The sequence below is a fragment of the Lathyrus oleraceus genome, chromosome 7 (genome assembly GCF_024323335.1).
Source record: "Lathyrus oleraceus cultivar Zhongwan6 chromosome 7, CAAS_Psat_ZW6_1.0, whole genome shotgun sequence".
NCBI classification, from domain to species: domain Eukaryota; kingdom Viridiplantae; phylum Streptophyta; class Magnoliopsida; order Fabales; family Fabaceae; genus Lathyrus; species Lathyrus oleraceus.
Window position 1 is genome coordinate 63797873 of NC_066585.1, and position 72089 is coordinate 63869961.

A 72089-nucleotide genomic window follows, 5' to 3' on the forward strand; every position below is an offset into this window, starting at 1 on the left:
GAGAGACGAATACCATTCACGTGCTTGGATCCGTGAACGAGAAGAGTTGCTTCAGCAGATTAAGGAGAAGGATGCTTTGATTGAGTTTCTCGAGCATCAGGTTATTGATAATCCTAATGATGCATGGACTTCTCTACTTCCTCAGTCTTCTAGGTTCTGGAAGAGGAAGTATGATCGACTCGCCAAGGAGAAGGCAGATATGGAGGCAGCCTATGAGGAGGAGGTGAAGAGACTTCGTGCATCTTATCTTCCTGTGACCCGAGCTTTAGATGATTGTTTCTAGGGGTCCATAGGATGATTATTTTCCTCTTCCCTTGTATTTGGTTACCAATGCTGTACTTCTTTGATGTAAAAATATTTTCCAGATATTATTGATATTGTATTCCATATAAGATAAATGTTTAATACTTCCAACATTTGCAAATAGAACTCTAAAGTTCCTCTGATGAAAAAAACAAATCATATGCACAAGCATTGCAAGCATCATGTGCATAAGCAGGTTTTGTTCCAAGCTTCTCGTCCTATGGTCTAACTCTCTGTTCTTCATTTATTTCAAAGACAAGCTGACTCACCGGTACTACACCAGAGCCAACTCCTCGAGACTGATGGATCATTTGGAACAAGAGAACCGCGAGCTGAAGGAAGAGGTAGCCAGATTGACTGCCCTGATGGAGTCATTCTTAGCCGCTCAGAGCCAGTCTTCTCCAACACCTGCAACTCCTCCCCAGAGGACGGTCATTTCTGAAATCGTAACTTCTACTGTGCCTGCTGCAACAACCCACTTTGCGCCATCTATGCCAGCCGATTTCCCTTGGGGAATGCCCTCCAATTTCATGCCAGAAGGTTTTGCTCCTACTCTTGCTTCTTTGCCGGCATCTAGCCCGGTCCTTTCAGTGCCACCTCCTGTTGTGCACACGTTGCCAAGAGTTGAAGATAACATCTATCATTCTGAGCCATCTGAGGGCCCAGACGTGTATGAGAAGATGGACGACATGAAAGATCAATTCCTTGAGCTTCGCAAGGAACTGAAGACTTTGAGGGGGAAAAACCTCTTTCGTAAGAGTGTTGCTGAGTTGTGCCTTGTGCCCAACGTGAAGATCCTTATTAAATTCAAAGTGCCTGACTTTGAGAAGTATAAGGGAAACACATGCCCTCTCAGCCATCTTGTGATGTATGCTCGCAAGATGTTAACACAAACTGATAATGATCAACTGCTCATCCACTATTTCCAAGACAGTCTGTCCGGTGCCTCTCTCCGGTGGTACATGGGTTTGGAAAGTTCGAACATCCTCTCTTTCAACGATCTTGGCGAGGCCTTCGTCAAGCAATATTAATACAATGTGGATATGGCTCCTGATAGGGACCAGTTGAGGGCGATGTCCCAGAAAGAGAAAGAGACCTTCAAAGAATACGCCCAGAGGTGGCGCGAATTGGCAGCTCAGATTGTGCCACCCCTGGAGGAGAAAGAGATGACCAAGATCTTCTTGAAGACCTTGAGCTCGTTTTAATAAGAGAGAATGATAGCCAGAGATGGTGAACATGGGAATGAGACTAGAAGAGGGGGCCCGTGAAGGACGTTTGACTCGAGAGGAAAGCTCTTCAGCAAAGAGGTATGGAAGCTTTGCAAAGAAGAAGGAGGGAGAGGCACATGTTGTGTCTTCCCATGTCAAGAGAAGACCCTCTGTGAAGAGGAAGATTGCTCGCCCAGTCAACAATCAGCATCAGGTGGCTCATATAGCACCGGTTTTCAAGGAAGCTCAGCATTATCAACAACAGCCATCTCAGCAATATCAGCAACAACAACAGCGTCCATAACAGCAGGCCTACCAGCCTCGAAACAACAACAATAATGCCAGCACTAACTACGAGAGGAAGAGGGTCACCTTCGATCCAATTCTGATGACTTATGCTGAACTCTACCTATCTTTGATCGATAGAAAGTTAATCACTCCACGAGACCCTTCCGCTGTACCTACTAACCCCCAGTGGTGGTACAAGCCTGAGCTTTATTGTGTGTATCATTCCGGTGCTCCCGGACACGACGTAGAGAATTGTTATCCCCTGAAGACCAAGGTGCAAGACCTTGTGAGAAGTGGGATTTTGTTTTTCGAGGACGTAGGTCCGAATGTGAAGAAGAACCCATTGCCCGAGCATGGGAAGTCTGTTAATATGGTACAGGGTTGTCCTGGCAAGTACAAAGTTAGATACGTCAGTCATATCCGGCAATCGCTGGTTGAGATGCATCGCTTGCTGTGCGATTATAGCCATTATGAGCATGACCGCAATAGATGCAGAGTCTGTTCTGTTAATCAGAGAGGATGTCGCCAGGTGCGCAGAGACGTTCAAGAGATGCTTGATGAAGGAGTCATTGAGATTCTTCAAAACAGAAATGTTGACAAAGACGCTGTTGAAGTCAACGTAATTTCTCCGGTATTCCGGATACTCGAGCCTGTTGTCATCAAGTATGATGGTAGCAAGCAGAAGGTTGCTCCTCCTCTGACTATCAAGCCATCCGAACCTGTACCGTACTCCTCCGAGAAGGCGGTTCCTTATCACTACAATGATGAAGTAGTGGAAAATGGGAAAGAGGTGTCCCTGCCCTCTTCATCTGTCGTTAATATTGCTGACGTTAGTGGTCTGACCCGCAGCGGTCGTGTTTTTTCAACTCCGTTGAAGCCTCAAGCTGATGCTCGAGGAAGTGTTGATGTTGATTTTGTTGAACGCCCGATGGGGAATGTTGTGAGCACTCCAAATCCGACACTTGTTGTTAAACCCTCCTCTACGTTGAGAACTCCTGCTTCTGCTGGCCCAAGTGGCAATACGAGAGAAGATTGTGATGAGATGTTGAGGCTCATCAAGAGAAGCGAGTACAACGTTGTAGATCAGCTTCTACAAATGCCATCCAAAATATTTGTGTTATCATTGCTTTTGAATTCAGAACCACACCGAGAAGCTCTGCAGAAGGTGTTGGATGTGGCGTACGTGGATCACGATGTCACGATAGAACAGTTTGATAGCATTGTTGCAAACATCACCGCCTGTAACAATTTGAGTTTTTGTGAAGCTGATCTCCCCGAGGAGGGAAGAGACCACAACTTGGCATTACATATATCTATGAGCTGCAAAGATGATGCTATGTCCAATGTGCTGGTGGACACTAGGTCATCATTGAATGTATTGCCGAAGACCACTCTTACGAAGTTGTCATATCAGGGGCCTCCCATGAGGCAGAGTGGGGTAGTTGTGAAGGCTTTTGATGGGTCTCGCAAAACTGTGATTGGTGAGGTTGATCTCCCAGTCAAAATTGGACCAAGTGATTTCCAGATAACCTTCCAGGTTATGGACATTCACCCATCGTATAGCTGTCTCCTAGGCAGACCATGGATTCACGAGGCTGGCGCCGTGACATCCACCCTACACCAGAAACTGAAATTTGTAAAGAATAAGAAGCTGGTGCTGGTAGGGGGAGAAAAGGCTCTCCTGGTAAGCCATTTGTCTTCCTTCTCTTATATAGATGCTGAGGATGAAGTTGGAACTCCATTCCAAGCTTTATCTATTGTTGAACCTGTTGAGAAGAGAATTCCTTCTTTTGCTTCCTACAAAGATGCAAAGTTGGCTATTGAGCATGGTGCAACCGCTGGATTGGGGAAAATGATCAAGCTAGAAGACAACAAGTCCCGGGCTGGCATAAGCTATTCTTCAGGGGTCTTCAACGAGCAAGGTTTGTTCAAGAGTGGAGGATTCATCCACACTGGTCAAGGCGAAGAGGCTGATTCCATTTTGGAAGAGGACGAAGAGGATTCTGGCAATTTCATCATCCCTGGAGGGATCTGTAATAATTGGGTCGCTGTGGATATTCCAACAGTTATCCATAAGTCAAAGTAATGTTCATTGTGTTTGAAAACCCTTCTCCCATGCCAAAAGGAGAAGTGATGACATTGTTGGCGCATAAATACAATGATGTTTTCATTCAATAAATTCATGTTAAATGTTTGTTTTTCCAATTATTTTCCCTTTTCGCTTTTGCATGAAATTTGTGATCACATAAAACTCTAAATAAGAATAAAATCAATCTTTTCATCTGCATAATGATTTGCCCTGGTTGAATTCTAAAATCTCTTTTATATCCAAAATCATTATGCAGGTTGATCAAACCCATTGAACAAAATGATCCAACACCATCTCCCAACTTTGAATTCCTTATATTTGAGGCAGAAGAAGATGATGTTAAAGAGATTCCTGACGAGATTACCCGTCTACTTGAGCATGAAGAGAAGATCATTCAGCCGCATCTTGAGAATCTGGAAGCAGTCAACTTGGGGTCTGAAAATTGTGTGCGAGAAGTGAAGATCGGGGCACTCCTGGAAGAATCTGTTAAGAAGGGGTTAATTGAGTTGCTACGAGAATACGTTGACGTCTTTGCCTGGTCATATGAAGACATGCCTGGTCTAGATGCTGATATCGTGCAACATTTCCTGCCGTTGAAGCCTGAGTGCGTGCCTGTGAAGCAGAAACTCAAAAGAACTCATCCTGATATGGCAGTGAAGATCAAAGAAGAAGTTCAGAAGTAAATTGATGCGGGGTTTCTGGTGACTTCTACATATCCTCAATGGGTGGCCAATATTGTGCATGTGCCTAAGAAAGATGGAAAAGTCCGGATGTGTGTGGACTATAGAGACTTGAATAAAGCTAGTCCGAAAGATGATTTTCCACTACCACATATTGATATGTTGGTAGATAATACAGCTAAATTCAAGGTCTTCTCATTTATGGACGGATTTTCCGAATATAATCAAATTAAAATGGCACCCGAGGATATGGAGAAGACAACATTCATCACACCTTGGGGAACATTTTGTTATCGAGTGATGCCCTTCGGTTTGAAGAACGCCGGAGCCACGTATCAACGAGCTATGACTACCTTGTTTCATGATACGATGCATGAGGAGATCGAGGTATATGTTGATGATATGATTGCTAAGTCGAGAACGGAAGTTGAACATGTAGAGCACCTGTTGAAGCTTTTTCAGCGTTTGAGGAAGTACAAGCTTCGTCTGAATCCCAACAAGTGTACATTTGGAGCCCGTTCCGGCAAGCTATTGGGCTTTATCGTTAGTGAAAAAGGTATTGAGGTTGATCCTGCAAAGGTCAAAGCAATACAAGAGATTCCAACGCCCAAAACTGAAAAGCAAGTTCGGGGTTTTCTTGGCCGCTTGAATTACATTTCCAGATTCATATCCCACATGACTGCCACATGTGCGCCGATATTCAAGCTCCTCCGGAAAGATCAGTCCCATGATTGGACCGACGATTGCCATAAAGCTTTTGACAGTATTAAAGAATATTTGTCTGAACCTCCGATCCTGTCTCCGCATGTGGAAGGAAGACCATTGATTATGTATCTGACAGTTCTTGAAGACTCAATGGGTTGTGTCCTTGTTCAGCAGGACGAATCAGGAAAGAAAGAATATCCCATCTACTACTTGAGTAAGAAGTTTACTGATTATGAGTCTCGATACTCAATGCTTGAGAAGACATGATGTGCTCTAGCTTGGGCTGCTAAGCGCTTATGCCAGTATATGTTGAATCATACGACTTGGTTGATATCCAAAATGGATCCAATCAAATATATCTTTGAGAAGCCTGCTTTAACAGGGAGGATTGCCCGTTGGCAAATGTTGTTATCTGAGTATGATATTGAGTATCGGGCTCAGAAAGCGATTAAAGGTAGTATCTTGGCTGATCACTTGGCACATCAACCAATCGAGGATTATCAGTCAGTTCAGTACGACTTCCCAGATGAGGAGATTCTGTATTTGAAAATGAAAGATTGTGATGAGCCTACGCTCGATGAAAGGCCAGAGCCTAGTTCCAGATGGAGTATGGTGTTTGATGGTGCTGTAAATCAGTATGGAAATGGTATTGGGGCAGTGATTATTACCCCTTAGGGCACATATTTTCCTTTTACAGCAAGGATAACTTTCAAATGCACAAATAATATGGCTGAGTATGAGGCCTGTATTATGAGATTGGAAGAATGTATTCATCTTAGGATCAAACATCTTGATGTTTATGGTGATTCGGCCCTCGTTGTTAATCAGATTAAGGGTGAATGGGAAATGAATCAGCCTGGCCTCATTCCATATAGGGATTATGCGAGGAGGATTTCAACGTTCTTTACTGAAGTTGACTTCCATCATATTCCTCGAGATGAGAATCGGATGGCAGACGCTCTCGCCACACTTGCTTCAATGATTGTGGTAAGACTTTGGAATGAAGTCCCCAATATCACTGTGATGCGCTTGGATAGACCAGCCCATGTATTTGCAGTAGAGGAAGTGCAAGATGATAAGCCATGGTATTATGATATCAAGTGTTTCCTTCAGAGCCAGATTTACCCTCCTGGGGCATCTATGAAAGATAAGAAGACTTTGAGGAGATTATCAGGCAGTTTCTACCTCAATAGCGATGTGTTTTATAAGAGAAATTTTGACATGGTACTGCTCAGATGCGTGGATAGACACGAAGCAGACCTGTTAATGACTGAGGTCCATGAAGGTTCATTTGGTACTCATTCCAATGGACATGCCATGGCTAGAAAGATGTTGAGAGCAGGCTACTATTGGCTGACAATAGAGTCTGACTGCTGCAAATACGTGAAGAAATGCCATAAGTGTCAGATTTACGCGGATAAGATTCATATTCCTCCGACACTTCTGAATGTGATTTCGTCACCATGACCCTTCTCTATGTGGGGAATTGACATGATTGGCATGATAGAGCTAAGAGCGTCCAATGGTCACAGATTTATTCTCGTAGCAATTGATTACTTCACCAAATGGGTTGAAGAAGCATCATATGCAAACGTGACCAGGCAGGTAGTCGTGAAATTTATCAAGAACCAACTCATATGCCGGTATGGTGTGCCAGATAACATCATTACTGATAATGGGTCTAACTTGAACAACAAGATGATGAAAGAGCTGTGTAGCGAGTTCAAGATTGCGCATCATAATTCGTCTCCTTATAGACCCAAGATGAATGGGGTTGTTGAAGCTGCTAATAAGAATATCAAGAGAATTATAGAGAATATGGTTGTCACGTATAAAGATTGGCATGAGATGCTGCCATTTGCTTTACATGGATATCGTACATCCGTCTACACTTCAACAGGAGCAACCCCTTTCTCTCTTGTTTATAGCATGGAGGTTGTGCTCCCAGTATAGGTGGAGATCCCGTCAATGAGAGTCTTGATGGAAGCCAAGTTGATCGACGCTGAATGGGTTCAGAGTCGTTACGATCAGTTGAATTTGATAGAAGAAAAGAGATTGACTGCCATGTGCCATGGTCAGTTATATCAACAATGGATGAAGAAAGCCTTTGATAAGAAGGTCAAGCCTCGTGTGTTCCGAGAAGGTGACCTTGTGCTCAAGAAAGTCTTGTCTTTCGCGCCCGATTCCAGGGGCAAGTGGACTCCAAACTATGAGGGCCCATATGTTGTTAAGAGAGCCTTTTCAGGCGGTGCATTGATACTTACGACTATGGATGGGAGGATTTCACTCGTCCTGTGAATTCAGATGCAGTCAAGAAATACTTCGCCTAAAAATAAAAACAGAATAGCTCGCTAAGTTGAAAACCCGAAAGGGCGACTTAGGCAAAAATGAGCGCCTCGGTGGATTGAAAACCTGAAAGGGCGATCCAGGCAAAAGTTAGAGACATAAAAAAGAATATATGTATCCCGCTGGATTGAGTACCTCACCCTAGGGCAATCTAGGCAAAAAAATAGGGATTTGGCAAGTAACTGCATCCTGACGAGACTTTATTCTACAACTGTCATCCGTCAGAAATTCTCGCTCATTCATCATCAACCAAAGGTTCAAATACATCGGATTCAGAATTGGTGGAGAAATGGTCATTATGTTCAATATAGCCCTTTTCCAATATATATCACCAATTTCAAATTTGTGAAGATCTATGGAGTCTTGCCATTTGCAGACTACCATTCCATCAAATAAATTTGAGCATTTATCCAATTATTTGCACTCTTATTTGTTTCTATTCAACAAATGTTTTGCATGTTTTAATTGGAAAAAATATCATTGTTTCAAATAATCAAATTTTTCATAATTTGTTTTTAAACAAAGTGAACATTCACAATGATGAAGGGATACTGGGGATGTCTTTAGTGCTCTCCCAAGGATGGTAAGATTCTCAACAGGGTAATACATTTGTTCATATTCCTGGCATGCTTGGTCCTCTTACTCCGGAGCCTCTTGTGGTTATTTCTCTCGAGCAGAGTGTAAGATTATTCATCTCTCCCTCCTCAGCAGATATGATCTCATTGGTAGGATAGTATCTGATAATCTTTGGAAGCTTCTGGTTTGCGGTTGTTCCCCCCGGAGATCCATCCTCCTTTTTGATAACTTTCCCGGTAGAGTTGCTTCTACGTCGGAGTTCATCTATGCCACGACTTTGCCCCAGTTGGAATGACGGATGCTCATTCCCCTGCAGAAATATTTGCTTCCTGGTATCTCTTGCCCCTTATCAGATTGGATATCTTTCCACTGGGCCTGGCTTTCTCTCTTGAGATGTAGTACCGGATGTTTGTGTACTTATTCTTTGGACTTGTTTGTATTGGAAATGTCTGTTTGTCAGCATTCATCATACATAAGCCACGCATGAGTGCATATAATTTTCAAACATTCAGATATTCATGTTGCATTCCTTGTCATATACCTTTGATTGATATCCCCTGCTAGTTGGTAATACATTTCCCCAAGCAGATGTCTGTGTCTGATCTCCATATAGAGTCAGCCCCTTAAGCAGAAAGTGTTTATCCTTTCTCCAATATTCCCTACCGAGTTATATCCTCGTGGATGATGATTGTTTCTGCTTCCTCCCAACACATATATTGGGATGGAATTCCCCATTGAGTTACATCCTCATAGGGACAAGCTTTGTTTCATCGTGCCTATCTAGTTTAATCCTAGACTGGCCTCTTATGACTGTTTCCTGCACTTCCCCGTAGTTTAGATGAATAGTTGCTCAGTAACCAGTAATTATCCATCTTTTCCCCGGAGGAATTTGTGGTTTTCTACCCTTTATACCGGTAGTTGTAAACCCTATTTCATCCCCTTTGTAGAGTTAACCTTTTATTCATCCTAATCGATGCCGGTTACTTTTCCGTGGTTTTCTACCTAGTATCCGGTAGATGTAATCCCCTTCTTGGCGGTTATCTTTATCCAATATTCGGTATTGATATTCCTTCATCCTTTTCTTTTGAGCATATCTCCCAGTAACCGGTGATATATCTCTTGGATAATTGCTCCGATGAAGCAATTTATCCCCGGCGAGTCATCTCTCATTTACTCTTTGTTGGTAATGATTGTCTCTCCCTTTGTTTGGTCATCACTGTATACCTAGTATTTGGTATCTCGATGTCCTCTCTCTTCGGTCGATTTATCCTTTATTAACCCAGTAACCGGTTATGGATAATCTTCCATACGAGTATATTATATACGTTCTGACGGTAATAGATAATATATCTCATGCACCCTCTGGTCGAAGTCCTTTGCTCTTCCCCAGTCGAGTAAGATTCGTATCCCTTTTTATTGGAATCGAATGTCCATCTTATAATCGAGTTTTGCTTTGAGCCCTCTTTTGGATGATGAGTGTCTTGGGAATATTCCCCAATTCACGCTTTGGTTGGTCACCTATTATATGCCCAGTAACCGGTATCCCTGGTGTTCCTTCCTCCCTGCTTCCATTTATTACTTTTTGTCCCCTAGCGGAGTCATATTCTCCTGAGCTGAAGTTTACCTTTTTAGGTCTTCCTCAGATGATTTTCGGATGTTTGATATCTCTCACCTTTATACCGGTCTTCGATATTCATTCTTCCCGAGCATGTTGTTCTCTCACCCTTATACCGGTGTTCAGATCACATGACTCTTTGAGCTTATTACCCAGTAACCGGTAATACCTCATCTTGTTGCTTCCCCAGAGGAGTGTTGCTTGGGTGTTTCCCCAGCAAGGTCCCTAAGTGGATTCTCTCAGCCTGAGTCCGGATTTTTATCCGAAGTATCCGTTGCGGATAAGTTTTTGCTGTATTGGCATATTCCCCAACAGATGCATCTTTGAGTCAGCTTGAGTCTTTCCATGGATTTATTTCATGGATTCCCTTCGTGTCTCTCAGCAAGTTTCAAGTCGTGACCTGCTCACACATTTTTTATCCCTTTACTCCCCAGTATAATCACTGGAATCCCTGTCCCACTTGTGAGTATGGTACTCCAGTGGATTTTCAGTTATTCCTGGTTTCTTTCTTCCTTTGTGGACATATATCTCCACAGAGTGTTACCTTTTGCATACATACATTTGCATCATGAGGTCTCTTAGGGACCAAAATTCGTCTCTTTGTTATTATTTAAGCCCATTCTACCTTGTCGAGACAAAGACTTTAACCTTCACTTCTCCGGCTAGAATAACCTTAAATAGGGGCATCTGTAAGACCCCAATTTTGACCCTAAGATCCCTCATGGCATCATAACATTGCATTTGCATAGCCTCAAGGATCATGAGCATCTTGGTTCCCTTTGCCTGTGGGTGGGACCTCTTGTGAGTGGTTTGAGATCACCAAGCATGCTTGAATTATGTATCATTGCATTTCTCATTTTATTTACTAACCAAAAGCACAAAATATGTCACTAACATTTCTTGTTTGTAGCTTGAGCAATCACAAGGTCAAAAGGCTTCTAGGAGATCCTTTGTGCAAAGAAATGGCCAAGAGGAGATGAAAGCAAGCATGGTAATGGTTCCCCAAGCTCTCATCCACCAAATATGCCTCCCTAGTATCTAAATTCATCATTTTGATAAAAGCAAATCAAAGGGTTTGAAGTTTGTGTCCCAAAGAGCCCTAATTCATCTGTGTACCTAGTGTGCCTTGCTAGTGAAGGAACCTCGGCCCATGTTCAAATACAATCAAGGGAAGTTCTCTAATTCATCATTTCATGCATATTTGAGCTTATTTGAGTGTCCTCAATCATCAATTCATCAAGATATGAGTTGTGGACTTGAGAAGTTGATCAGTCAATTTATATGACTATTTTGAAATGCACTGAGACCTAACTTTTTATGTGTTGGTCAAATGGAGATGATCCCAAAATCAAAACTGTTCTTAAGTACAATATGAACAACTTTCATGTTCATAAAAATTTTATTTGAAGCTTGGAAGGTCATCTCCCATTCCAAGACATTATAGGTCATTTTGACTGAAACCCTAATTTTGGGTCAACTTCCCAAGAACATAACTCATTCATTTTTTATGATTTTGAGGTGGGATCAAATGCATTGGAAATCTTAAGATGTCTAATTAAAATGTTATGTTGAACAAAATTTCAAAATCTCAAAAGAAATAGATGTGATAATGCAAAACATTATAGGTCACTTTGGACCAAATGCATTGAAAGGCAAAAAAGTCCAACTTCAAGTGCCCATAACGTCTTCATCAAAAATCCAAATGATGAAAAATTTAAGTCCATCTTGATTTTCTTAAAAAGATATACAACTTTGATGTTGGAAGTGTTTTCATTTGAGGCTTGCATCATCAAAATAGAAGGGCTTGAAGTTGGACCAATTTGGCAAAATTCTCAAAGGCATGTTTTGCACTATGAACTTCATGGCCTGTTTTCATAAATTTCCACACTTCTGTCGCAACCTGAAAAATACAGTGCGCGAAAAAACAACCGGCGAAAGAAAATGACAGAAGAGTCGCCACCGTGCGTTATTCATCCCAAAGGAGGGAAAGGAAACGCTCGAAGTAAACCTGAAAAAGGAAAGGACAAGACGGGGTCTCGCAACCAAATCTTGGGTTCGAGAGTCGGTTATGCGAAGGGAAGGTATTAGCACCCCTACGCATCCGTAGTACTCTACGGGATCCACTTTTGTAGTTTTCGTCTAAAGGGTGTGAGTTTATCTTGTGCTGTTTACCAAAAAAAAGGGTTAAATGAAAATGACTCGCGCGGATGTCGCATCCACTGCATACGTATCTCATATGAATATGAGAATCAGAGTCTTCGTAGCTCGGCTACCTATGGGTTGGGGGGATGTGTGCTCGCTAAGACATCGCGTCTTATGCCTACGTATCTCATCTGGCCTGAGAATCAGAGCAAAAAGTAGTTCGGCTAACTATGGGGTTATGGATTGGGTTTTGGACGAACGACGTCACTACGCAATCTACCGGATGCTCGACCTTTGGAGACTTACTCGCCTGTAGTAGAAGGAGTAAACGTGTGTTTAGGAGAAGAAAAATCAATGAAGGGTTAGGGATTGGGATGCTCAAGGGCAAAAAGGCAGTTCTCGACGAAGGAACCGCGCTACCTGTGGGGATACGAACACATACAAAACAAACATGTATAAAGTAAATGTGCCAACAAGGGGCTCAGAAGTAAATAAACAAAAGAAAACAAATGCCTCCTATCGAGGTCTTCCAGCTAAGAAAGCGATAAAATGCGGAAAAGAGGTAAAAGTACCACACGGATGAAGATCCGAAGTAACAGCAATTAAAGGAGTAAGAAACCCAGGGACCTCCCAAGCTAATGCCATCAAAGAAAAGTGAGTCAGTACAGCTAATCGGAATGAACCTCCAGGGGGTATCCCACAAATAAAGTGGGAAAACCACGCAAACCATCTCTGCAAGAGTCTGCGAGCCCTCACAAAAACTCAACAAAAGGGTTAGTGAAACACGATAAGCATTTTTTTCATGAATAACAGTATGGTTTCAGAAACCTCAAACCCTGTGGCATACATTTCAGAAATCATGTGATTAAACATTCAAGGCATAGGTTTCACCCATTCATAATACATCACACATTTAGAACATTCAAATTGAAGGCGTAAAATAATGGGAATAGGGCAAACCTGATTGGAGAGCTTGATTGAAATTGAGTTGCACCCGTGAGGCCCTTCAGGGTTTGGAGGCTGCTCTGAGTTCTCTGTCAGGTTTCTCTTCAGGTTTTGTCCAGGGTTTTGTTCCAAGGAAACCTCAGAGTATTTTGCTTCTCTTCCTTTTTCTCAAGTGAAGCCTTGATATTTATAGACTGAATTTCATGGTTTTGTGGGCTCAAATGAGAGAGACCCAAGTCCAAAAATTTTTATTATATTTTATTTATTTTTTTATTATTATTTTTATTTATTTATTTTTTTTGTAAAAAATTATTTTATTTATTTTTTTTCTTTTTTTTTCTTTTTTTTTTTCGGATCTAATTCTGATTGACATGATGAAATGCAATATGAAATGCTAAATGAATGCATGAATGAGGAGGGCAAATTTTGGGGTGTTACAGCTGCCCCTATTCAATCATCAGCTAAACCGAGTAGGATGAAAGCGAACAGCTTATCAGACAAACGGGGGTGAGCTGTGATTGAATACCAAAGATAGACCGAAAATTTGCGCTCCGAGAACACCACAAAAACGCGGAAATACACCGTGCTGTTTATTTTTCTTCCGATCCTCTGGCTTAATCTGGAGTTTTGATCCTCTGGCTGGATATTAATTTTGATCCTCGGGCTGGATACAATTTTGATCTTCTGGCTAGGTCTTCTTCGATCTTCTGGCTAGATCTCCTTCGTTTCGATTCTCTGGCTGAATCTATTTCCTTTGATTCTCTGGCTGAATCTACTTCGATCTTCTGGCTAGATCTGAATTGTTTCGATTCTCTGGCTGAATCTATTTCGATCTTCTGGCTAGATCTGGATTGTTTTGATGATAAATTCCCATCATTAGGATCCCGCATCTGAGGCATGCGCTGTTTGACCCTCTTTTGACATCTACACCCAACCTTCATATTAGATATGCAGCTTCGAGAATATTCCACTTTTGGGCTTCGTACATATTCTTCGGGCTAGAACATGTTGTAACGACTCCTCAATTAGACTTGGGCTTGCTGGGGAAATAAAGCTTGTAGGCGACTTCACTAGGGAATCTTCAAATTGAGCCTTAGGTCGGCTTACTGGAACACGATTCTCAGGCTGAATCTTCGAAATGACCCTCAGGCTGGAACACTGGAACACGATTCTCAGGCTGAATCTTCGAAATGACCCTCAGGCTGGATCACTGGAAAACGATTCTCAGGCTGAATCTTCAAAATGACCCTCAGGCTGGATCATTGGAAAATGATTCTCAAGCTGAATCTTCGAAATGACCCTCAGGCTGGATCACTCACGCTTGATCCTCTAGCTGGATCTCATGACCTTGGTTGTAAAGTAATTCTTCAGTCTGCTTGGAAGAACCTGTTTATCAGCTTATGTGTATGCTTGATATGATATGCATGCAAATGCAAATGTTATGCATGGTGTAAAAAGAAATCTGCTTGGGGAAGCAAACTCCAGTAGGGAACAGATCGTTGTATCAATCCTTTAATGCTCTGTGGGGAATGATCCGTCTGCCGGGACCAATGAGCCACCAAAAATAAATTGGCTGCTTGAAAAGTTGACCTTGCGGGGGGGGGGGGGGGGGGGTATCAACTATGGAAACTTTTCTCGACGAGGCTCTGTGAGGAGAGTCTGTGGGGAAAACACTTCCTGGGGAAATGTCGTAGGAAACGACCTTTGCTGGGGATATGAACTTGCTAATCGTCCTCAAGCTGGGGATTAGAACAAATCTGTTAGAAATAATCTGTTGGGGATGAGATGAACACTGGGAACACCACCCTTTTGTCCGTTGGGTATGCAACCACTCCGCTGTTGCTAGGAAGATATAGTCTGACACTGTCAACTCCGCTGGGGATATATAGTCTGGATACTGTCAACTCTACTGGGGATAGACAGTCTGGATACTGTCAACTCTATTGGGGATAGACAGTCTGGATACTGTCAACTCTACTGGAGATAGACAGTCTGGATACTGTCAACTCTGTTGGGGAACATGCTCTGCTGAGGAGAGACTTTGTCAACTGTAACACCCCGATAATAATAAAATAATTATTTAAATTGAGTTAATAATATATTTATTAATTTAATTAAATAATTGGAATTATTATTATTATTATTATTTTTGGGAATTATTATTATTATTATTATTTTTGGGAATTATTATTATTATTGGAATAATATAATTTGGAAAATATATAAGTTGGAATAAGGAAAAAGAGTTCATTTTGGAAAATAAGGTTTTACGTGAAAAACAGAAAGCGATCGTGAAAGAGGAAAAGGGCAAGAGGCAGGGCAAGAGGAAGAAGGTTGAAGAAGAGAAGAGCTTGGAGCTTGAGATTCGCCGGATTAACTCAGGTAAGGGGGGTTTATCGTCGATTAATGGGTATTATGGGATAATATGTGATGGGTAGTGATAAGCCGTTAATTTGACCCTAATTGGGATTGTTGATGCTGAAGAATTATGTTGGATAAATTGTATTTAGACTGTAATTGAATCTGTGTTTGGGTTAGTTGTGAAATTCCGAACGTATAGCTTTTTACGGAATCGGAATCGGAGGTCCGGAAGTCCTCCAACGGCGGAAAATGCGGAGAATTCTGCATTCTGCCTTGTGTTAGCGCAGGAACTGCTGTTTTGTCTGCGTTAACCGGTTAACCCAGGGCGTTAACCGGTTAACACTGTTGCGAATTGTGAAATTGGTGCTGTTTTGCCTGCGTTAACCGGTTAACCCAGGGCGTTAACCGGTTAACACTGTTAAGTTTTGGGCAGTGAGCGTGTTTTGCCTGCGTTAACCGGTTAACCCAGGGCGTTAACCGGTTAACACTGTTGCAGAGTGGAAAAATTGGCTTTTTAATGTTGTGTACATAATTGAGAGTTGGCCTATGTTGGCGTATGATGTAATAGGGATTATTTCCCGCTGTTTTGAGCAGTATAGGTATTAGTAGAGTGTGTTAATACTGTGTTTAATTGATTGACATGATAATGATGTGTTGATACATGTGTTGATGATGTATGATGATATGCATAATGCTATGAATATATATATTATGCATGTGTTTGTGAATGGACTGTTGTATGGCTTAGAGTGTGAGCATATGTCCATTGTGAATTGTTGTTGATGCTGCATTGCTAGATGATTAGCGTGCATAGCATAGCCTTCGGGGCTGTAGCTAATTCCCATGGTGAGGAATTAGTGAGTGAACCATTGTGGGTTTGTTGTTGATGTTTGCATGCTAGATGATTAGTGTGCATAGTCTAGCCTTCGGGGCTGTAGCTAATTCCCATGGTGAGGAATTAGTGAGTGAGTCATTAGATCTCAAATGAGTGGGACTAGTGAGCTTAGTAGCCGTATCTGGATTTGATCGGTGAGCTTGAACCATATGTTCAAGAATAGTCGGTACCGCATGTGTGGAGTCTCATTGCATAATGTATGTATGGCGTATAATATGAATGGATGTATTCCAATATTATACGTGTGGTTGTGTTGTCATTGAGTATGATTTGAGATTATACTTGTGCTTATTGTGGGTGTTGAGTATAATGTTGAGCTGATGTGCTGTTACTGATTGTATGTTGTGATTAGGGTGATTAATATGTTAAATTGCTTAACATGACATTATATTCTATAATGCTTATTATATTGATTGAGGAACTCACCCTTACAACTATTTTTCAGGTAACGAGAAATGAGTTGAGTAGAAGCGAATGCTTGGAGTCTAGTGTAGTCTCCTTAGTGAGTCGTGCTCTGATAGATGTAACATCGGGATGGGATGTTTTATGTTGTTGAATAATTTACATGTGAATGTTACATGTTTTACATGATTGAGGAGATCTCTATCCGCTGCGTTTTATGCAAATATTTATGTTTTGGATTAATAAAAGAGCATGACTATTATATTGTTGAATGGTGTGATTATTATGTGTGACACCCTTGAAGGGCATAATTACTCTGAATTGTTATATGTTTATTATTTTTAATTAAATATTTGGGGTAATTTAGAAGGGTGTTACATTAGTGGTATCAGAGCATAGTCGGTCGAGTCGAGTCGTAATTATTCTGTTTCCCCTGTACGGTATAGGTGTTGTGTAACCCTATCAGTACTCATTGTTTTAGTTTGTTTGGGTTTTCAGAATAGAGATGGCTGGAAGAGGTAGAGATGATGCTGCGATTGCTGAGGCTCTGGGTATGCTAGCTGGAGTACTTGGAGGAAATCAGAATGTTATGGGAATGGGAGCTGCTCGTCAACTGAGTGAGTTCCAGAAGAACAATCCTCCGATGTTCAAGGGAGCATACGATCCAGATGGCGCTCAGAAGTGGCTGAAGGAGATAGAGAGAATCTTCCGAGTGACTGAGTGTGCCGATAACCAGAAGGTCAGGTTCGGTACGCATATGCTGTCAGAGGAAGCAGATGATTGGTGGGTTGCTACCCGCACTGAGTTAGAAACTGCTGGTAATGCTGAGATCTCTTGGGCTGTGTTCAGAGAGAGATTCCTGAGGAAGTATTTTCCAGAGGATGTCAGAGGAAAGAAAGAGATAGAGTTTTTGGAATTGAAGCAGGGTAACAAGTCTGTTACTGAGTATGCTGCTAAGTTCACAGAACTGTCGAAGTATTACACTCCCTATAATGAGGCTGCTGGAGAATTTTCGAAATGTGTGAAATTTGAGAACGGGTTACGTCCCGAGATCAAACAGGCTATTGGATATCAGAGGATCAGAGTGTTTTCTGACTTGGTTGACTGTTGCAGGATTTTTGAACAGGATTCCAAGGCCAGAGCAGAGAGCTATCAACAGAGAGTTGATAGGAAAGGCAAGAATCAGAATGATCGTGGAAAACCGTATGCAGCTGGCAAAGGCTTTCAGAAGCAGAGTGGGATGAAGAGGCCTAGTGGGGGAGACTCTAGTGCTCCTGCTAAGTGTTATAAATGTGGTCGGGCTGGACATCGTGTCCATGAGTGTACCAGTGCTGAGATGAAGTGTTTCAAGTGTGGCAAAGGTGGTCATTTGGCTGCAGAGTGCCGGTTGAAGACTGTAACCTGTTTCAACTGTGGAGAGTTGGGTCATATCAGTCCACAGTGTCCTAAGCCGAAGAAAGAGAATCAGTCAGGAGGCAAGGTCTTTGCTTTATCGGGTTCTGAGACTTCTGCAGATGATCGTTTGATCCGAGGTACGTGTTATATTAATGGCTTTTCTCTTGTAGCTACTATTGACACTGGTGCTACTCATTCCTTTATATCTTTGGATTGTGCTGTGAAACTTAAATTAGAGATATCTGAGATGTATGGTAGTATGGTGATTGATACTCCTGCGAAGGGTTCAGTGACTACTACGTCAGTTTGTTTGAATTGTCCTTTGAGTATTTTTGGTAGAGACTTTGGGATAGACCTTGTGTGTCTTCCACTAGTGCAGATTGATGTTATCTTGGGAATGAACTGGTTGGTGTTTAACCGAGTTTCTATCAATTGTTTTGATAAGACTGTGATATTTCCTGAGATTGAGGAAGGAAAGAGTTTATTTCTATCAGCAAGGCAGGTGAATGAGGAAGTAGCAGATGGGGCAGAGTTGTTTATACTGTTAGCGACTTTGGAGGCTAAAGATAAACTAGTGATTGGCGATCTAGCCGTGGTGTGTGATTTTCCTGATGTGTTTCCGGAAGAGGTGAATGAATTACCGCCAGAGCGTGAAGTTGAGTTCTCGATTGATTTGGTACCTGGTACTAGACCGATATCGATGGCTCCGTACCGTATGTCTGCTGTTGAGTTAACTGAATTGAAGAGTCAGTTGGAAGATCTGTTGGATAAGAAATTTATTCGTCCGAGTGTGTCACCGTGGGGTGCACCAGTGTTGTTGGTTAAGAAGAAAGAAGGTACTATGAGGTTGTGTGTGGACTACAGGCAACTGAATAAAGTAACGACCAAGAATCGGTATCCTTTGCCGAGGATTGATGATTTGATGGATCAATTGGTTGGTGCGAGTGTGTTCAGCAAGATAGATTTGAGATCTGGGTATCATCAGATACGTGTGAAAACTGAGGATATTCAGAAGACTGCTTTCAGAACAAGGTATGGACATTATGAGTATTCTGTAATGCCTTTTGGTGTGACTAATGCGCCTGGAGTATTTATGGAGTATATGAATAGGATTTTCCATCCGTACCTAGACCAGTTTGTTGTGGTGTTTATTGATGACATTTTGGTGTATTCGAAATCTGAAGAAGAGCATGCTGAGCATTTGAGGGTGGTGTTAGAAGTTCTACGAGAAAAGAAGTTATTTGCTAAACTCTCTAAATGTGAATTTTGGTTAGAAGAGGTTAGTTTTCTTGGTCATGTGATTTCAAGAGGTGGTGTTGCTGTTAATCCTTCTAAGATAGAAGCGGTATCTAAGTGGGAAGCTCCGAAGTCAGTTTTTGAGATAAGGAGTTTCCTTGGTTTGGCTGGTTATTATAGGAAGTTCATTGAGGGATTTTCTAAGTTGGCGTTACCGTTGACGATGTTGACTAGAAAGGGGCAAGCATTTGTTTGGGACTCAAAATGTGAAGAAGGTTTCCAAGAGTTAAAGCGAAGGTTGACTACTGCTCCTATTCTGATATTACTGAGTTCGTCGGAACCATTTGAGGTTTACTATGATGCTTCATTGTTGGGCTTGGGTGGTGTGTTGATGCAGAATAAGTAGGTTATAGCTTATGCTTCGAGACAGCTGAGGGTTCATGAGAGGAACTATCCGACGCATGATTTAGAGTTGGCAGCTGTGGTATTTGTTCTGAAGTTATGGAGGCATTACTTGTATGGATCAAGATTTGAGGTTTTCAGTGACCATAAAAGTTTGAAGTATTTGTTTGATCAGAAAGAGCTGAATATGAGACAGAGGAGATGGTTAGAATTTCTGAAGGATTATGACTTTGGTTTGAATTACCATCCGGGTAAAGCAAATGTAGTGGCTGATGCGCTGAGTCGGAAATCATTACATATGTCTATGTTAATGGTTAAGGAATTGGATTTGATTGAGCAGTTTAGAGACTTGAGTTTGGTGTGTGAGAGTACTCACAATAGTGTTAAATTGGGAATGTTGAAATTAACAAGTGGTATTCTGGATGAGATCAGAGAGGGTCAGAAATCCGATATGCTTTTGGTTGATAAGTTGACTTTAGTGAATCAAGGTCAAGGTGGTGAATTCAGAGTTGATGAGAATGGTATTTTGAAATTTGGTAGTCGGGTGTGTATTCCGGATGTTACTGAGCTTAAGAAGAGTATTCTTGAAGAAGGACACCGTAGTGGCCTGAGTATTCATCCTGGAGCTACGAAGATGTATCATGATTTGAAAAAGTTGTTTTGGTGGCCGGGAATGAAGAAAGAAATTGCGAGTTTTGTTTATTCCTGTTTGACTTGTCAGAAGTCAAAGATTGAGCATCAGAAGCCGTCTGGGCTAATGCAACCGTTGGCTATTCCAGAGTGAAAGTGGGATAGTATCAGTATGGATTTTGTTTCTGGTTTGCCGAGGACAAATAAGAATTTTGAAGCCATTTGGGTGATTGTTGACAGGTTGACAAAATCGGCTCATTTCATTCCGATCAGAATGGATTATCCGTTAGAGAGATTGGCTGAGTTGTATATTGAGAAGATTGTAAGTTTGCATGGTATTCCGTCGAGTATTGTTTCGGACAGAGATCCTAGATTTACATCGAAGTTCTGGGAAGGTTTGCAGAGAGCTTTGGGAACTAAGCTGAGATTGAGTTCTGCATATCATCCGCAGACTGATGGTCAGACTGAGAGGACGATTCAGTCCCTAGAGGATCTTTTGAGAGCTTGTGTTTTGGAAAAGGGAGGCGCTTGGGATTGTTATTTGCCTTTGATTGAGTTTACCTACAACAATAGTTTTCATTCGAGCATTGGTATGGCACCGTTTGAAGCTTTGTATGGTAGGAGATGTCGGACACCGTTATGTTGGTATGAGTCCGGTGAGAGTGCCGTGGTTGGACCGGAGATTGTTCAACAAACTACGGAAAAGATTAAGATGATTCAGGAGAAGATGAGGATTGCTCAGAGTCGTCAGAAGAGTTATCATGATAAGAGGAGGAAGTCACTTGAGTTCCAAGAGGGAGATCATGTGTTTCTTCGTGTTACTCCGATAACTGGTGTTGGTCGAGCTTTGAAGTCGAAGAAGTTGACACCTCGATTTATTGGTCCTTATGATAACTTGAAATTATATCACATTTTAGGACTTAATTCAATTAGATTATATTATCATTTACTTTAATTTATCTCATTTTATCAGATATTATGCGGTATTTTCCTTTCTATTTATGTCAGGCATCCATTTTAAAGCAAAAGTGAAAAAGGGAAGAAAAGGAGGTGTAAAAAGGAATAAAAAGGAAACAAATAACAAAGACCAAGCCCAGCCCAAAGAAAGCGCACGTTATGCCTATGACGGGCGTCACAAAGGTTGTGACGAGCGTCACACTAAGCACACTCTTGTGACGAGCGTCACACATGGTGTGACGGACGTCACACCATTCCCCTATATTTTTGGCGCTAGGAACTCAACTGACCACGTTGAAAGCTATTTCCACGCACGCTTAACCCTCGGAACGAAAAGACCGCGCATACGGAAACCCTTGGAAAGCAGTTACACCAGCAGCTGTATAAATAGCAGCTAATTGGGAAGTTCCAACCCCCGGTTTTTTCCACGCTCATATTGCCGAAGCTCTGCCCATTTTTCTTTTCACGCTTTTTGCTTATTTTTCTTTTCCAGCACTTAACATTGTTTATTTTATTTATTTCTTTTGCAAGTTCTACATTCCTTTTCCCTTGCAATTTACCTTTCCCTTTTTAGCATTTAGATATTTTTCGCATAATAGTTTCTACACCGGAAACTATTGTGCAACTTTTTATCGGATCTAACCTTACGTTAGATTCTAGTTTTATTTCCTTGGCTTAATTTATTGTTTAATTGAAGAATCCAAGAACAAATCCTACCGGCTTGTGGTGGAGTGTTCAAGACTATTGTATTACGCATTCAGGTTCTTTAATCATTATTTAATATTTTGTTTTATTATTTATCTATATTATCTGCCTGGAATGAGTCTGTTTATGCATGATATGTATTCTTGTTTATTTAGCATGTCTGGCTAATTCGCCTAGGTGTCGGTATGTAAAGTAAGCAGAATAAGGGATCAAGACTGAGTCGGTCTATCTAAACTTAAAATTAAAATCAATCTTTTTACGGTCTCAACTTACAGGTTAATAACAAGATTTTTTACAAAAGTAAAGGACATAAAGAAGTTAAAATCAATAGAGCGAGAGTTTGAGGTTTTAACTGGACAGTGTAAGTTAGGCATTAATTCTAGATCAGGGCGAGAGCAAGTTTTAGAGTTAATTAAATTCTGACCTTTTCCAAAAAGTATTTTTAAAGATTGAATGTGAGGACGAGAGTTAAGCATTTGGATTTGATTATATAACCTAAGTCAACAGAGCGAGAGTTTGAGATAAGGGTGTTTAAAACGGTCAGTATTTTCTTAAAAAGAGTTTCTGCAACTTTATTGTTTTCAAAATATGATTTTTGACTTAATTATAAGTGACAGCTACATTAATATAAAATCATGGTTTATTCAACAGAGCGAGAGTTTGAGATAAAACCTTTAACCAATAAAGTTAACCGAAACGATTTATTTTAAAACCAAGAAACCGACAAAGACTTGATTCCCTAGTTTTGACGAACTACATACCGATATCCGTTTTATTAATATTTTATCCAGATCTTAGTTTAGCTCTTAGTTTTTCCCCAAACAATCAAACATTTTCACCTTAGATTTACGTAGTAACCTTAGATAACGGTATATCGATTCATAAGTCCCTGTGGGATCGATATCTTTTAAAACTACGCGATAGAACTGTGCACTTGCAGTTTGTATCCCATTCTCGACTCACACAGTCGAGCGATCAAGTTTTTGGCGCCGTTGCCGGGGACTTTTATTTAATCGATATCGTAACTCTTCCGTTACGCTGTAGAGACTAAGGTTTCCTTTTCTTCTATTCTTTCTTTCGTTGATTTGTATGCCACGCACTCGCTCACAAGGCGAACCGCTCTATTTACGAATCAACGATATCGAACTATATCTCCGAGTCTTACGACGAATTCGGGAATATCGTGCTGCGAACAATCTCCCTCCTATAGACTTTCCTGATCTCAAAGATCTTCCTTCTTTAACCGATATGGCAGAACCAGCTCGTGCTCTTAGAGATTACGCCGCTCCATCGCAAGATGAACCGCATTCAAGTATTGCTCCACCCGCAATCGAAGCAAACAACTTCGAACTCAAACCTTCGCTGTTGCAGGCTGTGCAACAGAACCAATTCTCTGGAAATCCTACCGAAGATCCAAACCTTCATTTATCCGTATTTGTCCAATACGCTGATACTGTTAAAGCTAATGGTGTCACATCAGAGGCAATTCGACTTCGTCTTTTTCCTTTCTCATTAAGAGACAGCGCTAGAAGATGGCTTCAATCACTTCCTTCCAACTCAGTCACCACATGGAACGAGTTGAAGAAAGTTTTTCTTGCCCGATATTTTCCGCCAAGCAAAACAGCTATGTTAAGAGCCCAGATAAACGGATTTAAACAGAAAGACAACGAGTCTCTTTTCGAAGCATGGGAAAGATACAAAGACATGATGAGACTTTGCCCACACCATGGTTTGGAAGACTGGTTAGTAATTCACACATTTTATAATGGTCTCTTATACAACACAGGTTAACAATAGACGCCGCTGCAGGTGGTGCACTAATGAACAAACCTTATGCTGATGCTTACCAGCTTATCGAGAGCATGGCCCAAAACCACTATCAGTGGGGAACCGAACGAACAACGGTGGAAAAACCAACTCAACCGAAAACTGGCATGTACGAGATAAGTAACCTTGATCACGTTAACGCAAAAGTGGATGCTTTGGTCCAAAAAATTGAAAGTTTAAACGTATCACCTCCAGCCGCCGTGGTTGCGTATAACTCAGAATTGCAGAGGTCTGTGGAATCCAAGGCCACACTCCTGCGGAATGTCAACTCTTGACTGGAATCCAAGCAGAGCAAGTAAACTATGCTCAAGGAAGCCCCTATTCGAATACCTATAACCCAAATTGGAAGAACCATCCAAACTTTTCATATAAGAGTAATAATGCTTTATACGCACCTGGACAGTCTCCAAATCAAGCCCCATCTATACCTCCGGGATATCAGAAACCGAATCCATCCATACCTAACAATAATACCCCTAGAAAATCCAACTTGGAAATCATGATGAAAAACTTTATAGCTTCCCAACAACAAACCAATAAAGATTTCTTAAACCAGAACATACATACTGGCGAACAACTTAAACAACTAGCAAGCAAAGTAGATGCCTTGGCTACCCATAACAAAATGCTGGAAACACAAATATCTCAAGTAGCTCAACAACAAGCACCTACTGCTGCCCCAACTGGTACATTCCCTGGACAGCCCCAACCTAATCCGAGAAGCCAAGCTCATGCAATTATATTAAGAAGTGGAACGGAAGTGGAAGGACCGTCTGATCCAAGGATAGAAAACCAAAACCTTAAGAAATCAACTGAGGAAAGTGAACCTAAGGAAAAGGAAGAGAGTAATGAGGAAACCCTAGAAAAGAAGGAACCTTATGTACCTCCACCACCTTACAAACCACCTATACCTTACCCTCAAAGGCTTGTTAAAACCAAAGATGCGAGCCAATTTAGAAAATTTGTTGATCTCCTTAAACAATTAAACGTTACAATTCCGTTCACCGAAGCTATTACGCAGATGCCCTCATATGCTAAATTCTTGAAAGAAATTCTTTCTAATAAGAGGAAACTTGAGGATAGCGAAACCGTTACACTCCCTGCCGAATGTAGCGCTATAATCCAAAACATGCCACCTAAACTCAAGGATCCGGGTAGTTTCTCTATACCCTGTCACATAGGAAAATTTGTCATCGACAAAGCCTTATGCGATTTAGGAGCCGGAATTAGCGTTATGCCTTTATCCATATGTAAGAAACTGGAAATGGGAGAATTAAGACCAACCAAAATGTCCGTGCAACTAGCAGATCGTTCCATCAAATATCCTGTAGGAATCCTTGAAAACGTTCCCGTACGCATAGGTCAGTTTTACATTCCCACTGACTTTACAATTATGGACATTAGATAAGATGATATTACACCTATTATACTAGGAAGACCGTTCTTAGCAACTGCCGGTGCAATCATAGACGTAAAACGAGGACGACTCACCTTCGAAGTAGGTGAAGAGAAAATTGAATTCATTCTTTCCCAATTCTTGAAAGCACCTGCAATAGAAGATACATGTTACTTCATGGATATCATCGATAAATGCATAAAAGAAGCAGAGTTAGGAGAAGACAAATCATCAGACTATCTTTTAGAGGACAAATCTAAACAATGCTTAGCAATAACACCGGACCCTACGCAGTGTCTTAACAAACCAACCCCTGATTTGAAAACACTTCCCAAAAATCTGAGATATGAATTCCTAGACTTAGAACTTGAACGACCTGTGATAGTTAATGCAGATCTAGGAAGACTCGAAACAGAAAAACTCTTACATATCTTAAGGAAATATCCAACCGCACTAGGATACCACATCACCGATCTTAAAGGAATAAGCCCTTCTATTTGTATGCACCGCATCATGTTGGAAGAAGACGGTAAAACCTCTAGGGAACACCAGAGAAGACTAAACCCGATCCTGAGTGAGGTAGTAAAGAAAGAAATAACCAAGTTATTGGAAGCAGGTATTATATATCCTATATCTGATAGCAAATGGGTTAGTCTTGTACACGTTGTACCAAAGAAAGGAGGCATAACCGTTATTGAAAACGAAAAAGGAGAAACTATAACTAAACGAATCGAATCGGGATGGAGAATGTGCATTGATTATAGGAAACTAAACAAAGCAACCCGAAAAGATCATTTCCCTTTACCATTCATTGACCAAATGTTAGAACGATTAGCTAAACATTCACATTTCTGTTATTTAGACGGTTATTCAGGCTTCTTTCAAATACCAATTCACCCTGATGACCAAGAAAAGACAACGTTCACATGCCCTTTTGGTACCTTCGCTTATAGACGAATGCCGTTTGGTCTGTGTAATGCCCCTGCAACTTTTCAAAGATGCATGATGGCGATTTTCGCCGACTTTCTCGAAAACATCATGGAAGTATTTATGGATGACTTTTCTGTATACGGACAAAGTTTCGAAGAATGCCTTGAAAACCTGGAAAGAGTCCTTGAGCGATGTGTAAAAGTAAACTTAGTACTTAATTGGGAAAAGTGCCACTTTATGGTACAAGAAGGAATTGTTTTAGGACACATCATCTCGAACAGAGGAATTGAAGTAGACAAAGGCAAAATAGAGGTAATCGAAAATCTTCAACCCCCAAGAACCGTGAGAGAAGTACGAAGCTTTTTAGGACACGCCGGTTTTTACCGACGATTCATCAAAGACTTCTCTAAGATAACTAAACCTCTAACCGGACTATTGATGAAAGATGCTGAATTCATATTCGACGATAACTGTTTAAAAGCATTTCAAACTCTTAAACAAGCATTGATCTCAGCACCCATTATGCAGACACCAGACTGGAATGAACCATTCGAAATAATGTGCGATGCCAGTGATTATGCTGTAGGAGCTGTTTTAGGACAAAGGAAGGATAAAAAGCTTCACGTTATATATTACGCAAGCAGAACCCTGGATGAAGCGCAAATGAATTACGCCACTACCGAGAAAGAACTCCTAGCAGTGGTATTCGCACTAGATAAATTTCGTTCTTACTTGGTAGGAGCCAAAATAATAGTCTACACTGATCACGCTGCTATCAGGTACCTTTTAACAAAAAAGGATGCTAAACCTAGACTCCTAAGATGGATCTTGTTGCTGCAAGAATTCGACTTAGAAATCAAGGACAAGAAAGGAACTGAAAACGTAGTAGCAGACCACCTCTCTAGACTTGAGAACCTTGAACCGGAAAGAACATCAATTAATGATGATTTCTCGTATGATAAACTCATAGCTACTTTGGAAGAGAACAACTCCGACATGCAAGTAGCAACCACCTTAGCTATATCCGTCACACCATGGTACGCTGATCTAGTCAATTATTTAGCTGCTGGAATAGTTCCACCTACTTTATCTTACCAGCAGAAGAAACGATTCTTCCACGACATAAAACACTATTACTGGGATGATCCCTTACTTTTCAAAAGAGGCCCCGATGGTATTTTCCGTCGATGTATACCCGAAGAAGAGGTAGAAAATATAATCCAACACTGTCACTCCGCTCCTTATGGTGGACACACAAGTACATCCAAGACCTGCTCTAAAATCCTACAAGCTGGCTTTTATTGGCCAACTATATGGAAGGACGTACATGCGGCTATTAAGGAGTGTGACAGATGTCAACGCACGGGAAACATATCTAGACGTGACGAGATGCCACAAAAAGGTATTTTGGAAGTAGAGATTTTTGACGTGTGGGGGATAGACTTCATGGTACCTTTTCCATCCTCTTTCGGTAACAAATACATACTCGTGGCAGTTGACTACGTATCAAAATGGATCGAAGTTGTAGCTTCTCCAACAAATGACACCCGAGTAGTAACTAGACTCTTTAAGAATATAATATTTCCGAGATTTGGCATCCCAAGAATAGTAGTCAGTGATGGTGGATCGCACTTTATATCCAAGGTACTCGAAAAACTACTATTTAAATACGGAGTAAGACATAGGATAGCTACACCTTACCACCCTCAAACCAGTGGACAAGTGGAAGTATCTAACAGAGAAATCAAGCAAATACTAGAAAAACGGTAGCCACTTCAAGGAAAGATTGGTCATTGAAATTACCAGAAGCTTTGTGGGCATACCGAACTGCTTATAAAACCCCCATTGGGACGACCCCATTTAAGCTCATTTATGGAAAATCCTGTCACCTCCCGGTAGAATTAGAACAGAAAGCCTATTGGGCTATTAGAAATCTAAATTTGAATTATAAAGCCGCCGGTGAAAAGAGAATCCTTGACATAAACGAATTAGAGGAACTCAGAAGAGACGCCTATGAAAATGCCAGAATCTATAAAGAAAGAACAAAACAATGGCATGACAAGCGTATATCAGGAAAATCTTCAAGCAAGGCGACGCAGTACTTTTATTTAACTCTAGACTAAAGTTATTCCCGGGAAAACTACGATCCAGATGGTCAGGGCCTTTTCATATCACTAAAGTCTTTCCCAGTGGAGCGGTAGAAATAAAAGGACAATCTACAGAACCGTTCACCGTAAACGGGCAACGTCTGAAACACTATCACTATGCGGAAACCAACGAGGATTCGCAAATCCTACACTTAGACGAAACGCCCCCAGGATCTATAGATTACATTTAACAGTTTCTTTGTCGAGCTTGCGACATTTAAACAAAGCGCTTAGTGGGAGACAACCCACAAACTAATTTGTTATTTTATTATTCTATTATTATCATTTCCCCATTTCTTTCTTAATTATTCTTTTAATTTCCGTTTAATATTCATTCTTGATTTATTCAAAAAAAATATATATATATATATATATAAATAATAATAATAATATTTTTTTTTTCTTTCTTCTTTCGGCATTTGGCCAAATCCTGACTTAAACTCATGTTTTCTTTTCTCTAGCTAACACTAACCAGATGGGAGACATCCCCTATCCTGAGACATTTCACCACCTACCGGAGACTCACACTAGAATTCCTTAGTTCATTAATCTATCTACCCAGCCATGGAAAAGGAATTAGCAGAGGTTTTATCCAGTTCAGAATGTTCAATATGGAGTACCAATTTAATATTAGAGACTTTACCAACCTTTTGGGTTTTCCTACCTCCTTTGATACATTCACTGTAAGCCAGGAAGAACTTTTTGAATATAGAGAGCTTGAACACTTTTGGGGTAAGCTGACTGGAAATGATGAGCCCGAAGAACATGAGTTTCTCTCTGGAAACATACATAACCCGGCTTTTCGCTATTTCCATAAGATCCTGACCCACACTTTATTTGGGAAGAAGCCAAATAGTACTTCAGTTTCACGTGATGAACTTTTCATCATATTCTGTGCTTCCCAGAACCGTCCAGTAAACGGTGCCACTTTTATGTTAGCTAATTTGGACCACCTTATCCAGGATGAGCGAGCACCCATTAGAATAGGCGGTTTGATAACTATGATAGGTAATGCTATTGGATTACGTCAGCCTATGCTTGACCTTAGCCCTTTTTGTGGCATTACTACTATGAGTATACCTTTCCTCTTCAACACTATGTTTATAGCAAACATAGGGTCTGATGAGTTTGAGCTTATTATTGATAACCAGGTTCTCTGCCTATTCACCATGCCCGATCCTAGGACTAGTGTTCATAACCAAAGGAACTGGCTCTATAACCTGAATGAAACCCCAACTCCTGCTGGATCCACTGAATCCATCCAGGATTATGAGATTTGTAACGACTATGAGAATTATGTTGACCAGATATCTCATGCTGAATCTGACCCTCAGACACCATCCGGCTATCATGATATTGATCCTCCTCCTCAGCCTGTTCCGACCGAAGAATCAGCCATACCTGACCTCCGACATCATATGCCCGGAACTGATTATAACACCGCCATTGAAGCTTTGATGTCAGAACAAGACGCCCTCAGAGGAGAATTTACCAACATGAGAGACGAAGTTCTAGGATACATGAGCAGTATGACGAATCAGTTTCACGAGTTGCTACATCATGTTAACTCTTTTGCTCCACCGGCCAGAGATCGTACAGAGGGATAGAGTTTAGCTATTTTCCTAAGTTATTTAGTTTTAAGTTAGAATATTTATTAATGTTATTTGAATTCATGTTTATTTCTATTTTATTTCATTGTTTTCCTTTCCTGTATTACATTATGATCATTTTTATTGAAGCTGTTTAGTTAATTTTATTATGCAAAAGCTATTGTGTTCTACTGTTGCTACCTATGAATTATTACTATACAAGCAGATTAAGCGTGCACAATAAATTAAACTGCAGACTAAACTGATCATAAGCAAAACAAAACATTAAAATACACTACCAAAATAATCCTGTGAAGCGCCACTAAGCCTTTCCAAAAAGGAATGTGTGACGAGCGTCACACTATCCATAACGGACGGCACGCTTAGTGCCTGTTACGAGCGTCACACCCCTGTGACGAGCGTAACACTCCTCAGACTAGTGAACGTTAAGGAGCCGTTGGAGACGAACGCTACACCTTTAACTTTTCACCTTCCCCATTCATTTTTCATTTAACCACACTTAATTACTTTTCAACCACTTTTTCTTTTCACCTTCCAAATTCTTCTCCTATAAATACCCATCAAACCTTCCTTCATTCACCACAAAACAATTCTCTCCTATCAAATACACTTCTTTTTGTTTCCAAATCATCCCTTCAAAAATTCATCACAATGGCGGGAAATCAAAATTTCGGAAATATCATCTTCCGATCCGTAGATGACAATTATCAGAGGGAGCAATTCGAGCGTTTCCAACAGCGAGGCGTCGTTTCCACCAGGTACCCCGATTTACCTTGTTTACAACAATTAGGCTTACTCCAAGGTATCGAATGGATGCTCCGTCAAGCCAACTTAACCTTCCTTTGCACTCATAACCAACCCACCTACCCATCCCTAACCTTAGAATTCTTAAGTTCCTACGACTACACCACCCCCGCCGGTGAAGACGAATTTCTAACCGGTACGGCAACCTTCCATATGTTTAACACCGAGTACTCTCTAACCCAGAACCAATTGAGTACCATGCTACAATTCCCCACAGAAGGTCTGCTGCATGCCAGAATCCCTCCAACCTCAAACTGGAACACAGTTGGTGTTTTCGGCCTTTTTAAGAAAATTTCCGGTATAGATACCTACAACTGGGAAGAGCTCCTTCTCTCCCATATACATAACCCCACTATCCGGTACTTTATCCGCATCTTGCAAAACACAATTTTTGGAAGGCACTACGCCAAAAATGACTTTTAACAGCGCATCTTAGACAGCGCTTTTAAAAGAAAGCGCTGTCTAAGGTTAAAATTAAAATAAAACACGGAAAATGTTCCAAAAAAATAATGAAAGCGCTGTCTAAGGGGGGGGTCTTAGACAGCGCTTTCTAAAAGCGCTGTCTAAGACCCCCCCCTTTAGACAGCGCTTTTAGAAAGCGCTTTTTAATATAGACCTTAGTCAGCGCTTTTGATAAAGCGCTGTCTAAAGTCTTTAAATTAAAAAAAAAATTAAAACCAAAAGCGCTGTCTAAAGTCTTTATTCCCTCCATGTCACGAAAAAAATGTTATTCCCTCCCAAATCCTAAAAATCCTACATTCTTCTCCCAAACCCTCAATCAGAGCTTGCTTCTCTTTCTCCCAAATCCACTCCCCCTTCTTCCAACCCTCAATCAGAGCTTGTTTATCCTGTGTGAAAGATTCTTCCCCTAAACCCCATTATATGTGCGAAAATGGGATCCGAAGCTATGGTTCCAGAATGGGCATCGGAGCCTTGCATAATGGGAATCGACGAAGCCGGAAGAGGTCCCGTTCTTGGTCCTATGGTCTATGGCTGTTTATACTGTCCTCTCTCCTACAAGAAAACCCTAGCTACTTTGAGTTTCGCCGGTACTTTCTCAATCAACTTCATTCTCTTTTTTTTCTGATTATTTTATAATCAATTAAATTGGCACCAATGATTGTTCAAACAGATTCTAAGACTCTGAAGGAAGAGAAGAGGGAGGAATTATTTGAAGCTTTGAAAGGCAACGATTCTATTGGATGGGTTGTTGATGTCATTGATCCAAAGGAACTCTCTACTAAAATGCTCAAGAAGTAAATCTATAAACCCTAGTTAGTTAGCTTTTGATTTTGTTGTTTTTCTGTTCTGGTGAATTTCAAATTGTTGTTTCTTCCGTTTTGTAACTTTTTGTAACTCTAACAGGAATAAGATAAACTTGAATGAGATATCACATGACTCTGCTATGGGCCTCGTTGATAGGGTCCTCAAAATCGGAGTGCTTCTAACCGAGGTAAAATCGGCTACTGAAAGAGAAAATTGAGGCTTTTGTAACTTTTATTGTTAAAGTACTTGGGTAGTAATGTTAAGCAGATAATTGAATTATTAGAGATGTAATGTAATGTATGATGTGTGCTTTTCAGGTTTATATTGATACGGTCGGAGATCCAGGGAAATATGAGGTAAAAATGTCTAAAAATTCCCATCTATCAAATTTGTGGTTGCTAAGAAAGCTGATAGTCTTTATCCTGTTGTCATCCTGTTGTCAGTGGTGCAAGTATAGCTGCAAAGGTATTTAACTCTCTTCTAAAACTACATCAGTATACTATAATGTTTTATTGTTTACTTAAAATCTTTAATCCAACCTTTCAGGTTACGAGGGACCGAGCTGTAAGAGATTGGGTGCTCGATGAGACTGCTGATAATATACACAGGAACTTTGGTTCTGGATATCCTGCAGGTGAGAGTGTCATGAGTACGTCGCATATGATATTGAGTATTATATTGATTTACATTGTAATTATAATAAATATGGTTTTGTTTCTTTGTTAATGTAGATCCCGCAACCAAGTCTTGGCTAGAAAATCACAAACATTCTATCTTCGGTTTTCCAACATTGGTTCGGTTTAGTTGGGGAACTCGCAGCACTTATTTTAAAAGTGGTAAATAGAAGTTTTCTGCAAGGAGACAAAACAGGCAGACAAGAACTGTGATTCAAGGGATCTACATCCATCATTCATTTCGTTGTGGATTTCCTTAGCTTGAGCATGGACTCTAACATAATTTACTGTCAAATTTGTTCCTTTCAGCCCAAGGACCCGAAGCTTCAAGATTTTCTTCATGTCATGCAACCTCGCGCAAAGTCTAAGCTGTGGGAAAATGACACTTCAGTTGTATCCAATGATGGTAACAACCAAGCAGCATTGAATAAAGATACGGATGGTACATCAATTGCAAACCATCCTATCTTAAGCGACAGAAAAGTAGTTGGATTACCAAATAATCCCGATTCCGACAAGTCACGTGAGCTTATGACTGAATGAATGTTTCATATTGTTTTTCCTGCTCTGCCATACACGACCACGTACTTTCTCAAATTCTCTTATGGATCCATGTTTCATATTGTTTTTCCTGCTTTTCCATTTAGTATTTTTCTACAGAATGAATATCTTATGGTAGCTAATATTTTACGTTAGTATTATCTTTCAATTGATCTTAAATTTTTTTTATTTTTAATTGGTTTTATCATTTTATTGTTGCTCTGTTACAGGGAGGAGGAACTGGAAGAGCATTTCAGTCAGTTTGGCGGTGTCTCACAGGTTCATTTAGTTGTTGATAAGGAAACGAAACGATCCAAGGGAATAGCTTATATTCATTTCACAGTTCCAGATTTTGCAGCCAGGTAATAACAGCTAGATGGATAGAAATTGTTTTCTCACCTTCATTTATACCAACTATTGTTATATTGTAATTTATGCAAGTGTATGAAAATGTTTATCAGGGCGTTGCAAGAGTCAGACAATTCAATCTTCCAGGGAAGATTATTACATGTTATGCCAGCTATACCAAGACGTTCAAACAATGAAGAGTAAGGAATAATGTTGCATCATGGAAGATGTTAAATTGGATTATCATGTATTGTCATTTTATGGTTTACATGTTGTAGGAACAATGTTTCCAAGGATCAAGGAACAAAAACTCTCAAACAACGAAGAGAAGAAGAGAGGAAAGCAGCTGAAGCTAGTGGAGATACCAGAGCATGGAATAGTCTGTTCATGCGCCCTGATACAGTATGTTTCTTTATTGATAGCAGGTTGCTTTTTCTCTTATTTATAGATGTATGCATATTTTAATCATGTGTTGGTTGATGTTAATAGATTGTAGAAAATGTTGCTCGGAAATATGGTGTTAGTAAAAGTGATTTACTGGATCGAGAAGCTGATGATCTTGCTGTACGTATTGCTCTGGGAGAAACACAAGTGATTTCAGAAACAAAAAATGCATTTAAAAAAGCTGGAGTGAACGTGGAAGCTTTGGAGGAGCTTGCGAAGGGTAAAGTTGATGGCATTAAAAGAAGTAACCATGTAATTTTAGCCAAGAATTTGCCCTATGGTGCTACCGAAAATGAACTTGCAAACATGTTTGGGAAATTTGGTAGTTTGGATAAAATAATTCTCCCCTCCACCAAAACATTGGCCCTGGTATTTTTCCTCTCCTGGCCATGTTCATCATTATCATTATTATTATTATTATTATTATTGTTCAGGCTTTGAATTATTTGGGGATGGTATTTCAGGTTGTTTTCCTTGAAGCAGCAGAAGCTGAATTACGGTGGCACTGGCACACAGACGATTTTAGCAAAAACTACCAACAAAATCACAGCGCCACCATGATTTTATCAAACTTACCGTCTTTCCAAAAATGCATGGTAGTTTTATTCTGCCATCAAATTAAGTTTTCTTTATAGTCAACTGTAGTTTACTTGCATATTGATTTTTTTTTGCTCAATACTTGCATACTGATTTTTTTTTTGCTCAAAATACTTGCATATTGATTTGTATCAACATGAGAATGTTGATTTGGTGTTGTGTGATTTTCAATGTGTGTGAAGCAAGCAATTTTGTTAACTTGTGCTGTTTTTTTTGTGTGTTTGATCACACCAGATGTGTCTCCTATACCTCTCACTCCGGATTATGGTGGACCGACTGTAAGCTATGCAGATGGAGTATTAGATACACGCTTTAACCGTTTTATTGCTGTAAGGGAAGGTAAGCAATTAAGAATGAGTTCTTCTTTAAGGCGTATGTTAGAACGCTTCCATTGCGAGTTTACTTAAATCATTCAATTATTTGCTCACTAATGTTCAATCATGTTGCTAGATTGTAGGGAAAGCAGTCTAAATCCACCTACAACTATTGTATCCATAGCACTTGGCAACAACAATGTTCAGGGTAAAAATTTCCATCTTACTAGTGAGTTTAGCTTTATGAGGAGCTTAATGAATACTATGCGTGTGTGTTTATTTGTTGTTTGTTATAAGTTTTCATAAGTTATTATATTTTGACTGTCTTAATCTTAATGCTTGTTTTCATTATAAGGTATTGCAATCAATATTAAGTGTAAAAGCGCTGGTATAGCCCACCCTATGCCAGCGCTTTTTTACACTATATTTTGTTGAATTAACCACCTATGCCAGCGCTTTTTTGATAAAAGCGCTGGCATAGGGGGGGTTTAGACAGCGCTTTTTCAGTAAAAGCGCTGTCTAAACCCCCCCTATGCCAGCGCTTTTTTAGTTAATTTCAACATGAAATTAACTAAAAAAGCGCTGGCATAGGGGGGTTTTAGACAGCGCTTTTACTGAAAAAGCGCTGTCTAAACCCCCCCTATGCCAGCGCTTTTTTAGTAAATTAAGCGCTGTCTAAGACCTATACCAGCGCCAGTATAGCCAACGCTTTTAAGCGCTGTCTAATGTCAAAAAAAGCGCTGTCTAATCCCTTGTTTGGCATAGTGAGGCCAAACAACAGCAAGGTCAACTCAAAGGAACTATTTTTCCTCCAGTGCGTCTTCGAACCAGATACTCAGGTAAACGCCGCCTCCTTTCTCTTTCATCATATCCGCACCTTATGTGCTAGAGGCAGGCAACCTTTTATAATTGGTGGATTAATAACCACCATCGCACTTGGCCTAAACCTAGGGGATAAACTCCAAACTTTAGAATCCCTACCTCCCCTATCTATGGATACCGGCTACTGTCGATCCAGCCGCTTGATTAAGAACAGAGTAGGCGGAGGATATTATCTTATGGTGAACAACCAGGCAGTCCCAAGCGTTGTTCTACCAAATACTGCCCTCACTGATGTCACAAACCCCGACCGCCACCTCTATGATCTAAACGCTCCTGAAACCACCGAGCCTTCACAAACAAACCCGCAAACGGATGAGTTTGAAGAAATGGAACAAGGTGATCATCCGCCTACACAACAGTCAGTCCCGCTCAACCCTTCCGGCAATACAACTGGCCCATCCTCCCAACGTCGTCGACGAAGAAGGCCTGCAACCAACGACGACATTATGGATGCTATCGATGGCATGCAGGCACAGAATGTCGAAATGCTGCAGATGATGCATCAAATGCAACAGCAACAGGATGCTAGGAATGCCATAACCGACCAGCGGTTTACTGAGTTGTTCAGCAGGTTCGACAACTTAGACTTACGTCAGAGATCACCAGGTCCAAAAACCAGAGGCGGAAGACAACCTTAGTTGTAGTTTCTTTTTCCTTTCCATATTGTATTTCATTTCCTTAAAACATTGGGGACAATGTTTAATTTAAGTATGGGGGGGAAAACTTGTTCTTCCTATTTCCATTTTTCAAGTATGTTATTTTCCCTTTCATTGTTATTTCCCTTTAATCATTATAAAAAAAAGAAAACAAAAAAAAACAAAACAAAACAAAAAAAAAAAAATATATTATAATTTTAAGTTAAGAGTGTGAAAATTTCTATTATCTATTCCCTCAATTTTCTTGAGCCATAGCAAAAAAAAAAAAAAAAATTTTTTTAACACACCCAATAAGTATAAAGGTTGCTTACCTCATAAAACTTGAGTGAAATCAAGACAAAAAATCATTACCATAACAACGCTCTGAGAACCTCAACATGTTAGATCAGGATAAGTACCTATTATACCAATCCCTTGAACTTTTAGTTTTATAGTAACCCCGAGTAGTTTATACGAGAAGTCAACACCATCTTAATAGCAAACTACGTGGAGAGCCGATGAATATAAGTGAATGATCCCCAAAGTAACATAAAATATATGAATATATCAGGAAATGCACTGATTAAATTAGGTGATCCTTACCAAATCATTTAATCTAAAGGTTGCAGATCATGCAAAAACACAATATGAAAAATCCATTATGAGTTGGATCAGTAGGTATCTGGTACTGAACTCGGTAGGGCGGACTACGGTTCGATCCCCCACAATTTGCAATGGACTGAATAACGAAGTTATCCGACTTATGTACCAGAACTTCTAGCTAAAAGCGGATCATAATCACTAACCGGTTACTCCACTATGTGCGCGAAAAGATAAAGGGCTTAATGTGATTTCGCTAGAATGAAAACGGGTGAAATAAGAGTAAAGGAACTAGGATAGCTATAATAGGGTACTTGAACTGATTTGCACAAGGCAGGGTTGTCTAGGTTATGACGGTAGTTGTTGATATCAAGATTTAACTCAAGTTGCTTCTAAACAAAATCCACTTGCAACCTATTACGAATTGATGTGTGTTTTGAAATTTCATCTGGCTAAAATTTTAAAACGATTTCTATACTGTATTTTGCTTGAGGACAAGCAAAGATCTAAGTATGGGGGAGTTTGATAACTTGAAATTATATCACATTTTAGGACTTAATTCAATTAGATTATATTATCATTTACTTTAATTTATCTCATTTTATCAGATATTATGCGGTATTTTCCTTTCTATTTATGTCAGGCATCCATTTTGAAGCAAAAGTGAAAAAGGGAAGAAAAGGAGGTGTAAAAAGGAATAAAAAGGAAACAAATAACAAAGACCAAGCCCAGCCCAAAGAAAGCGCACGTTATGCCTATGACGGGCGTCACAAAGGTTGTGACGAGCGTCACACTAAGCACACTCTTGTGACGAGCGTCACACATGGTGTGACGGACGTCACACCATTCCCCTATATTTTTGGCGCTAGGAACTCAACTGACCACGTTGAAAGCTATTTCCACGCACGCTTAACCCTCGGAACGAAAAGACCGCGCATACGGAAACCCTTGGAAAGCAGTTACACCAGCAGCTGTATAAATAGCAGCTAATTGGGAAGTTCCAACCCCCGGTTTTTTCCACGCTCATATTGCCGAAGCTCTGCCCATTTTTCTTTTCACGCTTTTTGCTTATTTTTCTTTTCCAGCACTTAACATTGTTTATTTTATTTATTTCTTTTGCAAGTTCTACATTCCTTTTCCCTTGCAATTTACCTTTCCCTTTTTAGCATTTAGATATTTTTCGCATAATAGTTTCTACACCGGAAACTATTGTGCAACTTTTTATCGGATCTAACCTTACGTTAGATTCTAGTTTTATTTCCTTGGCTTAATTTATTGTTTAATTGAAGAATCCAAGAACAAATCCTACCGGCTTGTGGTGGAGTGTTCAAGACTATTGTATTACGCATTCAGGTTCTTTAATCATTATTTAATATTTTGTTTTATTATTTATCTATATTATCTGCCTGGAATGAGTCTGTTTATGCATGATATGTATTCTTGTTTATTTAGCATGTCTGGCTAATTCGCCTAGGTGTCGGTATGTAAAGTAAGCAGAATAAGGGATCAAGACTGAGTCGGTCTATCTAAACTTAAAATTAAAATCAATCTTTTTACGGTCTCAACTTACAGGTTTAATAACAAGATTTTTTACAAAAGTAAAGGACATAAAGAAGTTAAAATCAATAGAGCGAGAGTTTGAGGTTTTAACTGGACAGTGTAAGTTAGGCATTAATTCTAGATCAGGGCGAGAGCAAGTTTTAGAGTTAATTAAATTCTGACCTTTTCCAAAAAGTATTTTTAAAGATTGAATGTGAGGACGAGAGTTAAGCATTTGGATTTGATTATATAACCTAAGTCAACAGAGCGAGAGTTTGAGATAAGGGTGTTTAAAACGGTCAGTATTTTCTTAAAAAGAGTTTCTGCAACTTTATTGTTTTCAAATATGATTTTTGACTTAATTATAAGTGACAGCTACATTAATATAAAATCATGGTTTATTCAACAGAGCGAGAGTTTGAGATAAAACCTTTAACCAATAAAGTTAACCGAAACGATTTATTTTAAAACCAAGAAACCGACAAAGACTTGATTCCCTAGTTTTGACGAACTACATACCGATATCCGTTTTATTAATATTTTATCCAGATCTTAGTTTAGCTCTTAGTTTTTCCCCAAACAATCAAACATTTTCACCTTAGATTTACGTAGTAACCTTAGATAACGGTATATCGATTCATAAGTCCCTGTGGGATCGATATCTTTTAAAACTACGCGATAGAACTGTGCACTTGCAGTTTGTATCCCATTCTCGACTCACACAGTCGAGCGATCACCTTATCAGATTTTGGAGAGGATAGGGGAGGTAGCCTATCGTATCGCTTTACCGCCGTCGCTTGCAAATTTGCATGAGGTTTTTCATGTGTCTCAGTTAAGGAGGTACATTCATGATCCGTCGCATGTAGTCCAAGTAGATGATGTACAGGTGAGAGATAACCTGACTGTTGAAACATCACCTATGAGGATCGAGGATCGAGAGTTGAAGCAGTTGCGGGGTAAAGAGATAGCCTTGGTGAAGGTAGCTTGGGGAGGACCAGCAGGTGGCAATGTGACTTGGGAACTGGAGAGTCAGATGAAGGAGTCTTATCCGGAGTTATTTGCTTGAGGTATGTTTTCGAGGACGAAAACTCTTTTAGTGGGGGAGAGTTGTAACACCCCGATAATAATAAAATAATTATTTAAATTGAGTTAATAATATATTTATTAATTTAATTAAATAATTGGAATTATTATTATTATTATTATTTTTGGGAATTATTATTATTATTATTGGAATAATATAATTTGGAAAATATATAAGTTGGAATAAGGAAAAAGAGTTCATTTTGGAAAATAAGGTTTTACGTGAAAAACAGAAAGCGATCGTGAAAGAGGAAAAGGGCAAGAGGCAGGGCAAGAGGAAGAAGGTTGAAGAAGAGAAGAGCTTGGAGCTTGAGATTCGCCGGATTAACTCAGGTAAGGGGGGTTTATCGTCGATTAATGGGTATTATGGGATAATATGTGATGGGTAGTGATAAGCCGTTAATTTGACCCTAATTGGGATTGTTGATGCTGAAGAATTATGTTGGATAAATTGTATTTAGACTGTAATTGAATCTGTGTTTGGGTTAGTTGTGAAATTCCGAACGTATAGCTTTTTACGGAATCGGAATCGGAGGTCCGGAAGTCCTCCAACGGCGGAAAATGCGGAGAATTCTGCATTCTGCCTTGTGTTAGCGCAGGAACTGCTGTTTTGTCTGCGTTAACCGGTTAACCCAGGGCGTTAACCGGTTAACACTGTTGCGAATTGTGAAATTGGTGCTGTTTTGCCTGCGTTAACCGGTTAACCCAGGGCGTTAACCGGTTAACACTGTTAAGTTTTGGGCAGTGAGCGTGTTTTGCCTGCGTTAACCGGTTAACCCAGGGCGTTAACCGGTTAACACTGTTGCAGAGTGGAAAAATTGGCTTTTTAATGTTGTGTACATAATTGAGAGTTGGCCTATGTTGGCGTATGATGTAATAGGGATTATTTCCCGCTGTTTTGAGCAGTATAGGTATTAGTAGAGTGTGCTAATACTGTGTTTAATTGATTGACATGATAATGATGTGTTGATACATGTGTTGATGATGTATGATGATATGCATAATGCTATGAATGTATATATTATGCATGTGTTTGTGAATGGACTGTTGTATGGCTTAGAGTGTGAGCATATGTCCATTGTGAATTGTTGTTGATGCTGCATTGCTAGATGATTAGCGTGCATAGCATAGCCTTCGGGGTTGTAGCTAATTCCCATGGTGAGGAATTAGTGAGTGAACCATTGTGGGTTTGTTGTTGATGTTTGCATGCTAGATGATTAGTGTGCATAGTCTAGCCTTCGGGGCTGTAGCTAATTCCCATGGTGAGGAATTAGTGAGTGAGTCATTAGATCTCAAATGAGTGGGACTAGTGAGCTTAGTAGCCGTATCTGGATTTGATCGGTGAGCTTGAACCATATGTTCAAGAATAGTCGGTACCGCATGTGTGGAGTCTCATTGCATAATGTATGTATGGCGTATAATATGAATGGATGTATTCCAATATTATACGTGTGGTTGTGTTGTCATTGAGTATGATTTGAGATTATACTTGTGCTTATTGTGGGTGTTGAGTATAATGTTGAGCTGATGTGCTGTTACTGATTGTATGTTGTGATTAGGGTGATTAATATGTTAAATTGCTTAACATGACATTATATTCTATAATGCTTATTATATTGATTGAGGAACTCACCCTTACAACTATTTTTCAGGTAACGAGAAATGAGTTGAGTAGAAGCGAATGCTTGGAGTCTAGTGTAGTCTCCTTAGTGAGCCGTGCTCTGATAGATGTAACATCGGGATGGGATGTTTTATGTTGTTGAATAATTTACATGTGAATGTTACATGTTTTACATGATTGAGGAGATCTCTATCCGCTGCGTTTTATGCAAATATTTATGTTTTGGATTAATAAAAGAGCATGACTATTATATTGTTGAATGGTGTGATTATTATGTGTGACACCCTTGAAGGGCATAATTACTCTGAATTGTTATATGTTTATTATTTTTAATTAAATATTTGGGGTATTTTAGAAGGGTGTTACATCAACCGCTTGGGGATGAGGATTCATGACTTCGCATCCGGTTCCTGTGACCTGCAACCAAAAATACACGTATGCCTCGGGGGAATTACTCGGTCTGAATTCACCGTCCGGGATTAAGCACATTCAAAGCAATTTTAAATGTTTTCCTGTGCAAATCATCTGCAAAAGCCACCATTATGTTCATATGCAATATGTTTTATCAAAAATTCGGACATTTTTGCGAACAAACTGATAAATGAAAAATAAAGAGGCTCTTTAACTGAATTATTCGACTCTTACTGGGGAGAAAATTTGTGCCAGGAATAGGCGAGGGTATCAGGAAGCTGATCCCTGAAAAGAGGTGATCGCTATAAAAAGAGAACTATCCTAATGACAACGTGGATATGGGGTCCCACCGAGTTTCGACTCTGATATGGCTTGTATGTCTTCAAGACGCTCTGCTCATCTTGCTTTCTGAAGTGGATGATTAGTCGATCTTTAACCTTCGAAGATTGTCGGATTGAATGAAACGATGATATAACACTGATGAACTCAGATCACAGTCATTCGCTTATTCCCTAACTTTTACCTGGATCGCCCCCTTTTCGGGTTTTCAATCCATCGGGATACCCATTTTTGCCTGAGCCGCCCTTTTGGGTTTTCGACTCACCGGGTGTACTTTTTTTTATATCCCTAATTTTTTCCCGAACCTCTTTATTCTCTTTTTTTGGTTCGTCAGGATGCCCTTGTTTTGCCTGGACTATTCTTTTTATCGTCCAGCGGGTCTATTTTATGCGAAGTATTTTTTAACTGCGTCTGAGTTGATAGGGGACGGGAAGTCTTCGCCATCCATGGTTGTTAGCATCAGAGCTCTGCCAGAGAAAACTCTTTTAACCACGTATGGACCCTCGTTGTCCGGTGTCCATTTGCCCCTGTGATCTGTGTTGGGAGGAAGAAATCTTTTGAGTACGAATTCACCGACTTGATACCCCCGAGGGCGCACTTTCTGACCAAATGATTTCTTCATTCGTCTCTGACCGAGATACGTCAATTCTGGGTACGTAGTTCCAGCATAGCACCTTAATCATCGAAGACAAGGTAAACAAAGCATCAGCAAATTGGTTTTCTTCAAAAGAAAGTTAACAATCTTCTCGTGTAGTCTCTGTAAGGAACCAGATGAGGCTGAGGTGTATACCATTTCCCGTTGGTTTGATTGATGACCAAAGCTGAATCCCCGTATACATCCAGGGTTTTAATCTGTATATTGACGACTTCCTCAAGTCTTAGGATACAAGCTTCGTATTCGGCTTCATTGTTGGTGCAGGGAAAAGTTATTCTGGCACCAAATGGCATATGAACCCCCTTCCGGTGTGATCAACACTATACCAACTCCGCGACCATTGACGTGGACCGCCCCATCAAACATCATAACCCATTTGGATTCAGGGTCAGGCCCCTCCTCCGGGAGTGGTTCCTCTCAATCTTTCGATTTGAGAAACATGATGTCCTCATCAGGAAAGTCAAACCTCATAGGTTGGTAATCACCAATCGGTTGCTCTGCAAGATAGTCTGACAAGACACTTCCCTTGATGGCTTTTTGTGAAGTGTATTGGATGTCATACTCTGTCAGTATCATTTGTCACCTAGTAACCTTTCCGGTAAGTGATGTCTTTTCAAAAATATACTTGACTGGATACATTCTTGATATCAATAGAGTCGTGTGAGTCAACATATACTGTCTTAGTCGGCGAGCAGCCCATGCCAAAGCGCGACAAGTTTTCTCGAGCAATGAGTATCTTTGTTCACAGTCGGTAAACTTTTGCTAAGGTAGTATATTGCATGCTCTTTTCGACCTGACTCGTCATGCTGACCGAGCACACAACCCATTGACCTTTCTAACACAGTCAAGTACATGATCAACGGTCTTTCCTCTCGGCCTGTAGACTGGCCCCGATCTTGATCTCTTTCTTGTCGTCTTCGGTACCAATGTTGATGGTCTCAACCACCTCCTGATAAGGTGTAATAGCTCGGTCCTCCTGTTTCAACAATCTGGCTAACCCTTCAGGCAATTCACAATCTTCCTGAGCCCCTTCTTCGGCTTGATAGATAGGATTGTCGAAGTCATACTTGGCCATAGCAGTGTCGTTAGCAGTGAGATCCGAGTGGTCGGCTCTGCATGATGGAGGATCGTGCTTTACCTTAGAATGAGAGATTTTTTTTTGAAAGAAAGGAAAAACGAAAAAAGAAACATTGCCATTTTTTTTGTAAAAAGTAAAAAAAAACTGAAAGAAAGAGAACACAAAATTGTTTGCAAAAGCCGTCCTTTATTGATGATAAAAATAATTGCGAAACGTAACTAAATGGATGGCCCTACAAATGAGCCGTTAAACCTTGGGCAAAGTGTAAGACTTTATTATGCATGCAATAAAGGAAAACAATAAAAATCACTCTTTCAGTAGAGTAACCCGGACGGTTTTTTCAGACGACCAATTGTCGAGCTTTTCTCCCGGGACACACGGGCGAATCCAGCTATCTAAGTCACAGTCGTTGTCAGTCTTGTCTTCATCTGCAACATTGACGATGTGGGGGGAAACTAAACCCCCGTCGGAGAGAGTACCGGTTTCATTCTTCTGAGATCCCGGAGCATACCCCAATCCAAACTTGTCTTCTTTGATGACTGGCTCCACAAATTTGCCCCAGCCTTGGGCATTACCAGCTTTAACCACTTCGACAGCTTGCTTGTATGAAGAGATAGAAGTCCCGACCTTCTCAAACTCAGGTGAAAAGACAGCTTCGGGCGCGACCTCATTGATGTTTGTAGTTTCGAATCCCTGACACAGCATCTTATGCATCTCGCCGTCCATCTCTACATACTTAAATGTAGACAGGTGGCTAACAAAAATATCCTCTTCACCATATACAGTGACGATCTGACCTTCAAGTTCATATTTGAGCTTCTGGTGGAGGGTAGAAGTAACAGCACCGGCAGCATGAATCCAAGGCCGACCTAGCAGACAGCTGTAGGCAGGCTGGATATCCATCACATAAAAGGTGCTCTTGAACACCTGCGGTCCAATCTTAACTGGCAACTCAACTTCGCCAAAGACAGCTCTCTTAGAGCCATCAAAAGCCCTCACAACTAAGTTACTTGGCCTCAGGATGGTGTCATCGCAATCCAACTTCGTTAAGGCTTTCTTTGGAAGAACATTCAGAGAAGAGCCTGTATCAACCAAAACATGGGAAAGCACCACCCCTTTGCACTCCATTGTGATATGCAAGGCTTTGTTGTGATTCCTGCCCTCAGGTGTCAGGTTATTATCGGTGAAACCTAGCCCCCGGCTAGCGTTTACATTGGAAACTACCGACTCCAGCTGGTTAACAGTTATCTCCGGTGAAACATAGGCCATATTCAGTACTTTCAACAAGGCTGCTCTGTGCGCCTCAGAGCACATCAATAGTGAGAGAATGGAGATCTTTGAGGGTGTCTGATTTAGCTGGTCGACTACCTTGATAATCCTCATAAACTCATCCACTTCCTTCTCGAATGCGGTCTTAGGAGGATCTTCCTCAGTAGTAACCTCTTCGGTGGATACCTGTATCCCTTTAGCCTTGGCAGCTGCCTCGGCTTCAGTATTCCCGCGTAATGTTGATGGTGCAAATAGGCGTCCACTGCGAGTGAAGCCACCAACCCCTCCAACATTGTCTACAGCGGAGCTACCAATGTCAATGTCTTCTTCGTTAACTTTCTGCCTCTGGCAGTAGATATCAGCCCCATAGTGCCACGGGATAGCATTGTCTTTCTCATACGGAACAGGTCCTGGTACCGTGATGGTGATTGGACCAACCAAAGTCGGTTGAGGGCTGTCAGAGTAAATTGCGACTGGTGCTGAACTTTCGATGTTCACCGCTGCTGGTTCTGTATTTTCTGGGAAATATATTGTTGTCGGAGCGAGTCTCTCGGGAACATATATTTCTTCAGGAGTGAAATAAAACATCACCGTCGATACATCATTCTTCACCGGACGGGCCTGATCGAACTGAAGACAACCTTCATCTATCAGCTGCTGAATACCCCTTCTCAAACTGTCACATCCGTTTTCGGCAGCTTGACAATTTCTGCATTCTTCCCCACAGCCCGGGAAAATCTGTCCTTTCAAAAGTCGGTCTTTAACCACTGATAGCAAAGTCTTCACCTTAGTCACATCAGAAACCAAATTCAAAGTTTCCCCACTATCAACAGCATTAATCCTCTGCCCGCCGTGAGCCAGCATCGGGTTCTGGATAACATTAGGCACCGGAGCAAAATTGATAGCCTGGGCATCTCTCAAATCTTGTACCTTTAACTGGAGAGCCTTGCAATTATCTGTAGTATGGCCAGGTGCGTTGGAGTGAAAAGCACATCTGGCGTTGACATCATAACCTCTAGGAAAATTATTGGGATCGATTGGTGGGGCCAGAGTTCTCAACGTAACCAGATTCATGTCAATCAGCTTGGGAAGTAATACTGAATAAGGCATTGGGATTGGCTCGATGACCCGGTCCGTCTGCCTTGGACGTTGTTGATAGTGTCTCTGCTGACCCGGATTACCTCCTTGTTGTTGATTGTTATACCTGGGTTGTTGTTGCGGATGATATTGCGGTTGAGGAACAGGTGTTGGAATAGTGACTGCGGCCACTTGATCTTGATAATAATTAGGGCGTCCTCTACCCCTGCCTCTGCCGGCATACACAACGCTTGCCTCGCCTTCTTTTCTTCGCTGACCGTTACCAGCAAACGGTCTCTTGGGACCTGATGAGTTGGAAGCACTATTGTCTTGAATTCGGCCCATCTTCAACAGACTCTCGATTCTTTCTCCAGCAATTACTATCTCTGCAAAGCTGATTGACGGGCAAGCAGCCAATCTCTCAATATAATTGCCTTGAAGAGTGTTCATGAACATGTCCGCCATCTCCCTTTCAGACATAGGGGGTTGGACGGATGCAGCAATTTGTCTCCAACGCTGAGCATACTCTCTAAAGGTTTCCTTGGCAGTCTGAGACATACCTTGCAACAAGGTCCGATTTGGAGCCATGTCCAAGTTGTATTGATATTGCTTGATAAACGCCTCTGCCAAGTCTTTCCAGCTCTTGATGGTAGTACGAGACAAATGAGAATACCATTCACGAGAAGCTCCAGTTAGACTGTCTTCAAAATAGTACATCCACAGCTTTTCATCTTCCGTGTGAGCTCCCAACCTTCCCAAATAAGATTGGAGATGAGTGCGTGGGCAAGAAGCCCCGTTGTATTTCTCAAAAGTAGGGGGTTTGAACTTGTGAGGAATCCTTACTCCCTGAACCAGACCAAGATTTGTGACATCAAAGCCTAAGGAATTTTGAGACTCCAAAGATTTGAGCTTCTCAGCAAGCTCATCCATACGGCGAGTGGTCTCGAGGGCCTCCTCGTGCAAAGAAAATTGATCATACTGATAATCTTCAGTAACGGGGCGCCCGTTAATCCGAATTCCTTGATTCACATCGTACCTTCCGCCAATACCATTCCCAACATTCCCTGTGTTGCCAACATTACCCGGGTTTCCATCAGCACTTGCGTTACCCGCGTTACCAGTGTTCACAGGGTTATCGGCGTTCCCAGGGTTACCAGGGTTTCCCTTAGCATTTGGTATCTCCACCTCCGGATCGGGTCTCGGTTGCTCAACCAATTCCCTCAGCTTCGCTTGGCCTTCTGCCATACCAGTCATCAATGTCATGAACTGATCCATCCTTTCACGCATATCAACCAACTCTTTCTGTACTTGGTCCATCGCTCGTTGTGGACGATTTTCCTTTGTCAGGTACCTGTGGACTCACTTGGGACCAATAACTTCCTGATACAGGGAACAAACATTAGACACTGCGGTGACACCTGCAAAACAGACAATGGTTAATATGCATGGTATGCGATGCACTGCTTGTTCAGTTTTAAGGCACCCCCATTTTGAAAGGGAATACCCTGCAAATGAATAAGCATGAGATGTTGGATGCAAATATGCAGATGATGTTATGCAATGCAAAGGCATGTCAATCAGAATTGATGGATTCGCTTGAACATCTGTCAGGTTGCACTGCCTGGAGAGAAATTCACTGAGGAATATATTACAAGACCAAAACTCTGCTCCAGAAAACCGGGTTGGTTGGAGGTTAAGGTTTCCTGAATTTAGCCCACCCCTCACTGGTAGGTTCTAAGAACAGAAGTTCGTCAGCTTCAGCCCTTCAGTCGCGAATAATACGTTTACCACTGAAGGTTTGGCATTATTACGGGATAAAAGACCTCCACTGACTCCCCTCAACAGGACATCCTAAAGCAAGTTCCCAGTCTCGGGGTCCTCAGATTGATCAGCGAGAATGCGCCCACCAGAGCTAACATAATCACGTCTCGGAGGAGAGGCCTCGACTGAGTTCTCGGGAAATGGTCACCAGAGTCAACGATTTCTAAAGGAACACCATGTCGTTACGGAACATCCGTAGGACATAATATATCCAAAAGAAACCTCGTCTGGGTGTGGTTCTTCACGAACGACTTAACATAGCAACATGCCACGCAAGCCTCATGATCATCCACTCTAAAACCTGTGTGTACACTCAAGCCTGGGTAATGGGCTTATCTCTCGTAGAACATCCCATCCCAACAAACAAACAAACAGATCCAATAGATACAACAGATGCATGCAAGCAGGTAAGCAAATAAATGTACAAAAGCATGAACACCCAATAAACAAGAAATCACACAAGCTAGGAGGGAATCGCTTAGGGAAGATGGACCAGCAAGAGGTCAACTTCTGTACTCTCCCCAGCAGAGTCGCCAGCTGTCGCAACCTGAAAAATACAGTGCGCGAAAAAACAACCGGCGAAAGAAAATGACAGAAGAGTCGCCACCGTGCGTTATTCATCCCAAAGGAGGGAAAGGAAACGCTCGAAGTAAACCTAAAAAGGAAAGGACAAGACGGGGTCTCGCAACCAAATCTTGGGTTCGGGAGTCGGTTATGCGAAGGGAAGGTATTAACACCCCTACGCATCCGTAGTACTCTACGGGATCCACTTTTGTAGTTTTCGTCTAGAGGGTGTGAGTTTATCTTGTGCTGTTTACCAAAAAAAAAGGGTTAAATGAAAATGACTCGCGCGGATGTCACATCCACTGCATACGTATCTCATCTGAATATGAGAATCAGAGTCTTCGTAGCTCGGCTACCTATGGGTTGGGGGGATGTGTGCTCGCTAAGACATCGCGTCTTATGCCTACGTATCTCATCTGGCCTGAGAATCAGAGCGAAACGTAGTTCGGCTAACTATGGGGTTATGGATTGGGTTTTGGACGAACGACGTCACTACGCAATCTACCAGATGCTCGACCTTTGGAGACTTACTCGCCTGTAGTAGAAGGAGTAAACGTGTGTTTAGGAGAAGAAAAATCAATGAAGGGTTAGGGTTTGGGATGCTCAAGGGCAAAAAGGCAGTCCTCGACGAAGGAACCGCGCTACTTGTGGGGATACCAACACATACAAAACAAACATGTATAAAGTAAATGTGCCAACAAGGGGCTCAGAAGTAAATAAACAAAAGAAAATAAATGCCTCCTATCAAGGTCTTCCAGCTAAGAAAGCGATAAAATGCGGAAAAGAGGTAAAAGTACCACACGGATGAAGATCCGAAGTAACAGCAATTAAAGGAGTAAGAAACCCAGGGACCTCCCAAGCTAATGCCATCAAAGAAAAGTGAGTCAGTACAGGTAATCGGAATGAACCTCCATGGGGTATCCCACAAATAAAGTGGGAAAACCACGCAAACCATCTCTGCAAGAGTCTGCGAGCCCTCACAAAAACTCAAAAAAAGGGTTAGTGAAACACGATAAGCATTTTTTTCATGAATAACAGTATGGTTTCAGAAACCTCAAACTCTGTGGCATACATTTCAGAAATCATGTGATTAAACATTCAAGGCATAGGTTTCACCCATTCATAATACATCACACATTTAGAACATTCAAATTGAAGGCGTAAAATAATGGGAATAGGGCAAACCTGATTGGAGAGCTTGATTGAAATTGAGTTGCACCCGTGAGGCCCTTCAGGGTTTGGAGGCTGCTCTGAGTTCTCTGTCAGGTTTCTCTTCAGGTTTTGTCCAGGGTTTTGTTCCAAGGAAACCTCAGAGTATTTTGCTTCTCTTCCTTTTTCTCAAGTGAAGCCTTGGTATTTATAGACTGAATTTCATGGTTTTGTGGGCTCAAATGAGAGAGACCCAAGTCCAAAATTTTTTATTATATTTTATTTATTTTTTTATTATTATTTTTATTTTATTTTATTTTTTCTTTTTTTTTTTTTTTTTTTTTTTTTTTTCGGATCTAATTCTGATTGACATGATGAAATGCAATATGAAATGCTAAATGAATGCATGAATGAGGAGGGAAAATTTTGGGGTGTTACAACTTCAAATGAGTTTTTGTCCAACATAACATTTGTTCCTCATGTCAAGACCTTTCTAACCATTACCCATATGCTTATGTTTGGATTTTCTAATTGGCATTTTCGAAGAGGTGAAGTTTTAGGCTCATTTATGCATAACATGTTGAAACTCATTACACAAACCAATTCAATCACATGTACACGTCCATTTCATCTTGCTTACATCTGAAAACTCATTTGCCATTGCATTTGGGCCTCCCATGCGCCTGTACAGGCCCATGCATGGAGGCCCCCTCACTTCATGCACATGAATTCTACATGCCTTGCATCATTTGTGCTATAAATAGAGCTGCTCAGATTCATTCTAAACCAACCTAAAGGCGCCTAAAGCTCTGCAGAAATCAATTCCCAACCATACCCAAGGAACTAAGTTCACATTCTTCAAAATTTCAGATCTGAAATTCAATTGAATTTGGTTGAATCTTCAGATCTAAAGTTCCTAAACCTTCATCATCTAGTCCATTGAAGTTTTGTTTGGAAAAAGGAAGCAAGGAAAGTGACTCAAAGCCTCACAATTCGAAGGTGTTCATCAACTGGTTTTTTCTTTGAAACTCCTTATTCCTTGATCTGTTGGCCTTGATATTGTGTTGTCTGAAGTCCTCTCTATAGAGGCATCATTGCTGTATGCTCAATTTTCAAAATCAAGCAAGTTCATGATGAACACCATCAAGCTTCCATCTCTGATTTCTCTCTTAATAGGAATCTAGAGTGGAAGTGAGTGGTATAGGAGTGATGTACATCACTTCCTCTTTTGATTGATGCCTAGATCGTCCATTTTGGTGAGCATTTGAACCTCTGTGTTTTTTTGCCCTCGCCGGAGCTCACCGGAGAAGACGGTGGCGCTGGCCACCGTCTCTTTGCCAGATCAAATCTGGACCATTGGATGCGTTTCCCAGATCTAATCATAGCCTTTCATTCTTATGACTTTCAATAATGCATTGTGTTTCGCCTTTGACTTTGGATCACCATGAGCGCGCGCATGAGTGCCTTAGGATGTGCCACCTCATTTAATGAAATCTCATCCAATGCGCCAGCCTTTTTCTGATTTTCTTAATTTCCATTTTATTTTCTTTAATTCCATTTTACTTCAAAAATTCATAACTCTTTCATTTTTAATCCAAAAAATATGGGACCAATTGCATTATTTCTCTTTTTAATTCTAGTTTATAAAAATGATTTTTAATATTTTTTATTTTATCATTTGTTATTTTTTGTGAATTTTCTCTTTTCTGATCATCTTTAATTCATTTTAAATAGTTTTTGATATTCAAAAAATAAAAAAATATTTTTCCAACCTCTTTGAATGATGATGGATCTATGAAAAATATTCTCATCAATTTCTTAATTGATTTGAGATTTATTTGAGATTTTAGTTCAATTAGGTTATTTTTATTCATTTTTATTTGATTAAAAATAGTTTCTGACTTTTAAAAATGCTGAAATTTTTTGTCAAACTTTGTTTGACCATGTTGAACTTGGGATAATTCACTTGGACTTTTTAAAGTTGATTTGAAGTGAATTTGAAGTTTAACCTTTCTTTAATACTTTAATTCAAGTTTATTTTTAATATTAAAAATGTCAAAAATATTTTGTTCATTACTTGACCTCCAATCTTCATCTCACTTCTGTTTTTGATTGTTTGACCATGATCCTCAATGTCATTGGTCAACACTTATTGATTGGTACATTCTTTAATTTAATGTCCTTTATTCTTTTAATTTCCATTTCCATTATTCATCTCTTTCTTCTTCTTCTTTTCTTTTTGATCAATAAGTTAAAGGTTGATAAGTTAGCATTGATTATGGAGGTTTAATCTTCCTTGATTCAAATCTAATTCATCTTGATCAAATGATCAAGTGAATGGCTTTGCATTAAGGATAGATTGCTTCTTAAGTCATGCAAAGGACTTAAACCAATACAAGATCAATTCTCTTTTTCTTTTGGCATGGCAAGTTGTTGGAACTTGGTTCACTAATCAAGACTTCTAACTTGTGTTGTTGCCTACATTATTATTGACCGGCCTCAGATAGTTGTGACTTCTACATAAGTCCAATTACAATTGCTTAACATAGCGCTAAATTTACCTTATGGCACACTAACTACTAACACTAACCATTAACTATTAATATTTACTTTTTGCACTTTAAATTTATGCAATTTATTACTCTTGTACATATTATTCATTTGCTTTTTCCTTTGCTCACTTGAGCACATGTTTATGTTAATGCAATTTGCCTTTTGCTCACTTGAGCACATAATTGTGTATATACTATTGTGCTTGTGTTTTATTTTGATTGTTGACCAAATACAAAGAAATGGGCAAATGGACTTAGACTTTAGGACTTTCCCTATGCAAATTTGGAGTCAAAGAGCAACTAGGCATTGGGCCTTTAGAGTGCTATAAAAGTCAAAGAGCAACTAGGCATTGGGCCTTTAGAATGCTTAATGTTGAAAGATGACCTTGAAAGGACCAACTTCTAAACTCTTATTGTCCATTCCTTGTTTGCTTTGCTAGAATCTCTTGATGTGTGTGTTCTTGTGCTAGGGACTCCAACTTGATCCAAAGTGAAGAACCATTGCCATGTTCATCCAAAGTGAAAGATACAAGATTCATTTAGGATCTCTTAAGAGACTTGTTTGATTGTTGATTGAGCTTACTATTTTTGCTTGCATATTCCAAAGGATGGGAGCTACTTGGATCATCAATATCATCTCAAGAGAGGAACTCCATTTGTGGTCTTGTTTCTTATCCTTTACCCCTTGTATGATTAGGATTTTAGCCATTCTTCTTCTTCTCTCCACTCTAACCCAAGCCAAAACTTTTGTGCAAACATTTAACACTTGTTTTCAACATTAGAAACCTAAGCCTTATGCTTTTGATTTTGAAACCTTATTTTCATAACACTTATTTTGAATTGAATCTTTAAGTCAACTTTGACCATATTTTGTAAATACTTTTCATTGGTAAATATAACCCATTCAAATGTCTTTTTGTGGTTTCAATGGCCGCTTTCTTAATCAAATTTTTTCACAACCTTTAGCTATTAGGTTTGAGTTATCCTTGAGGTAGATGTAATGCTCACCTATATCCTTAGTGATGGACAATGAGTCTTCCATGCTTATTATAGGGTTAACCCCTCACTAGCATGTTGAAGATATCCTCACATGGTGGATTTGTGGTTTTAGGTTGAGTTTTCTCCCTTGGATAACAAAAGACCTTAAGGCTTTTGGACCAATCAATTCACCAACTCATTTTGAGATTTTTACCCCGAACTACGAGGTTTTGATCCTAATCTTTTTTAAGATGGTACGTAGGCAATGGGTTTATCCATCCAAACACAAATGTAAATAAACTTGTACATTCTTTTCTCATCTCTTCAATCATGTTTGCACAAACAAATTTTCACCAAATACTAACCTTACAACTAATGTGAAAAGGGCTCCCTATGAGTACCTAGGATGTTTTGGGTGCTTAAAACCTTCACATTGCATAACCAACCCCCTTACCCAGATCTCTGACATTTTTACTAGTTTTTGATTTGATAAAACTTTTAGGTTTTTGTTTGCTTTCTAACCATTCCTTTGATAAATAGAAGTGCGGTGGCGACTCGATTTGTATGGTTTACCTTAGATTTAGTCAATATCTCTAATGGTAACGAATACCCCGCTACAATGTGGTGGTTTGAATCCGATAGATGTTGGTGACGTTGGCAGCAGTGAATCCGTCACGGTGCTTGGCGCGGCGTGATGGTGTTCTGTTGCAGAGGAGGTTGTTGTGTGATTTAAACGCGGTTTAAATCTGGTGTTTAAAAGGTGTTGAAATGAGTTATGTTGTGTGACCGATAATGGTGTTTTCCCGTTCAAGGATGTTAGCGTGGTTGAATCGTGAAGGACGAAGGTATGGTGGTTAGAATGAACATGGAAAGGTGTGTGGTACTTCCATGGCAGGTAGCTGGAATAGTTAAGGATTTGTGTTTATGCATAAAATAAGAAACCATAGTGGGATGTAATTAGGGTGGGATCACGGTGCGTTGTGAGATAGAAGTGGTGGTGAGTGAGCTTTTTTGAAGGTTGAGGTGCTAAGAGGAAGAATAAGTTTGAAGGTGGCTGACACAGTGAGTGAAGGTGGAAGAGGATTGCAAAGGGTGTCGTCTGTCGCCGTCAAAGAGAAGAAGAAAACCCTTTTATTCCTTGTTTTTCTTTTACCCGTTGGAGAGAGAGAAAGAGGGAATTTTTTTCGCTCACCCTCCCCCCAAAACACGTCACGTTAAGAGAGAGTATTCAAAGTCCGTGGATCCTTGGGATTCAGATTTTGGTGAGGATAAGATCTCAAAAAAAATCGTGTGAATATAGGGGACGTGGCATCTCAATATTGGATGGAAAGAAATATTTTGTATTTTTTTAATTTCTTTAATTGAATAATCAAACCAAGAAATTTAGTGACCTATTATAAATAAAAGTCGGATATAAATTTACCCGAAAAATTAAATTAGATGCGTTAAAATGATCAGCACGAAATATACTTATTAAAAAAATACAACGTTTCTTCAAATTCTGAAATAAATTTTCATCGGTTGAAAGACTCAGACGGGTCAAAACACAACTGAAAAAGTCGCTGGAAAATGTAACGAACACACCAGGTTAAACTACACAAACAGTAGATTAATAATACTGGCGTTTGCAATTTTAATTTCGAAACTTTTTACCCGCTGATTTTGCACGTTCTTGAGAAATGATTTAACCAATTTGTCTGTATTTTCAATAAATTTATTCCAATTGATATTTTAGGTATTATTCATGATGGAACGCATGTCATGTTGTGCATATGACGCAAATTAAAAATAAAAAATCAAATTTACGAAAATTTAAAATGCCCGGACAAAATTGGGGTATGACAGTTGCCCCTATTTAATTAACTTGAACTAGAAGGTAAGAATAACAATAGTCTTCATACATTCGTGGTGGAAGGTAATTAAATACAAAAAGACCTGAATTTTGTCCTTCGAAATGCAATGGAGAAATGTAGAAACTGAATGCAATGAGTCCTAACAACATCCAGGTATTAGGGGTAGAATGCCAAATCAATGCCAACCCCCGAGTCGATATTCAAATCTTGCAAAGGTAGTTGGTTGATATAAGGATAAAACTGAACAGGTTTTCTGGCACCAAAAGGACGCCAGTAGAATTGACATCATGAAAAGGATGATAGTAATTCGCCATGATTTCCAGGATCGTCATCACCAAAAGATGATGGATAAACCAAGCTTCCAAGGTAGTCACCACCAAAAGGATGGTGGTAAGATTAATAACCGAACTTGCTGTCACCGAAAGGGGATAGTTGGACATAATAAAATTCAAAGATTTTCATCACCAAAAGGATGATGTCCGTCACAAAAAGGATGAAGGTAAGATTAAACACGCAAAACTCGTTACCACCAAAAGGATGATAATAAGTCGATACAATCACCATCACCAAAAGGATGAAGGTATTATCAAACAACAAAACTTGTTATCACCAAAAGGATGATAATAAGTCACAATAACTCAAATGATCACCATCACTAAAAGGATGAAGGTAAGATCAAAACAAAACCCGTTATCACCAAAAGGTTGATAATGAGTTAACAATCACCATCACCAAAGGATGAAGGTAAGATTAATAACAAAACTTGTTACCACCAAAAGGATGATAATAAGTCAAAACAAACTCAAACGATCACCATCACCAAAAGGATGAAGGTAAGATCGAAAATGCAACTTGTTACCACCAAAAGGATGATAATAAGTCAATAACTTTAAATATCACTGACATCAAAAGGATGTCAATTAAGATCAAACAAACAGAACTTGTTATCACCAAAAGGATGATAGTAAGTCACAACATTCTGACGACCACCATCACCAAAAGGGTGAAGGTAAGATCAAACGACAAAACTTGTTACCACCAAAAGGATGATAATAAGTCAATATAGCTTCAAATATCAATGACACCAAAAGGATGACAGCAAGATTGATCTTTCTTAATGTCACAATCACCAAAAGGATGATATCTTAAATCGAACTTCATAATCTCTATCACCAAAAGGATGATGGATAAACATAATAACAAAGATCACCACTAACAAAAGGATGATGGTTGAACAAAAATGACAAGGATCCTTATTACCACAAGGATCGCCGACACCAAAAGGATGACGGTAAGCCGTAATAATTACAGAGGTCGCCATTCACTGAAAGGACAAAGGTTGGGACAAAACTTTAAGGATCGCCGACACCAAAAGGATGACGGTAAGATCATAAATGTCAGGGATTTACCATTACCAAAAGGATAACGGTTATCATAAATAAGACGTTGATCATTATTCACCAAGGGACTTTCACCAAAAGGATGATAGTGAGAAGAATATTGGAAAAATAAGGCTACTGACAAAGTTCAATAAACCCGACTTGTTGGGTAGTATTGGGACATTACTGGGTAAGACTTGCTTGGGGTATCGACAACAAAAAGACCAAGAATTAGGGTTTTTCGACAAATATTGTACATATGGCGTTACACATGGCGGCCGCTATAGGAGAAGCCATGACTCATCAACCCTCAACCAGGAGGTAACCGCCACATTCCCATGAACTTTCCCATTTCCACACATGGCGGGCGCCATGAAGGGGTGGCGGGTGCCACCTTTGCAATTCATGTTCCCACTAAGGAGAAGTTGAAGGGTATCATGGTCTTTACAAACTGTTGAACTCCTATATAAATAGGTCGTTCTAGTTCATTTCCAAATGATCCAACTTAGTTTACAACACTAAGACTATATTTAGCATCTGTAAAAGCGGTAATCCGTCACATCAAGGGGTTATCGCACCTTAGTGAAATTGAGTTGGAGCACTTCGATTTTGATGTCGTCTTTATCTTCAGAGTCGAAGGTTTCTTTTCCTTGTACCAGTTTTAAAGCCTCCGTTTGGAGTAGGTTCTTATTTAATCGCTTTTATTTATTTTACTTGTCATGCTTTACTTTATTTAATTTTTGTCCACGCTTTACTTTATTTAATTTCTGTCCACGCTTTACTTTATTTAATTTCTGTCCGCGCTTTACTTTATTTAATTTCTGTCCACGCTTTACTTTATTTAAATTTCTCGCCATTATCGTTATTGCTCATTTTAATTACTTTACACACTTTACTCGTTCTTTACGCCTTACATTCTAAAATAACTTTTCATCATGATCAATATCGTTGTGTTTGTTGGTATTACCATGTCTGGCTAAATCTTTCAAAGGTTAGAATGTAAGGATCGCGGTTAAAGAGATGTTTCACATATTGAATATGTAGAAATGCTTTAACGGCTGTTTGGATTTTTAATTCAAGTTTTCTGAAACAAACTTGGTTAGTTTTAACTACTCAAGGAGTGCGAAAGCACCCTGGCTTAGTTAACTAGGAATTTTTATCACTTTAAGGAAAAACGATCTTTGAAACAGTTTTCGAACGCGTTGATAGATTTAAAATCAGGAAACTCCTTGGGTAAACTTTCCAAATCAAAATCACTTTTCAACTAAGTTTACGAGTCTTATTTCTTAAAAATAAGTTTACTACTTTAGCGTTCTGCGCACCTTTTATAAGTGACAATAAAAGGCCTTAATTTAAGGGTAAACTCGGTTCTGAATACGCGAAAGCGACGGTTCCTGTTAAATGGATTCTTTTCAAGAGTAGAAAATATTGCCTCATAAGTAGTTCTATTTAGACAATCGAAACATCGTTTAACTGACCTGAATTACATTCAAACCTGTCTTTATCTGCACTGCATTTATTATTTACCATTATTTTGCAACATCAATATCTCTTTTATACCGCCTTTGATAAACATCGTAACGATAGTAATCGATAGATTGACGATTTGGTCTCTGTGGGATCGATATTCTTTTATATTACTCTGACGCGATTCGTGCACTTGCGAATACAACGATCAAGTTTTTGGCGCCGTTTCCGGGGACCAACTTCGTCAAATTTCGTACCCTGTTGTTACACCGTCTAGACTAAGGCATTATTAGCCGGTAAATTTGAAGAACCCGTAGTACCGGAAATTTAGTAGATCCTTTAGCGGAACCCGAATGTTACACTAGTACACGCCTCTTACTCATCCGAATTAAGAAAGCTATGGCCGAGAATCGCGACCAAAGACCTCTTAAGCAATTTGCCCAACCCTCTGTCGAGGAACGTAGTTCTAGTATAGTAAACCCCCTCATTCCTGCCAACAATTTCGAAATAAAACCATCTTTACTGCAATTAGTGCAGCATAACCAATTCGCAGGTCTCGCTACCGAGAACCCAAATCAATATTTAAAAGTCTTCATCCAACTGGCCGACACCTTTAAATCCAACGGTGCTTCACCCGATGCGATCCGTTTAAGATTATTTCCTTTCTCCCTCAGGGATAGAGCACGTTCATGGTTAGATTCACTTCCAGCTAATTCAATAACTACCTGGGAAGACCTTATGAGAGTATTCCTTGCTAGATATTTTCCCTCTAGTAAGACTGCTGTTCTTCGAAACCAAATAACTAGATTTACTCAAAACCAAGGAGAATGACTCTTTGAAGCTTGGGAGAGATACAAAGAGCTATTAAGAGTTTGTCCACACCATGGCATAGAACAATGGTTGATCGTTCATACCTTCTACAATGGACTTTATTATAACACAAAGATGATCATCGACGCTGCCGTTGGTGGCGCGCTGATGAACAAACCTTACCCTGAAGCTTGTGACCTAATTGAGTATATGGCCCAAAACCATTACCAATGGGGAACTGAACGAGCATCAATAGAGAAAAAGGAGACCCAAGGTGGAATACATGAGATAAGCTCTATGGACATGATGCAGGCGAAAATGGACACTTTAGCCCTTAAGGTCGAACATATTTCTACAAACACTAACATCGCAGCGATAGTCCACACAGAGTGTGAACTTTGGGGATCTAAAGGAAACGAATCGGCGGAATGTAACCTTTTGAACGACCTGAACACCGACCAAGTGAATTACGCCCAAGGTAACCCATTTTCAAACACCTACAACCCTGGATGGAGGAATCACCCGAATTTTTCCTATAAAAACCAGAACCCTATCCAAAATTATGCACCTCAAAGACCACAAGGTTATCAAGCCCAAACACCAAATCAACCTATGCAAGATGTGCCTCAAAAGTCTAACCTTGATAAGATCATGGAGAGCTTTATATCAGGCCAGACTCAGTAAAATAAAGAATTGCTAAACCAGAACATTCACGTAAACGAACTGATAACGCAATTAGGGACTAAGGTTGATCAGATAATCACTCACAACAAGATGCTTGAAACCCAGATCTCACAGGTAGCACAAAACCAAGCCCCACAGACTACACCTGGAGGACAATTCCCTGGACAAACTCAACCCAACCCTCGAGGGCAAGCTAACACTATCTCATTACAAAGTGGGACCGCTTACGAAGGGCCTCATAACCCAATAATGAGCGAGTCCAAAGCTTCTAAAGAAAATATACCTACAAACCAGGGAGAAGAACCGGTGGAACCCGAAAAACAAACCGACCAAGAAGGAGAAGCCAAGGATAAAACTTACAAACCACCACCCCCATACAAACCACCAATCCCATATCCGCAAAGACTTAAACAAACCAAAATCAATAACCAATACCAAAAATTTATAAAAGTAATAGAGAAGCTTCATGTAGAGATTCCTTTCACCGAAGCTATCACCCAAATTCCATCTTACGCCAAATTTCTCAAAGACATCTTAACCAATAAGCGTAGGCTTGACGATCCCAAACCCTTGGAATGCAATTTTATTTCCGAGAATAAACTTGCTAAGAAGGAGAAAGACCCTGGTATTTTTTCTATACCTTGCATTCTAGGGAGTCATATGATCGACAAAGATTTCCTAGACTTAGGCGCTAGTGTGAGTTTAATGCCCTTAGTTGTGTGTAAAAGGTTAAACTTAGGAGAATTACAACCAACTAAGATGTCTCTCCAATTAGTTGATAGGTCTGTTAAGTATCCTGTAGGCATTTTAGAAGACATCCCAGTTAGGATCGGTCAACTTTATATCCCAACAGACTTTGTGGTCATGGATATCAAAGAAGACGACAATATCCCTATCCTTTTAGGTAGACCATTTTTATCAACAGTCGGAGCTATAATAGATGTTAAAAGAGGAAAATTAACTTTCGAAGTAGGGGATGAAAAGATAGAGTTTATTCTTTCAAAGTTCCTGATGGCACCAATCATAGGAGACGCATGTTACACGATCGATATCATAGATGAATGCATAAGGGAATTTGATCAAGAAGAACCTGTGATCGAACCATTTTCAAACCCGAATGAAAAGGATGACGAGCTAAAGGAAACGGAACCTCACACTAACAAATGTTTGGCCCTTACTCTGGACCTTTCACCAAATTCTCAAAAACTAGCTCAAGAACTTAAGGAATTGCCCAAGAACCTAAGATATGAGTTTTTAGATAAAGAAATTAACCGCCCAGTAATAGTTAGTGCCACCTTAAACCAAGACGAGACAAACCAACTCTTGAATGTGTTACGAAGATACCCCTCTGCCTTAGGGTACAACATCTCTGATTTAAAAGGTATAAGCCCATTCGTGTGTATGCACAGGATCTCGCTAGAGGAAGATTCAAAACCTTCTAGAGAACATCAGAGAAGAATCAACCCTGTAATGAGCGAGGTGGTAAAGAAGAAAGTCCTTAAACTGCTAGAAGCTGGTATAATCTATCAGATCTCTGATAGTAAATGGGTAAGTCCTGTACATGTGGTACCCAAAAAGGGAGGCATCACAGTCGTGCATAACAAGAAGGGCGAGCATGTAGCTAAACGTATAGAAGGCGGATGACGTATGTGTATAGATTAATGGAATCTCAATAAGGCAACTAGGAAAGACCATTTACCCCTTCCATTCATAGATCAAATGCTTGAGCGTCTTGCCAGACACTCTTACTTTTGTTATCTGGATGGATATTCTGGATTTTTCCAAATACCCATACACCCCGAGGATCAAGAGAAAATAACCTTCACCTGTCCTTACGGAACGTTTGCTTACAGACGAATGTCGTTTGGACTCTGTAACGTGCCAGCTACTTTCAAACGTTGTATGATGTCAACCTTCACAGATTATCTCGACAGAATTATGGAAGTATTTATGGATGATTTCTCGGCGTGTGGGTTCGACTTTGAGAATTGCCTCATTAATCTTGAGAAAATCCTAGAGAGATGCGTAGAAGTTAACCTTGTGTTAAACTGGGAGAAGTGCCACTTTATGGTTAAAGAAGGCATAGTGTTAGGACATATAATATCTGAAAGAGGCATTGAGGTCGACAAAGCAAAGATAGAAGTTATAGAAAACCTTAACCCTCCTAAGACAGTTAGAGAAGTTCGTAGTTTTCTTGGACACGCCGGTTTCTACCGACGCTTCATCAAAGATTTCTCTAAAATAACAAAACCCCTGACCGGCCTTCTGATGAAAGACATTGAATTCATTTTCGATGAAAAATGTATCGAAGCCTTTAATCAGTTAAAACAAGCACTAATTTCAGCACCCGTTTTACAAACTCCGGATTTGACTAAACCCTTTGAAATAATGTGTGATGCTAGCGATTTCGCTATAGGAGCTGTTTTAGGGCAAAGAAAAGATAAGAAATTACATGTAATATATTACACTAGTAGAACCCTAGATGCCTCTCAACTAAATTATACAACAACAGAGAAGGAACTCCTAGCTGTAGTTTTCGCAATCGATAAATTTAGGTCTTATCTTGTCGGATCTAAGATTATAGTCTATACAGACCATGCAGCTATTCGTTACCTTCTAAGCAAAAAGGATGTGAAACCTAGATTACTCAGATGGATCCTTTTGCTACAAGAGTTCGACTTAGATATTTGAGACAAAAAAAGGAACAGAAAACATAGTTGCTGACCATCTTTCTAGACTAGAGCATTTGAAGCCATACCATTTACCTATAAATGATGATTTCACCTATGACAGATTGATAGCTAAGTTACATACCGTTCCCCTTGAACATGATAGAGACAACTTTGGCACAATTTCAGAAATTAGCAGAGTACCATGGTACACTGATTTTGTGAATTATCTAGCCATTGATATCATACCACCTAACCTCAATTATCAACAAAAGAAGAAGTTCTTTAAAGATATAAGACATTTCTACTGGGACGAACCACTCCTTTTTAAAAGAGGAGCAAATAACATCTTCCGACGTTGCGTCCTGGAAGAAGAAGTTAGAAATATCATAGAGCATTATCACTCTTCACCCTATGGTGGACAATCAAGCACATCCAAGACATACGCTAAGATCCTTCAAGCTGGTCTTTATTGGCCAACATTATGGCGTGATGTCCATACTTATATTGTCCAATGTGACCGGTGCCAGCGCGCTAGAAACATCTCAAGACGTTACGAAATGCCTTTGAAGAACATCCAAGAAGTGGAATTATTTGACGTTTGGGGTATTGATTTCATGGGACCTTTTCCATCGTCATGGGGAAACAAGTAAATTTTGGTAGTCGTTGACTATGTGTCCAAATGGATAGAAGCTATAGCCTCACCCACTACCGACACAAGAGTAGTCATCAAGATGTTTAAGAATAATATTTTTCCCAGATTTGGAGTACCACGACTTGTCATAAGTGATGGTGGATCACATTTTATATCCGGGATATTTGATAAACTCTTAAGAAAGTATGTAGTAAAACACAGAGTAGCAACACCATATCATCCCCAGACTAATGGTCAAGTGGAAGTATCTAACAGAGAGGTTAAGCAAATCTTAGAGAAAACTGTCTCAATATCCAGAAAAGATTGGTCTGAAAAGCTAACAGAAGCATTACGGGCTTACAGAACTGCTTACAAAACCCCTATTGGAACTATACCATACCAGTTAGTCTAGGGAAGTCATGCCACTTACCTTTTGAACTCAAGCACAAGGCATATTGGGCCATCAAGACCCTGAATTCAGATTACTTGGCATCTGGTGAGAAGCGAATCCTTGATATCCACAAATTGGAGGAACTCCGCCAAAACGCTTACGAGAATGCCATTATATACAAATAAAGCACCAAATCCTGGCATGACAAAAGGGTTGTGAAAAAGGACTTTAATGTAGGCGACTCTGTCCTCCTTTTAAATTCGAGATTACGACTTTTTCCAGGTAAGCTGCGTTCGAGATGGACAGGCCCCTTTAAGGTTTCCAAAATCCTAAAATCTAGAGCAGTTGAAATCCGGAACAATTCCTGTAATCCGTTTGTGGTAAATGGACAAAGACTGAAGCAATATCAAGGAGGTGACATCTTCACAGAATGCCCTGGCCATACTCTGGTCGACCCTCCAGTTCCTACCTCTGATATATAAAGTTCGAATCCTCAAGCTAACGACGTTAAACAAGCATTGCATGGGAGGCAACCCATGATTTCTTTTCCTTTGCTTTACTTTTACTATTTCAATTTACATTTTCATTTGTTTTATATATATGTATATCTATGTGTAGACTAACATTTAGAATATTTGCGATTTCAGGTGTCCTTTATTTTTAACCTAACTTTTCAGGATGGAGAATTTCGACACTATGCCAGTGATCTTTCGTGACCCAGTTCAGGAGCAGCGCTACGCCATGCTTTCCCAGCATCTAATGCTGCCCACCAGATATCCTGATTTGAGTTGCATGGAGGCATTAGGCATTGAGCCTAGTGTCAGGAATTTGTGCAATTAGTTGCAATGGGATGAGTATACTGATGCGATGCATGTGACTTACAGGAACCTCACTTTGGAGTTCTTGAGCTCGCTGACCTACGAGCCCTATGTTGGTCACGCCAGTGATGGTGGCTACATTAATTTCAGGTTGTTTGGGACAGAATACACCTTAAAACCACAAGCGTTTCAGTGACTTACTTGGATTTCAGACTGCTTATGATGCCTCATCTGAGCTCCCCTTGAGCTATTTCCTGAGTAGAGACGTTGAGAAGTTCTGGAGTGACATTACATCTGGAGGTGGCCCTGACCCCTCCACCCAAATCTCTAACAAGATCCATAATCCTGCTTTCAGATACTTTCAGAGGATTATTGCCCACACCTTCCTGGGGAAGAGTGACACTGATACACATGTAAGTGCTGAAGAGATTTTCTTCATGTAATATACCACTCAGTTACGCCCAGTAGATTGTGGAGCTTTTCTGATCGAGAGTCTCTATCTTAACGCTCGCTCCGCTATGAGCCATATACACGTCGGAAGCACGGTGACTCATATAGCCTCCGTCCTAGGACTTGATAGAAGACTATTTCACCTGACGTCTTACTGCAACTATACTTTGATGGATATTGACTTCTGTCTGGATCGTGGCCTCATGAGAAGATCTTCCTTCCAACCAGATCAATACAAGCTCTTGATCGAGGGTGAGACTATTCACTACTTTACTTTACCGGACCCTCAGGTAACCTGTGTTTATGATCAGGCCAACTAGGCCTACGACATAGAAGGTAAAAGCGAGACAGTAGACGAGTAGAAAATCGCACCTATCAGAATCAAAGTCCTCACCAATAATCCAAATCTTCAGAGTTCAAGCATGCAGTCTGAGCTGGTTAAGCTTCGTATGGAGATAGCCCAGCTCCGCCAGGAGCTTACTGACGTTGCTTTGCAGGTCGAAGTATGAGATACCACACATGCCACTGAAGCTGATATACTGAATAATGAGATCGCCGACCTCCGACACCATATCGCAGAGCTCCGAGGATACGAAGTCGAGGAGACTCCACTAGTCCCTGAGCATTGATGCTATCACCAACCGAGAGATGCCGTTTGATTTACCTTATTATTTATTATTTATGCTTGTTTTTATTGTTCCTTTTGACTTTATGCTTGCTTTTTTCTTTCCTAAGATCTCTCGACCCGTCACTTATGACTAACTCTTCACATATATATATATATATATATATATATATATATATATATATATATATATATATATATATATATATATATATATATATATATATGCATTGTTATTATTATGTTTTTATGCCCATTTTATTTTACTTTATTTTATTTTGTCAAGCTTAATAAAAAAACGGCATACCGTAGAAACCTATGTGCACCCCCCTTCTTGCAAAAATGAAGACAAAATGTTGTGGCCGAAGAAGCAATGAACAAATCCGGCCCAACCAATTCCGAAGCCATGGCGGGCGCCATAAGCCTCATGGCGGCCGCTATGAGGTCTGGACATTTAACGAGACAGAATCCCCAATTTCACCATTTTCACCTTCTTCAACCTCTCAAAACCCATTTTCTCCTCCTCCCAACTCCACCAAAGTCCACAAAAAATCCCAACTTCCTCATATTAACTCCAAGCCATTACCATTTCCAAACTTCACTCACCCATCTCTCCACCAAAAACCCACTAAGACTCCATTTTTCACTTCCTTTCCATAAACACCCATTTGTCTCTCCACTCGCCATTAATGGCCGAAATGGAGTTCAACAACATCATTCTTCACGGAGGAAAACCCGGAGAGCGACAAAACAAAATTTTACAAAAATTGCAATCACGGGAAATTCTCGCTACCAGGTACGTAGACGAAGATTGTTTGTATACTTTAGGGACATACCATAGTGTTTTCCATATGCTTGATACATTAGGATTACACGATATTTTTGCTAATAAAGCACCCACCTATGATAGGCTGACTAGGGAATTTTTTAGTTCCCTAATTTACACTGTTTACCCTGGCACTGCTAGCACGGTTGGTACCGTTTGATTTAGAATGTTTAATATGAAATACGAGTACACTACCGATGCCTTAGCAGGTTTGTTAGGAATGCCTTATGGAGAGGGTGCCATCTATGAGACACCCTTAGATGCCGAATGGGCACTCGAAGCATTTACTTTTTGGAATAGATTATCAAATGTGGTTGTCACTTCCTTTGAAGGAATTTTAGCTTCCAATATTTATAACCTGGCCATACGTATTTTTCGATACCTTTTGGCATGTACTATATTTGGTCGGGAAAATTCTAACAAAGTAAATGCTCGCGAGTTGCTATTTTTACAGGGTTGCCTCACTAACCGAAGGATCAATCCTTTTCCTTTTATGCTTGCACATATGTTCGCCATTCTTAAAAAGGGAGGAACCATTTCTTTTGGTGGTTTAATTACTTCTATTGCTAGAGCGTTAAATCTCAACGTTGAGTTAGCTACCTTGGAACCACTCTCTCACCGTACCATTAGCTTAAAATTTTTGAAGGATATGAAATTATGAAGGTGCGGCGAGTAGGTGGTTATCACCTCATGATCCATGGTGTAGCTATACCCAGTGTTGTTTTACCTTGCTCTCAGCGTACAGATGTGCGACATGCAAGGAACTGGACGTATGATCTCGATGCTCCACCTTTTACCAGTCCTTTACCACCCAACGTTCCTATGGACGATGAGCAAGGGACCGATGATGAGTATGACTGGCGCGACCAGTCACTCGCTCATGATATTCCTACTACATCACCTGCACACACTGCACCTTCTTCTTCTGACCATTTTGCAGGTACCACTCCCAGTTTTTACATCACCGAGGAGATGTGGTGCGAGCACCTGGATCGTGAGGAAAGGCGTGACACACTTCTGAATACCATAAACCAACAATTGACAGATAATATGAGTTTTATGGTAGCCTTCCAACAACATAGTGAGCAAGCACATCGGACTATCACTGAGTCCTTACTTGCGATCACTAATTAGTAGCATCGCCAACGACAAGCTATTGAGCGTCACTTCGCACTTATCGAGGCCACCCAAGGGTCTCTCTTAGGTCGCTCTAGGCAGCTGTAGGAAGGACTTAGTACTCGTAGCAGGCGTCGTCGACCCAGGCATCCTGACCATGGCGGTGATGGTGACGGTACCAGTGATCACCCATAGTTCTCTCTCTCTCTTCCAGGTTACTCCTACCCTATCTCATATCGAAATATTAAGGACAATGTTCGGTTTAAGTGTGGGAGGAGATTTTTAGCGCTTTCCTTTATTTATAGTATGGTTTGTGCATTTTATTTGTTTGCCTTTCCTTTTCAATAAAATAACATGTGTTTGATGAGTCATTTGTGTAGTGTATCTGTATTTCTCCCATTTCTTTAACCTTACCAAAAAACTTTTTTGAGCAAAGACAACAATGCATCTTGAATATTCAGGCTATAAGACAGGTTTATGACGGGATGTAAAAGACTTGTGTATCGATATTGTCTTAACACTGTAGGCTTCATGATTATAAGAGTCGATCCCGACACCCCATATGATGTGGCCCTAATTTTTTTTTCCGAATAAGTCCTTAAGTAGTTTATCCTTGCAGTCAGCTCCGGCTTAAGCATGCTCTACGTAGGGGACCGATGAAAATAAGTGAATGATCACAAAAATTCCTGCTTTGTTCTCAAGTTGTATGAAATACGGGCTAGGTGACTCTCACACGGTCAGTTAACCCAGCAAAATAAAGACATATGTGAAACATGCAAAAGAAAAATAAAAAAAAATATATAAGAATATGCCTATTGTTGGTTGGTTCAGAGGTATCTGGTGCTGAACTTGGTAGGGTGGATTACGATCCAATCCCCCACAACTACAAATTGGGTTAAATAAAGGAGTTACACCAACTTATGTACCAGAGCCCCATGCTTAAGATCATAATCACTAACCGGTCACCTTACTACGAGTATGTATGGATAACGGGCTTAATGTGATTGCACCTGAATGAAAAGGACTTGAAGAAGATGAAAAGAAGGCCTAAGTATGGTGGGGTAATGTGGATTGATTTGTATAGGAACGAAGCCTATGACCTCATTTGCGGGAAGTGTCACTACAATATCCTTAGTTCGATTCGTTAGTACCTATCGATACATTCCTTGAATGAACTTATAAGTCTTTTTGCCTTGAATTAACTCTGGTTGATATTGTTTTTCTTGCATAAACTAGAAAGAGTTTTTCTTGAGGACAAACAAAGGTTTAAGTGTAGGAGACTTTGATCACACTCAATCACACTGCGTTTTTTACTCGGATTTCACATGTTTATTAGGTCTTTATTATCATTTTTCTTGTGTTATGCTCTCTTTTATGTTGTTTTCAGATATTTAGCTCTATCGGGACCCTTTTAGAAGAAACAAAGCAAAAAGACCAAAAATTAGGGTTTTTCGGCAAATATTGTACACATGGTGTTACACATGGCGGACGCTATAGGAGAAGCCATGATTCATCAACCCTCAACCAGGAGGTAACCTCCACGTTCCCATGAACTTTCCCATTTCCACACATGGCGGGCGCCATGAAGGGGTGGCGGGCGCCACCTTTGCAATTCACGTTCCCACTAAGGAGAAGTTGAAGGGCATCATGGTCTTTACAAACTGCTGAACTCCTCTATAAATAGGTCGTTCTAGTTCATTTCCAAATGATCCAACTTAGTTTACAACACTAAGACTATATTTATCATTTGTAAAAGCGGTAATCCATCACATCGAGGGGTTATCGCACCTTAGTGAAATTGAGTTGGAGCACTTCGATTTTGCTGTCGTCTTTATCTTCAGAGTCGAAGGTTTATTTTCCTTGTACCAGATTTAAAGCCTCCGTTTGGAGCAGGTTCTTATTTAATCGCTTTTATTTATTTTACTTGTCATGCTTTACTTTATTTAATTTCTGTCCATGCTTTACTTTATTTAATTTTTGTACGCGGTTTACTTTATTTAATTTCTGTCCACGCTTTACTTTATTTAATTTCTGTCCGCGCTTTACTTTATTTAATTTCTGTCCACGCTTTACATTATTTAAATATCTCGCCATTATCGTTATTGCTCGTTTTAATTACTTTACACGCTTTACTCATTCTTTACGCCTTACATTCTAAAATAACTTTTCATCATGATCAATATCGTTGTGTTTGTTGGTATTACCATGTCTGGCTAAATCTTTCAAAGGTTAGAATGTAAGGATCGCGGTTAAAGAGATGTTTCACATAGTGAATCTGTAGAAATGCTTTAAAGGCTGTTTTGATTTTTAATTCGAGTTTTCTGAAATAAACTTGGTTAGTTTTAACTACTCAAGGAGTGCGAAAGCACCCTGGCTTAGTTAACTAGGAATTTTTATCACTTTAAGGAAAAACGATCTTTGAAACTATTTTCGGACGCGTTGATAGATTTGAAATCAGGAAACTCCTTGGGTAAACTTTCCAAATCAAAATCACTTTTCAACTAAGTTTACGAGTCTTATTTCTTACCTCCAACGTCTGACTCTTGCAATGGTCTGTCCCTGATTAGCCTTTGAAGGACCTTCCCCAGACGTACTGAGTATTGAAGTGTTTTTCCTCCTTGATCAACCGATGCTTGAAGATTTGTCTTATACTGACTACTTCTTAAGTTAACATAATCAAAAGATGCCATGCTCCTGGTCCACGGGATTATGAAATGGTCTTGATTCGTGTCATTACCAACGATTAAGTGCCTCTGGAATTGCCCTTTGTTGGAATTTCCTTAATGTCAAGTATTGTTTTGCAGTAAAGAATTGCTCATTCATGAAATGGTGATTTTAATGCAACAGTAATGCAAGTTTTTGAAAAACAATCATTCATTTGGGAGTGTTGTGGTAGTGTGTGGCGAGCGGACCATGAGTTCAAACGCGGTGTTGATTTTAGCTAACGTGTGAGTGATATAGTGAGAATAGAATATTAGCAAATCTCTAGGAGTCAGCTTAGCAACCTTGCCGTAGTATGCTTTCAGAATAAACCCTACTTCAATTAGGTCTTTTGAAGGTTGTAATGTGGCTTGGTTCACGATTATTGAAACGAAAGGATATAAGGCTCAAATTTTATTTTAACCCACCCCTTCTTCATGATGATCTCCAATCCTAAGTTCAGTTAATTCAACACACACTTTACTTTTACGAGAGTTCAGCAATGTAAGATCTCTTGAAATGATAGTCATTTTATTTTGCTCTTCATGGATGTTGGTGACCTTTTGATTTTGGTATAGCGGTCATCGATTCTTGTTTTGTTTAGTTGAGGAATTTTGTTATCTCCTTTGATTTTTTGTTTTGATTCCTAATTTTTGCATGGACCTCCTTTTGAAGCTTTAATCCATCGGGATTGCCCCAGTTTTTGCCTAAGTCTCCTTTTTAGGGTGTTGGACTTAACAGGCTCTTTTTTTTTGGAAGATTGTGACTGTCAAGTCGTTGGTCGTTAAAGAACAAACGTCATAAAATTTGGATTTGTATGGTTCCTTCGACACTTCGGGATGTATGGAAGAATGGTGTGATTGGTCCTTAGACGGGATGCTTCTTTCTTGTAATTCAGATGTGAAGTCAGATTAACTGAACACTACCCTGCCCCAGGTTAAGCGTAAGGGCTTGTAGATCCGAAAGAAACTCCTACTTCTAGGCTCGAAGTGGTTGACTAGGGATTAACTCCTTAACTCTCCAGTATTTGGGGATTTGAAACAATTCTTGTACATCATTAGCAGGATTTTATCCGAAAGCATATAATCAACAATTATGAGTATTTCATTTTCGTCATCCTCCTTCCAACATTTACTAACAATAGTGTGATAAAGAAGGTGAAATGGAAAAGTATGTGTTTGTAATTTGCAAATGTGATAGATGAGTGAATATGAAAGATTAATTCAGAACATGCATAATCATCCCATTAATAAGACCAAATACAAATAACAATGTTTAAAGCTTACAGTACTTAGACAAATAAGAACAAATTACAAGAATGCAAAATGGTAAAAATGGCATAATGATCGCCTTCATTCAAAGAAATGGGACTTCATCTCTTGATTCACTGGCGGAATTTCTCTGCTTGTTCAGGCCGATGAGGAGCTTTATCTTCGAGCTTCACTCTACTCCACATGCGCCAGCATGGGATTTGTCGCGACATTTGGCCTAACTGGCATGAAAGAAACTGCTTTACTGTCAATCAGATCTTGGACCTTGTGCTTGAAAGCCTTACAATTCTCCATTGTGTGCCATGGGGCACCCATGTGTTACTCGCAGTGAGCATTGGCGTTATAGCCTGGTGGATAGGGTGGAGTTGCAGGCGTTAGCTCCTTCAAAATAATTGATCCATCCTTTAGCGGGAAGGGGAGGATCTTGCTGTATGGTATTGGCAAAGGATCGAAATGTCTTTTTGGACTCCTTGCCCTTTGCTAGTTAGGCTGACGTTATGGTGGAGCGTGTTGCTGTTGATTTTGGTATTGTTGTTGGTAGGCTGGCTGCTGATACGGCTACTGATATTATTGTTGATTAGGTTGCTGATATGGTGGCTGATATGGTGTTGGGATGACAGTGGAAGCTTGATAATAACGTACAGGAACATATGGATGTACCTTATATCCTCCTCCTCCCATTATGGCATTGGCCTGACCCTCTGGCTTCTTTGGGATATTAGGATAGGGTTTCTTCATTCCACCTGAAGCATTGGCGGCGCAAGGCAACTTTCCCTTCCTGATTTAGCTCTCAATCCGTTCCCCCACAGAGACAACCTCAACAAAAGTTGGGAAGCTGGATCCTACCATTTTCTCCATGTACTGGGTGTGCAGAGTTCCCATAAACATATCAATCAGTTCTTTATCGAGGAAAGGAGGTTGTACACGAGTTGCTTGCTCTCTCCAACGCTGTGCGTATTCCTTAAATGACTCATTGTTAAATTGAGTCATGTCTTGCAGCTGTGTGTGATTGGGTTCTAGATCAGTGTTGTATTGATAATGCCTAAGAAAGGCTTCAGCGAGATCTCTCCATGATTGGACACGTCCTCTTTCCAACTGCATATACCACTCTAAGGATGCCTCATTGAGACTATCTTGGAAGTAATGAATCAGGAGTTGATCATTACTGATGTAGGAAGCCATCTTGCGATAGTAAGCTCTGAGACGAGTTCTAGGGTAGCTGATCCCTTTGTATTTATCAAAGTCCTGAACTTTGAATTTCTGCGGAATCACCAATCCTGGTACCTGGCACATATCGACAATGTCCAAACCGGGAGTAGTGTGAACCTCCAAGGACTTGAATTTTTCCTCCAAAGCATGGAGTCTC

General features: G+C 40.1%; 1 protein-coding gene, 1 non-coding gene and 2 pseudogenes across 2 annotated transcripts; 2 read left to right on the forward strand and 2 right to left on the reverse strand.

Moving 5' to 3' along the window:
- Window positions 1–23513: 23513 nt before the first annotated feature.
- Window positions 23514–23613, reverse strand: LOC127109068 (uncharacterized; annotated as a pseudogene).
- A 7675-nt stretch (window positions 23614–31288) lies between these two features.
- On the forward strand, window positions 31289–32840 carry LOC127105598 (ribonuclease H2 subunit A-like; annotated as a pseudogene).
- Window positions 32841–33105: 265 nt separating this feature from the next.
- LOC127102043 (uncharacterized) lies at window positions 33106–35083 on the forward strand. Its single transcript, XM_051039462.1, has 8 exons — window positions 33106–33118; window positions 33305–33436; window positions 33536–33622; window positions 33701–33824; window positions 33912–34235; window positions 34331–34462; window positions 34646–34802; window positions 34914–35083. Exons 3-8 carry the CDS (start codon window positions 33588–33590, stop codon window positions 35081–35083), a joined length of 942 nt encoding a protein of 313 aa, XP_050895419.1. The 5' UTR covers window positions 33106–33118; window positions 33305–33436; window positions 33536–33587.
- A 23429-nt stretch (window positions 35084–58512) lies between these two features.
- Window positions 58513–58619, reverse strand: LOC127109810 (small nucleolar RNA R71). Its single transcript, XR_007797061.1, has one exon. It is a non-coding gene; the product is annotated as a small nucleolar RNA R71 (small nucleolar RNA).
- Between the last annotated feature and the right edge of the window lie 13470 nt (window positions 58620–72089).

Coding starts and splice junctions, on each gene's coding strand:
- LOC127102043 (XM_051039462.1), top strand. CDS start 33,588: ATGCCAGCTATACCAAGACGTTCAAACAATGAAGA. Junction 33,623..33,700: donor AGACGTTCAAACAATGAAGA/GTAAGGAATAAT, acceptor TACATGTTGTAG/GAACAATGTTTCCAAGGATC. Junction 33,825..33,911: donor TGTTCATGCGCCCTGATACA/GTATGTTTCTTT, acceptor TGATGTTAATAG/ATTGTAGAAAATGTTGCTCG.